Source organism: Oryctolagus cuniculus, chromosome 13, assembly GCF_051225735.1.
Source record: "Oryctolagus cuniculus isolate XC-2025 breed Fujian yellow rabbit chromosome 13, ASM5122573v1, whole genome shotgun sequence".
NCBI lineage: Eukaryota > Metazoa > Chordata > Mammalia > Lagomorpha > Leporidae > Oryctolagus > Oryctolagus cuniculus.
In genome coordinates this window covers 21,923,498-21,993,434 of record NC_142879.1, presented here as the reverse complement: position 1 = coordinate 21,993,434, position 69,937 = coordinate 21,923,498, and the positions used below count along the sequence as shown (strand labels likewise).

The window sequence follows — 69,937 nt, the reverse complement described above, 5'->3', positions numbered from 1 at the left end:
CCCCACCTTCCCTTGTCCCTGGCTGAGCTGAAATTCAAGATGAACGACTTGCCAATATTTGTAATTGCTAAATCTGGTCGGTCTACACTGGACTCTCTCCAGCCAGGGGCAGATCCAGTTTCTACATTGGGGAGGGAGCCATGGTTTCTTTCAAGAAATGGAATTCAAAAGCCATATTAGAGACAAAATGAATACTTAGAATAATAAATCACAACAAATTCCAAATTTAAAAAGCTGACACGTACCACAAAATCCAGAATAATAAATCAACACTTTATTATTTACACATTTATTTTCTTGTTTGAAAGTCAGGGAGAAGGACAGACAGACACAGAGAGAGCGTCCATTCCTGGTTCACGCTCCAAAGGCCTGCAGCAGCTGGGGTTGGGCCCGGCCAAAGCCAGGAATCAGGAACTCGACGTGGGATCAAAGCACTCGAGCCACCAGCTGCTGCCTCCAGGGCACACGTTGACAGGAAGCAGAGCTGAGACTCAAACCCAGGACCTCTTATGGGACGCAGGCACCCCGAGAGACATCTAAACTGCTCTGCCAAACGCTCACCCCGTGTTCATTAACTGCCTGACACTGCTTTGCTTGCTTTTTCCATGATACTCAATTTTATTGCTTTTTTATTCCAAAACTGAATTTTTGTCATGTTGATATTTAGAATGCAGAACCTATATGAAACATTAGTACCCTATAAATATGGGAATTTTGATAAATTCTGATTTATGATATTCCCATCAGAAAAGGAAAATGTCTATGATTCATTTATAGTTGTATGATTGTATTATTGAGTATATTTTTCTAGATTTTAATGAAAATTAACTCTGGCTTATCATTTTCTTTTTTTTAAGATTTATTCATATACTTGAAAGTCAGAGTTACATAGAGAGAGAAGGAGAGGCAGAGAGAGAGAGAGAGAAGAGGTCTTCTATCCATCAGTTCACTCCCCAGTTGGCCCCAATGGCCGGAGCTGAGCCTATCTGAAGCCAGGAAGCAGGAGCTTCCTCCGGGTCCTCCCATGTGGGTGCAGGGGCCCAAGGGCCTGGGTCCTCTTCTACTGCTTTCCCAGGCCATAGCAGAGAGCTGGATCGGAAGTGGAGCAGCTGGAACTCGAACTGGTGCCCATTTGGGGTGCCAGCACCGCAGGTGGCGGCTTTTCCTGCTACCACCACAGCGCTGGCCCCTGGCTTATCATTTTCCACGTCTGATGACCAGGAGAATTTTCAGCAGGCTGGCTGCTGGCTGCACGCGTGGCGATGCCTGCTCCTCTGCCTGTGTCCACACAGCTCCAGTGAGTGATAAGAGCCACACGGTGTTTGAAAGGGGTATTTCTAAATGCTATCTTTACCCAAGAGTGGCTGGCAAGGCCTCATCCACACAGAGATGTGGTGACAAACCACATAAACAGATGTCTCTCAAAGCAGACAGCATCCCCAGTCAACGACTCCTGAGCCAGATCTCCCAAATGTGGTGGGCTCCCTGCTGCTGCCCAGCACGCAGGCCTGTGTGACGCCGCAGTCAGAGGGGAAAGGTCACCGAGCTAAAGGAAAGCTGCGGCACCCTGCTCTTGTGAATGTTGCGGGAATGTTGAACCTGTGACCCCACTGCTGCTCCGTTGCCTGGAACACAGTCCCTGCACAAGTGGCAGACTCAGAGCTGAACGGTTAGCGCCCTCCAGCCTTGACTCCAGGACAGCACAATGCGTTGACTTGTATTTCTGGGTAAATTCTTGCTTCTTATCAAAGGTGACTTTAGAAGGCGTGTGATGAAAATCAGCAAGCGTTTACGGCAGCCCCTGGGCCCCTACTCCCGCTCCCCATGAACGTCAGGGTTTGGAGTTTGGCTTCCTCTCCTCCCACTGAGCTCCATAATTCTAAAGAGCATGTGCCAACTGCTATTACTTAATGCTTTATTCTAGAAATTATCTGCAAGCTTACTACACCAGAAGATGAAGGCCTAATTATCTTTTGTTGTTGTTTTTAAGATTTATTTATTTATTTGAAAGTCAGAGTTACACAGAGAGAGAAGAAGAGGCAGAGAGAGAGGGAGGTCTCCATCCGCTGGTTCACTCCCCAACTGGCCACAACAGTAGGAGTTGCGCTGATCTGAAGCCAGGAGCCAGGAGCTTCTTCGGGGTCTCCCACACGGGTGCAGGGGCCCAAGGAGTTGGGCCATCTTCTACTGCTTTCCCAGGCCACAGCAGAGAGCTGGATCGGAAGTGGAGCAGCAGAGTCTCGAACCAGCACCTTTATGGGTAGCCAGCACCACAGGCAGCGGCTTTACCCGCTATGCCACAGTGCCGGCCCCAACCCCTATTTTATCTTGCACCTTATAAACATGGCACTCCCCTCCTCCATCCGGCCAAGGTACACCTGTCATAGTAGCACCTCTTCCCAGGCAGCCCAGAGAAATGAGAGGTCCTGAGAGAAGGCGAGATCCTTCTCTTCTACAGTCCTTACATCTCACTTTGCACCTGGGGAAACTAGAAGAGCGGTAGCAGGTCTCCATGATTTCTATGCCTCCACTCCAGGGTCTAGCATTTTTGCATGTCCACATACTCAAAATTCCCAGCCTGAAGGAGCTGGACGAACAGTCACAGCCAGCAGGGCTGGCACCCATTTCCCTGCCCAGGCTCTGGGTGACACACCTGTCTGCATTCTCTCTCCTGAGCTTCACACCTGCTCTGTGAGGCCGGTTCTGTCTTCCTGTCTATTACTGCGGGCAAGAACACTGCTAAGTCCCTCCCCCAGGGCTCGCAGGCTACAGTACGTGGCAGAGCTGGGTGCATCTGCAGGCAGCCCGGCTCCAGCACATGCACTCTGAACATCATCACACATCAGACATGACATGGTCCGGGCCAGCCTTCTCACCTACAGGTGAGGACGTCACTGGGGCTCAGAGAGGAGAGGCGTCTTGCCCAAAGCCACACAGCTGAACACGGGTGGATCGGGGCCCCGAGCCCACGCCCCTGAACTCTCAGTCCAGTGTTCTTTCCGTCCTCAGGATCCCTGTCGCTCTCCTCACCTCAACCATTCTTCCTGCAGAAATAAAGACGTCTCTCCAGGCTTAGGACGAGCAGAACAGCACCTGGTGGAGAGAGTGGCCTGAGAGCGCCCACCCCAACCAGCAAGCCCAGGCGTGGCAGGGGCACTGTGATTCCGCAGAAATTGGACGTGGTTTCCCCCGCATCGGTTAGGGAGCTCAACACCCAGCTAGGCTGTAAAGAGCTGCACCTGTGGGTACTGGGAGCCAGGGAGTTCCTGGGGAGGGACCTGGGGGGAAGGGGTTGGGCAGGAGGTGCTGGCTCAGTGCCTACGTATAGCCAGCAGGTGGCAGAGTGAGGAGGGCGGACCAACCTGAGACAGTCAAGGTGAGGAGCAGGCCAGGCCCAATCCCCCAGAGCCAGCTCCCACGGCCTCACCCCTGCCCTCGGGCTGCTGTCCATCACACTTCCTTGCCCAGAGGATTTCCACCATGTTCCAAGCACACATTCATTCGATGTGGTGTGCTGTACACCAGCCAGCTGTGAGCACCTTTTCAGAGAGGAGCTTAAGGCTAAAACATAAAGCGAGGGGCAATTCCTTCAGGAAGCTCTTCCTCACTGCTCTCACCGCATTCTTTTCTCCTTGGTCTCTCCTCAGCACTTTGCACTCTGTCCAGTTTAGATTGTTTGAATGACTCTAAAGTCTCTCTCCCATCAGACTTGAAGGTCAGAGGGGGCTGAGACCCTGTCTCTGAATTTGAGTCTTTGTTGGTGACCAGATGGCTCCTTCGTTAGACCAATTTTTTAGTTTGAAAAAACTACGGTCAAGTTCTGGCTTGGAAATAAACTGTGTGGTGGCAGGGATCTTGTGTGTCTTGTTCATCACATCACCCCGCAAATGTAGCTCGTGGCAGGTGCTCCTCAAATGCTCAGTGAATGAATGTCCAGGACCTCCCCACGGCGTGGACGGTCACACAGTTCTTGGATGCTTCCCCACGGCCACCCGTGCTGGCTTGAGGCAAAGTCAACATGAAAGCCCAGCGGGATGCTGGAGAAGCCCCTCAGCTTGTGCCGTAGAGACGCTGCCCTTCTGAGCCCATAGAGAGGAAATCCAGAGGTTTACATGCTTCTCTCCCAGGATCCAGCACCAGTGAGCTCAGGGTGGGCGGGAGGCCGATGATCCAGGCTGTTGAAGGGCTGAATTTTCGGTCTGCAAAAAGTGCATGGAAAAGTGTATCGTGCGGGAGAATTGTCACACGGAGTTAAGAAGCCGACAGCAGGGCCCGCATCCCAGACTGCGGAGCCTGCTTCAAGTGCCAGATCCATTCCCAGTCCTGTTTCCCGGGATGCACACCTCCAGAGGCCCAGGTGAAGGCTCCGTTACCTGGATCCCCGGCATCCACGTGGGAGACCTGGATTGAATTCCAGGCTCCTGGCTTTGGCCTGGCCCAGCCCCTGCTGCTTTGGAGAGTGAAACAATGGGTGAAAGATCTCTCCTCTCCTCTCTCTCCTCTCTCTCCTCTCTCTCCTCTCTCTTCTCCTCTCTCTCCCCTCTCTCCTCTCTCTCCTCTCCTCCGCATGCTGTGGATACAGGAGGGAGGGGTTAATGCACTCAGTGGCGTGTGGCAGGAGGGGGCACCGAGGGCAGCTTCTAGCTGCAGGGGACACCATGGCAGAGTCTTTAAGGACGCATTGGATGGACGCCAGGAGATGACTGACAACATGTTGACAACCGGAAACACATGTTGGTCAATATGGGCTGAGTCTGGAAGTGGGGTGGGAGAGTGGGAGGCAGGAATGTGTGAAGCAAGATCACCAGACCCTCAGGGCTGTGCCAAGAGAGCCTCCCTGAGCCAGACCCCAGGGGTCCAAGCAACCCCAGCGGAGGCCAGGTGGAAAGAAAGCCAACCAGGCAAACACACCATCACTGTTGTTTGAAGCCACTGCTGCTTGTTTCTCAGCGATGGATCATAAAACAATCCATTTGGAGATGGAGGCAGTGAGGAGGACGCTGGGGGGGGGGGGGAGGAGGGAGCGGGGGAAGAGGGGGCGGAGGAGGAGGAGGGCTGAGTAGAAATGACACATGTCAACACTAGGTGCCAGAATTTTGAGCCTCCCAGGCCTCCTGTTTGGTCAGAAGCACACATCATTTGGCGAACATCTGGAAGCCAAGCATATCAGCTAATTAATAACAGTATACAGCTCTGGTTTATGGTAAATGGTCTTCAGGCTCCAAATGCAAGGCACACCCCCTGGATTTGGCTGTAAGGACAGGAAGGAGGTGGGATACTAATAAGTTGAAATTACAGGCTGGTGAACTGAGGCAGCCTAAAGAGAGGGAGGGGCTCAGAGCTGACCGCTGGCCTCCGTCTCTTCTCTTGTCTCATCAATGACTTTTGCAACCAACTTGAATGAAGCTTAGGAGACAGTGCTTAACAAAGTTACCAGATATGTGAGGCTTGGGAGGCATACAGAATGACAGGCTGAGGATCCCAAAATACTTTTTAACAATCTGGAACAATAAACTTAATGTAACAAGATAAACTTTAGAAGAGATGAATAAAAGATTCTTTTATTAAATGTGAAAAGAAGACATCACACATGTATGAGAGGTGTGGCGTGGTCATCAGATATGAGCCTCACCTAAGAGTTCAGGCTCTGGGATTAGATAGACAGAGGTTGATCTTTCAGGTACACCATTTGCTAACTGCAAGCCTGCAGACATTCCTTAACCGGCTCTGATCTTTTGTATTTCCTAGTAAAAACTAGAGTGATCATACAGAGGTCCTAGAAGTCTCTCGCACAAAGGAAGAGCTCAGTAAGAGGCCAGTGAAAGATCCAAGTTGCTGATGGAGCATCTGAGTCTCCGTGTAGTCTAGAAAACTTCCCGGGGGGGGGGGGGGCAGAAATGTTCTGTAAGCTGCATGGTTCTGTGTAGTGGCCACAGTCACAAATAGCTGTTGGGTTCTTGAAGTGTGCCTATTACAACTAAGAAGCTGGGCTTTTTATTTTCATTTTGATTCATCTGAATTTGAATGTCCGCTTGTGGCTAGTAGCTACCACGTTGGACAGTGCAGACCTAGATGATGCTAAGAACTGCTAGACTCGAAACAGAAGTGGGATCTGGAAGGGAGGATGATTTTCATTTGTTTTCTCTGTAAGCTTCTACATTTTTCATTGTAACTAAAGTGTACAATTTGATAAGCTTTGACACGTCTGTACACCGTAAGTCCATCATTCGATCAAGAGTATGAACACATCTAGCAATCCTAACAATTTTTTCCACTCTATTATAATCTTTCTCTCCTGCCCTGCTCATATATTCCTTGCTATGAAATCCAGAGAGAGAGAGAGAGAGAGAGAACACACTTTTGTTGAATGCTGGCGTATATTTATGCATAGTCAACATTCTCTTATGGTTAACTTCTGTGTCTCTTTAAAATATGTTTCTTATACAGTTGGTTCTTCTGTTTTTTATTCAATCTGATGATCTTTTCTTTTTAACTGGTATATTAGACCAGTCATATTTAATGTGACATGATATGGCTAGATTTAAGGCTATCCCCTTGCTATCGGTTTTCTATCTGTGCCACCTATTCTTTAATTACTCTTCTACTGTCTTTTGAATTCATTAAGCATTTTCATTATTCCATTCTATCTCTTTTGTTGGCTTATTACATGCAACTTACTGATTTAAGGTTTCAAATGCATCTTTATACACCTTATACCTGTAACTCATCAAGTCTGCCTTCAGAACACAGTATACCACTTCAAATAAAATATAAAAATGTTATAAAATTGCACTTCCATTTCCCTTCCCAGTCTTCATGCTATCATTGTTACACATTTTACCTATTTTTATGATATAAACTCCAAAATTCTCCCATGTTATTGTTTTTTTAACAATTATCATTTAAATAGGCTTTTTAAAAATTATACACATAGTACCATTTCAGTAATCATTGTTCTTTTCTGGGCACCCAAAGTTCAAGCTGGTGTCATTTCTTCCTGCCTAAAGGACTTTCTGTAATTTTTCTTGTAGAGCCTGTTGCTGGCAATGAATGCTTTCAACTTTTATATGTTTGAAAAAAAATCTTTATCGTCATTTTTGCAAAATATTTTCACTGGGTATAGAGTTCTAGGCTGACAGTTTTCTCTTTCGGTAGTTTAAAGATATCTTCCACTGTCTTCTCAGTTCCATTGTTTCCAACGAGAGCTCTGCTGTCATGTTTCTTTTGATTCCTCTCTACAGAACATTTTTTTTTTCAAACCTCATTGCTTTAAGCAATGAGGAGAGAGAGACAGACACAGAGAGGGAGCCCCTATCCACTGATCCACATTCTAAATTTCCAGAACAGCTGGAACTGGGCCAGGCTCCATGCCAGGCACCAGGATCACAACCCAGATCTCTCACATGGGTGTCAGGAGCCCATTTATTTGAACAATGGTCTGCAGCAGCAGGAAGTTCAAGTCAGGAGCTGGGGCCAGTTATCGAACCCAGGTACTATGATGTGTGACATAGGCATCGCACTGCTTGGCTAAACACTCACTCTTCTGGTTGCTTTTGAGATACATTTGCCTGGTGTTGTTTCTGTCTCAGACTGTTTACATAGGATTATGCTACTTCCGTTTTGCTAACTCTAATTCCCAAAGTCATGATTTCTAATCAGGTAGGTAGAATTGACCTAACGAAGGGAGACCCACATATAAGAGTAAAGAAGAGTCTGTAACTCACAATTCCAAGGGGACTTGTGTCACCAAATCCACCCAGCGGGAAAGAACTACAAACAACTGACCAGTGAACTTTGCCAGGTAGGAATCACTGAGGGTGGAATTGCGCTGGTCTCTTCCAGTAGTTTTGAATCAAGCCCCCTGGATCCGGGCTCTGGACCATCTGACTGACAGAATGTATTCTGTCAGCAGGAGAAACACTGCTACTGACTCTGCCAGTTTCCACTTTTCCTCTCTTGGGGTGTTTGTCCTTGGAAGCCAGCCACAGGTGGGCTCTAACAGCCTGCAGAGAGCCCCACATGGAAAAGGGGCTCCCAGCTCACTGCCCTGGTCCTGGCGGAGCTCCCCAGGTCTGGAGAGTGGATCTGCCAGCTCAGTTGAGATGTTTCAGTAGCATAGTGTGGGACAGGGACAATCTGCCTTCGAGGAGCCCAACCCAGAGTGCAGATCTGTGGCGGAAGTGCTTGGTGGCTCTGGTTGGAAGGCTCTTGTTACAGGCACTTTGTTACATAGAGCCACCTCCAGAGAGAAGCTTTGCTTTGACCCACTGTGCTTTCCTCTGCCCGCACTCTGCTGGTCTTTGCTATGACCCGTGGTGTTCGGCTCTCTTCCTGGTAGAAGGCAGTGCTTGTTTCCCAGATCGGCATCTGTCCAGAGGGTCTTCTTGTCACAACTTTATCAGCTCTTGGCCGCAGAGGCTCTGGTTCCTCCCACTGTGCACTGCAGAGTGCTGCTTACCTGATCCATGGAATGATCGTTGTTTCTTGCTTGCCTTGTAACCTACACGCTCTGCTGCTGCACCTGATTTATCTCCCTAAGCAACGTTCTGTTTCCTGACCACAATCTTGCCCAGGCCATCTGCTTCAACTGGGATCACGTATAGGAGTTGTATCTTAACCACTTCCAATGGTGCATTGCTGAATCAGTTGAGATTAAGGCGGGAGATGGAACCACACCAGTTATTTGAATAGAGAGAGTTTAGTAAATGCTGATAGGTACAAAGATCTGAACAAAGTGTCCATATCAGTCAGGGATCTCCAGAGAAACAGAACCACAATCGCTTTCTATATATGAATAGATTTATTTCCAGGAATCAACTTAGACAGTTGCAGGGACTGGCAAGTCTGGAGCCTGCAGGGCGCAGAGCAGGTTGAAGCTGTCAGGCAAGAGCTAATTTTGCAGTCTGGAGGGAGGATTTATTTCTTGCTCCCCTAGCAAGCCTCAGTCTCTGCTCTTCAGGTCTTTCAACTGACGGCAGGGGGCCCATGGCCACTGCAGAGTGACCTCCTGCGCTTCCAGTGGCTGCAGGGTGCATGCTCACTCATCCACAGGAGACCTTCACAACGACGCCTGACTCAGATCTGCTCCGGTAACCGGGGACCACGGCCAAGCCACGCTGCTGCATACAACCGACCGCCACAGTAGCTAAAGACACGAGAGCAAACCCCAGCGAATCGTGAGGGCTACAGGCACTCGGAGCTCGAGGAACCCAAGGAGCAAGGCTGCGATTTTTCAAAGTCAGAAACTGAGCAGAGAGGTCTAGAGGAACTGAAACTCAGCTCCCTGGGTAGGAGACTGCTCCCCTAGCTCCTCAGGGGGAGGCCCAGGGGACCAGGAGCGGAGTCTCTTCTGGAGGGGCTCTGGCTGGCCACTGCTGGCATCCCAGAGATGGACATGATGAAGCAGGTACCGCAGTTGTTAGAAAAACCACCCTCTGGATTCAACTGCTGCGACCAAAAGGACATATTTCTGTTATGGTCAAGACCTGCTGGGGTTACACTCGCAGGAACCACAAGCAGACAGGAAACCCTCGGGAACCAGGCAGAAAGGAGAAAACCTCTTGTTCTTCCTCCAGCTTTGAAGTCCAGTGCCTCTATTGGCAGCGGCAGCGGGAAAAGCAGAAGCATGGTTTGCAGGGTCCCGGCTGCAGGCCACAAAGCGGAGTGCGGCGGGGTGGCCGTGGAGCTGAGCGGCAACTCTTAAACACGGACACAGTCCAGTCTGGCCGTCCAGCTTCCGTGCCTCCACTCCACAAAAATCTTCGACATAGCACAGAAAACTCTGTGCCCTCCTCAGAAATGCAACTGTCCTGCGTACAAAGCAAGACGGCGTCTCCTTCTCCTCAAACGCAGAACTACAAATTCCCAGCAGTCATTTTGTCCTTTGGGCCATGGTTGCTACTTCTCAAATGCAGTCACAGTTTCATCTGAATATGTTTTCTAAAACCCAAATCGCAAAGTTAACTTCCAACAAAACTTGTATAAAATAATGTGGGTAATAGAGAGAAGAAAGTAGTGGATACACACACACACATAGACACACGTACACGCACACGCACACAAGCAAGTAACTGGCCATGAGGCCTGGATTGATATTTATTATTTTCCTCTTCTACTATGCATTCACACTTCCTTTATCTTCTCACAGTCCCTCAAGGGGTTGGGAGCTTTTACAAAGCAGAGGAATGAATCCGTCTTGCCCTTTAGCCAGGGGACGGGGAAGTTGTCATCTCCTAACCTTTGCTATTGGACACTGAAATCCTGAATCCCCAGAGTTTTACTTATAGTCCTCCCCACCTCCACACACTGGCAACAACCAAAGTTTCTCTTTGGCGGTCAAGATCCACCACCCCAGCCCCGGAGTCAGCCTCTTCTTTGTCTGATGGTTCAGTAGCATGAGGATCCCAAAAAGGCCAAACGGCAGTCTCATTTTCCAAACCAACGGAACGTTGGTGTATTTCCTGGTAGAGGCGTTCATTTGTTCCTTAGGAATTAAGATTCCAAGCAGCAGAGGTCAAGGTCACAGAGATGGAAAGCAGTCTGTGAGTGGGCCATGGGATTCAGCAGTGAGAAGAGCCCATCCTCCATTGATTCCAAGGTCCATGTATTCTGACTTTGGGAACCACAGACCCATGTGGTTATCCAGGATCCAAAGACAATCTAACCTTTGACACAGGGCTCTGTCCTTTCGAGGGGATGGTAATCGCTCAATTGCTACCATAACTGAATCTCCGGTAGCCCCTTGTGTCTTCTTATTAGACCTGCTGCCTCTGGGTGATGGCCGGGTGTGTGGTTGTACAGTTAATTCCACAGGCATGAACTCATTGCTGTATTTCTTTTTAAATGACTTGATCAGAAGCAATTTTGTAATCCCAGATGGTGATGTTGCCAGATTTTGGGGTAGGAAAGAAAAATCCGCTCTCAGAATGTACTATCTCCTGCAGCAAGGAAAAGTTTTTGTCTCCTTCCACGATAGAAGTGTTGCAATGTCATCCATCTGCCCTCAGGGACTGGCTGGGCCCTTTGGGAAAGGGAGCCGTAACAAGGGCTTAGTTCAGTCAGCAGTTGAAGCATTCTGCAGTACTGATGAACAAAAAGCCTTGGTCGGGTAAGCCGTGTTGTTGTGTCCAGGCCTGGTCCCCGTGCCTGGCTTGGTGGCGGCACCACACACAGTTCAGCAAGCACTGGAAAGGCAGGGGAAAACATGAACTGAAATCCACGGACTTTTATCCTCTGTATTAGCCAATGTCGCAGTGCTATAACAAAATGCCGGTGGCTGGCTACTTTATAAAGCAGAGGTTTACTTTCGCTCCCAGTTCAGGTGGGTCCCATTGGCTCAGCCTCTGTTGATGGCCTTCTTGCTGGCACAGAGCATCACATGGCAAGAGCCAGAGGATGCAATGTCTATGTTCATTCTCTGTCTGTCTCTCTCCCCCCTTAGAAATTCAGCAGGATCTGGTCACAGGGACTCCTTCCTCATGACCTGATCCAATCTAATCCCTTCACAAAGTCCTACCTCCAGGTGCTGTAGTTGGATTAGGGTTCCACTCTCTTAGTATCATCAACATAAGACTTTGGAGACTGAACTCCTGTGTGAGTTTGGAGTGACAAGTATTCAAGCCACAGCATCACCCTTCAGTCAAGAGACTCGAAGTCTAGAATTGGCTTCGATCTGGAAAGCGGATGAGAGGCAACTCGAGCCAACAGACGTCCTATATAAATCAAGCATGTTGTAATGAGCTGTTAATTCTTTTCATTCTTAGGTGTGCCATCATCAATTAGTCCCAGCACAGACCCCTAGGTGCCAAATGGTTTGCATACCGCTGTGTGCCTCCTGGTCTTTCTGGCAGATGCGGTCTCTGGCGGCTGAGTTAGGACATTTGGCTTCTGTTGTATGGGAATCCCGTTATTCCCACCGAAGTCAAGAGCCAGCTCAGCAGAGGTGTCGGTCATCACATCTGGCTCACAGATGGCCACTGCCACAGCTGTCCAGATTTACAAGTGCTACCTTCAGCAATGCGTTTCTCGATGTCCGAATCCAGGGAGGGTCGCCTGGGCCTTCTAGGGAACCTACCTGGGGGACGGATGAGCACAGTTCATCAGTGACTCCACCATTACCACTGCCCAAAGTCTTGGATGCCTTCCTCTCCATTGAGTCAGGAACGTTCTGGCACTAAAACCTTACTAAATATATATGCCATCATTGAATCCAAGGTTCAGTCATTCAACTCGGAAATTTCTAGAGCCACTTCTGGTTGCAAGAAATAACATATTAAAAGCAGACTATCTAATCAATACACCTAATCAATACATCCTCTTCACTTTCTTTTTTTTTTTTTTTTTTTTTTTTTTTTTTTTTTTTTTGGACAGAGTTAGACAGTGAGAGAGAGAGACAGAGAAAAAGGTCTTCCTTTTTCCGTTAGTTCACCCCCCAAGTGGCCGCTACGGCTGGCACTGCGCTGATCCGAAGCCAGGAGCCAGGTGCTTCTTCCTGGTCTCCCACGTGGGTGCAGGGCCCAAGCACTTGGGCCATCCTCCACTGCACTCCCTGGCCACAGCAGAGAGCTGGCCTGGAAGAGGGGCAACCGGGACAGAATCCGGCGCCCCGACCGGGACTAGAACCCGGTGTGCCGGCGCCGCTAGGCGGAGGATTAGCCTAGTGAGCCGCGGCGCCGGCTGTACTGTTAGCCTTTTCTAGCATTTGTTTAATTTGGGACATTGTGGTTTTCACCTCCAGAACTTCAACTTGGGTCTTTTAAAAATTCCTTCCATGCCTATAATTTTATTTTGTAGCATATGAAATCTAACTATGTTTGTTTTGATCTTCTTGTCTACACATTTCAACATCTGTGTCGGTTCCTGGCAGATTTCAATTGATTGATGTTATCTCCTCATTAAGAACAGCATTTTCTCTTATTTTTTTTTTTTAAGATTTATTTATTTATTTGAAAGAGTTACACATAGAGAGAGAGAGAGAAAGAGAGAGAGGTCTGGTTCACTCCCTAATTGGCTGCAATGGTCAGAGCCTCGCTGGTCCGAAGCCAGGAGCCAGGAGCTTCTTCCGGGTCTCCCACATGGGTGCAGGGGCCCAAGGACTTGGGCCATCTTCTACTGCTTTCCCAGGCCACAGCAGAGAGCTGGAGCAGCCAGGACTCAAACCGGCGCCCACATGGGATGCCTGCACTGCGCCACAGCACCGGCCCCAGGAACAGCATTTTCTTGCTTATTTCCATGACTGGTAAATTTTGATTCAGTGCTAACCATTGTAAATTTTATGTTGTTATATGTTTGATATTCTCATCTTACATGAATTTATTGAGCTCTGTATTTTTGATACAATTGATTTACCTAGTTCACTTAGTTTTACTTTTTTTTAATTTATTTACTATTTTTGCTTATTTGTTTGTTTTTGCAATAATATCCCTCTTCTATTGCCAGATCTTTATAAAATACTTTTTTTTTTCTGAAGAAAAGAAGCCACAATCAACAGGCGGAGGATTAACCTTAGTGAGCCGTGGCACTGGCCTCTCCCATCCTCTTTGGTCTGACACTGCTAGAATCTACTCCCACATCCATGGCCAGGTTTCTGCTGATATTTATTAGCAAAATAGTGGCCTTGTTTTTGTGTACACATATCCCACCTGATTCAGACCTTGCTCTTGCCCCCGGCCTCTGAGAAAGCCGAGGATGACCACGCTGGGAGTGGAGTGGGGTGAGGGGGCTTGGCTGGATCTTGGGTGGGAGGAGCTGCCCCAGATGACACTGCTGCATAGTTTTCAACAAATGGATGGAGTGGTTTATTCCACTCCCAGTGGTTACCTAACCACCACATGCTATCCACAAATTAACCCAGAGGCGCTCCAGTCGGGCTCATTACAAATGAAGGACAACAAGTCATCGAATGAAAATGCATCCCTCCCTCCTCATCCAGCCCTCCCCCTTCCGCTCAGCTACCATATTTCTTGTCTGAAGCTGGTCGGTGGGATGCCCTGGGACCGCTAGGGCGCCATCTAGTGGCCATTGCCTGTCCAACCTCATTTTCTCACATGCTACTTGGTTATGACAGGAGAGTACAGATGGACCTTTTTTAAATACTGTGTTTGAGGTTTACAAGATGACTTTATGGGTTACATGTAAATGATAAAGTGGTTACTATCGTGAAGTAGGTTAAAAAGTCAATCATTTCATTGTGACTTTGAGTGCACGTGACAAGGGCAGCTGAAATCTACTTATTTAGTGAAAATCACCAACGCATCATTTTATTAACTCTGGCTGCCGTGTTGTACATTAGCTCTCATCCTACATGCCTGCTAGCTTGTGCCTTTGACTTGCATTTCTCCATTTCCTGTCCCCCCCCCACTGCCACCCCATTACCAGCAGTAATCACTGGTTCATTCTCTGTCTCTGTGTGTTTGCCCTTTTTAAAATACACATATACGTGACAGAGTGAAACACTGGTCTTTCTATATCTGGTTTATTTCATTTAGCGTGACGTCCTCCAGGTCCATCCACATGTGGCACATGCATGAGAGAGAGGAAGGGAAGGGGGGAGAGAAAGGGAGAGAGAGAGAGAGAGAGAGATGTCTTCCATCCACTGGTTCACTCCCCAAATGGCTGCAACTCCCAGAGTTGGGCTTATCAGAAGCCAGGAACCAGGAGCTTATTCCAGGTTTCCCATGTGGGTACAGGGGCCCAAGGACTCCAACTACCATCTGCTGCTTTTCCAGGTGCATTAGCAGGGAGCTGGATTGGAAGTGGAGCAGGCAGGACTTGAACCGGCGTCCATATGCAATGCTGGTGCTGCAGGCCTGAGCTTTAATCTGCTGCACTGCGGTGACTGTTCCTCGCCACCGCCGGAGATTTAGGCAGGCTGCCCGCAGCTTGCCTTGACCGAGGAGGGGAAGTGCGCCGGTGCTGTGTGGAGCCCAGTCGAAGCAGGGTCTCACTTTATTGTGAAAGGGAGGTGTATATATAGCTGAGGTACAGAGCGGATGAGCGGATGCGGGCAAGGGGTGGGCTGTTGTGATGCACAAGGGTCTTAGCCACTCCTAGTCTACCACCTTAAGGATCCTTAGGCAGAAGCGCCCTGGGGCTGGGGTGTTTGCTACCAGGGATTTGAACCTTAAAGACAGGTTTTCAAATTCCAGGCAGGCTCTGAAAGTTTCCTCTAGGCCTCTCCGGATTCAGCCTCCCCCACACAGCACCACAGTGCTGGCCCCAGGATAAAATCCTCTTATGAAGTCCCTTCAAGAGGGGCAGGTGTTTGGCACAGCAGTCAAGGCGCCACCTGGGGCACTCACGCCCTCTACTGGAGAGCCTGGGTTCAAGCCCTGGCTCCACTTAGATTCCAGCTTCCTGTTAATGTGCACCCTAGGAGACAGCAGATGATGGCTCCAGTATCTGAGACCCTGGTACCCGTGTGAGAGACTCAGATTAAGCTCCCATTTCCTGGTTTTGGCCTGGTCCAGTCCCATCTGTTACAGGCAGAATGAACCAACGAAAGATCTTCTCTCTCTCTCTCAAATAAATAAAATAAACTTTTGAAATTTTTAAAAAGATTTTGCTTATTTGAAAGTCAGAAATACAGAGAGAGAGAGAGATCTTCCATCTGCTGGTTCACTCCCCAAATGGCCACAATGGTCAGGGCTGGGTCAAGCCAAAGCCAGGAGCCAGGAGCTTCTGTTGGGTCTCCCACATGGGTGCAGGGGCCCAGGGACTTGGGCCATCTTCTGCTGCTTTCCCAGGCCACAGCAGAGAGCTGGATCGGAAGTGGAGCAGCCGGGACTCGAACCAGTGCCCATGTGAGATGCTGGCACTTCAGGTGGAGGCTTAACCTTCTATGCCACAGTGCCAGTCCCTTGAAGTTTTTTAATAAATAAAGATCTCTACCAGAGCCAGGGGCTGCTCTACTCAGTTGGCCAACTGGGGCCTCCCTTGAGGCTGAGCTGAAGTGAGGACCCGTAGGAAAAACCACAGGGGTCAGGCCCCGAGACCCTACCCCAGCCCTCAGTCTCCTGCTCAGCCACACCTTGCGACTGAGGACCAAATAGCACTCACACTGCAGGTTACAAAGCCCGTCCCATAGGAGGGTCAGACTCAGGGATGTGGGGGTCGCCCCTTCCTTTGATGAGAGCAGGCTCACACAAATACTAAATGGGTGGGGCAGGATTCCCAGCCCGGAGCCTTTACCTAGGAAAGCCGCATTCGCCTCTCTCCACTGCCGGCTTTCCTGCCCCAGCCTCCAGGCACCAACAGCCAGGGGTGGCCTTGAAGGACAGCGTTATCAACAGAGATTATTCCCCAAGAATAAACAGAGAGCAGCATGGCTCCCCCGCCCCTACACAGCATCTGTCCCTGAGTTCACTGGAAGTAGTGCACGTTTTTCTAGAACCTTCTGCCTTCCTTCTCTGTCCTAGAGGATCCTCACCCACGCCCTCACTCACCATGCCCCACCCAGGCCATCCTCCCTCGGGCAGCAGCCCTGGCCCCCGCAGACTTTGCTACATCTGTCTCTTCCCTTCCCCCTTGCACCACAAGGGGTCCTTGTTGTCCACACGCCGAACCGGCTGGGTGCCTTTTCGTGGGACTCCTGCCGAGGCCTGGGGCACCTGCAGACGCAGGTACACCCCAGCAGGCCCCTCCAAGGCCGAAACTCTGTCCTCGTGACAAGTTTCTGGATTCCGACTCTGAGTTCTGTGCTGTGTGGAAGTCGGGGCTGCTCCACACCCTCCATCTCCTTCATTTATTCTGTCTGCTCACTGAGTCTTCTCCCACCACACACACACACACACACACAGGAATGGCCTCCATGCCTCCCTCCCCAGGTCACTGAATTCTGTCCTTCTAAAGCCTCGAGCACGCCACTTGCACCGCTAGTCCTGCTCTCGGAGCTGTGGCATCACGGCCGTGTTATCAGTTCTCACAGCATGGTACCGGGTTTTTTTTTTTTTTTTTCAGGAACCAAAAGCCCTCTACACTGGATTTGTTCACTTCATTTTGTATTTTTAAATCTGCTCTCTACTTCATTTTGTTTTAAGATTTTATTTACTAACTTGAGAGGTAGAGTTACCGACAGAGGGAAAGACAGAGAGAAAGGTCTTCTATCCACTGATTCACTCCCCAAATGGACGCAACAGCTGGAGCTGGGCTGATCCAAAGTCAGGAGCCAGGAGCTTCTTCTAAGTCTCCCAGGTGGGTGCAGGGGCCAAAGGACTCGGGCCATCTTCCACTACTTTCCCAGGCCATTAGCAGGGAGGTGGATGAGAAGAGGAGCAGCCAGGACTCTAACAGGTGCCAATATGGGCTGCCGGCACTGCAGGCAGAGGCTTAACCTAACTAAGCCACCACGCCAGCCACTCTACTCCATTTTTTAAACGAGTTCGTTTCTTTAAGAGAAAGTTTGTCGTCACCTTAGAAATCACAGTGAAATTCATTACTTAGACTCCTTCCTACATAAAATCATTTTTTCTGTATATCAGTGCCTCTTTTTTTTTTTTTTTTTTTTTTTTTGACAGGCAGAGTGGACAGTGAGAGAGAGAGAGAGAGAGAGAGAGAGAGAGAGAGAAAGGTCTTCCTTGGCCGTTGGTTCACCCTCCAATGGCCGCTGCGGCCGGTGCGCTGCGGCCGGCGCACCGCGCTGATCCGATGGTAGGAGCCAGGTGCTTCTCCTGGTCTCCCATGGGGTGCAGGGCCCAAGCACTTGGGCCATCCTCCACTGCACTCCCTGGCCACAGCAGAGAGCTGGCCTGGAAGAGGGGCAACCAGGACAGAATCCGGCGCCCCAACCGGGACTAGAACCCAGTGTGCCGGCGCTGCAAGGCGGAGGATTAGCCTAGTGAGCCACGGCGCCGGCTTGCCTCATTTCAATCTTCCTTCTCTCACCTGCAAATGCCTATTGCCTACCGTTTCTGTGTCACACACAGCGTAAGACCTGGGAATTCGGGGTGAGCGAAAGAAACACAGCCCCTGTCTTCATGGGGTCCACACACTAGGGGGAGATACACACATGCACGGATGCCCATACATCTGTGATCACACACTGGGACTGGTGGTTGCAGACAAGGGTGCCAAGAAAAGGGGCAGGAACCCACTTCTAGATTGGGAGTCCAGAGGGCACCTGAGGAGGTGATGGGAGCCAGGGTTGCTAAGGAAGGAGCCAGCCAAAGGGAGCCCTGGAGAGGAAGGGGCTCGGCAGGCTGCCCACAGGAACGGCTGGGCGACCGTGTGACTCGCGTGGCCAGAAAAGGCTGGGGTGGCTGGGGACAGCATGCGAAGCCCCCGTCAGGAAAGGCCTTGGAGGCCATGAGAAGGACCTTGATTGTGATCTGCGCGCCTGAAGAAGCTGGCACATTATTTTACGAGAGAAAGTGACACAATCTGGCGTATTAGGAGCCCATGAGACAACATGTGGGAAATGGTTTAGAAAGGGTGAGAGTGAAAGGGAAACGGAAGTTCACAGGCTGTGGCAATGGTCCAGAGGAGAGCCGACACCAGCTCCGACCGCGCAGGCACAGGCGAGAGGACACGGAACCAGTTAAGGACTAGCAACAGCAGCCGCACGGGACCGGCTGTTGGGTTGCGTCTAATTGATCCCCAGCGGTCTACAATATATGGCTCCTGGTTTTCTCAGGAGCAGTCCTGGGATGGCAGTGTCTGAGTGTGTGTGTTATGGATGACAAATGACCAAGGTATAGAATTCCTGGGGGACAGGACTTCTTTCCCTCACCATTCAAAAACCTTTGCATCGTTGCCTTAATACAGCTACAGAGCAAAAATCTGAAGCATGCCTGATTCTCTTCTTTTCCTCCCTGCATTTTATTTCTAGAGCTTTCTTAACCTTTGAGCTGTAGACCCTCTGCCTGGAAGCATCTGGGAGCAGTTGTTGAATTCATCTGCTCAGCGTGATAGTGTTCAGCCCGCCCAGCGTCTGCTCGGCTTTCTTCTGGGATCAGCAGCGCTGTTTTCCTCTGGGAAATGGTCTCTGCCTTACTCACACCTCATGCAAGCGCTGGACAGAGCTGACCCAGGCCTCGCTCCAGGGGCAGATGTGTGCTGACACTGAAGTGAATGCAACAACCCTTCGCAGGCACATAGACAGACTCCAGGGGGGGACATGACCCGCGCCAAGCCAATCAAAGTCGCTGAGGATTAACCCAGGGTTAATGATGGAAGTGGTGGAGGGGAGGTTGGGGGTTGTCAGGCTGAAAGAAGGTAAGCCTGGAGGGCGTGAGTGCCCCCTGTGGGAGCAACCCCCCCAACCAGGGGAAGCACGCACAGGAAGGAGGCACCATGGAGGCGCATTCCTGGGGAAGCTTCAGCTCCCTCACTGGAGCCAGGAAGAGCCCCCTTCTTGCATGAGCCAGTTTGAGCCGGAATCCCAACAAAATCCAGATTCCTAATGAAAACAGTAAGCAAATTCGGCATTTAAACAAAGGTCTTCCCGAAAACAAAGACATTTTCTACACGTGGCTTCTGCCCCAAATGATTCTGATTATTTTTAGGAACTCCTGCTGCTCGTGGGTGGCTCTTTGATATCTGTCTTTCACACTGATTCCAGTCTTTCATTTTCATTTCCTTATCTTTTGATTTTGTGTTCTAAGAAATTTATCTTCAGTCTGTTTTTTACTCACTGGTTTTAGTTTCCTGCAGTGCCCATTTGCAAGTCGTGGCTTCCCTTCCGGAGTTTAATTCAATAGCCATGTGTCTAACCTAACAAAATAGCTCTTCCACTTGCAGCATTTCATTGTAGAATGTCTTATTTTTATTTTTTTATTTTTTTTTTATTTTTTGACAGGCAGAGTGGACAGTGAGAGAGAGAGACAGAGAGAAAGGTCTTCCTTTGCCGTTGGTTCACCCTCCAATGGCCACCGCGGCCGACGCTCTGCAGCTGGCGCACCACGCTGATGCGAAGGCAGGAGCCAGGTGCTTCTCCTGGTCTCCCATGGGGTGCAGGGCCCAAGCACTTGGGCCATCCTCCACTGCACTCCCTGGCCACAGCAGAGAGCTGGCCTGGAAGAGGGGCAACCGGGACAGAATCCTGCGCCCCGACCGGGACTAGAACCCGGTGTGCCGGCGCTGCAAGGCAGAGGATTAGCCTAGTGAGCCGTGGCGCCGGCCCTGTAGAATGTCTTACGCTAGTCACAGCTGTCAATTTTTTTTAGCATCTAGCCTACAGTATTCTTATTTTAAAAAAGTGAATGAAGTTGTCATTTATTTTCCAGATCAGTGGTCCCTCTGCTCAGTTTATTTAGCTCCCTTGAGTCTGCTTTGTCCTTCTAGCATCTACCACCCACTACACACACACACACACACACACACATACACACACAATTCAAAAAGTTCTCAGGAAATGAAATTAAAAGGTAAGTTTATTTTGCTGCAAGAAAAAATTGAAATTGTCTACATGAGGTCTTCAAAAAGTTCATGAAAAATATATAAAAAAAAACCACACAGATTCCAAACATTTTTGCACCAAAATAAACTTTTTAAAAATTTGTTATTTTATTTATTTTAAAGGCAGAGTGACAGAGAAGCCAGTGTAGAGAGAGGGATCCTCCACCCACTGGTCTACTGCCCACATGATAATGAGCCAGGCCAAAGCCAAGAGCTAGGAGCTCCATCTGGGTCTCCCACGCAGGTGCAGGGGCCCAAGGACTTCAAGCACCTGCTGCTGCTTTCCCAGGCGCAGTGTCAGGGAGCGGATCCGAGCACAGCAGCAGGGCTGGCGCTCTGACTTGGGATGCTAGTCTTGCAAGTGGTCACTTTACCTACTCATCAAAATGCCAGCCTCCAAACCTATTTTTAATTCGGTTTTCCCATGAACTTTTTGAAGTTCCCTCACATAGATGTGTGTGTGTGTGTGTGAGAGAGAGAGAGTATGTGGACATAAATCAACACCTAGAACAATGCCTAGCCTAAGTGGGGACTCAAGGACAGGGAGGGGCTCTCCCTCTTAATTTTTTCAAAGTTTCTTTTTAGCACAGACAAGTAAATCACAACCCAAGGGAGTCAACTGAGAGTTATCAGAAACACACACAGGGGAAGGCGTTCGGGCTCAGCAGTTAAGACGCCACTTGGGGCACCCACATACCGTATCTGAGTGCCTGGGCTCAACTCCAGGCCCTGTTTTCAATCCCAGCTTCTGCTCATGTGCACCTTGGCAAGGCAGCACGAGATGGCCCAGTAAAGACACAGTCTGACTCACCCAATGCCCACTTGATTTTGCAGTATAGCCCAGCTCTGGCTGTTGCAGGCATTTGGGGAGTGAACCAATAAATGGAAGACCTCTCTCTCTCTCTCTCTCTCGCTCTTGCTCTCTCTCTCATCTCTTTGCCTTTGAAATAAGATGAAAATAAATCAATCATTTTTAAAAGAATTTTTTATTTATTTGACAGGTAGAGTTACAGACAGTGAGAGAGAGAAAGAGAGAAAGGTCTTCCATCCGGTGGAGCCAGGTGCCTCTTCCTGGTCTCCCATGCAAGTGCAGGGGCCCAAGCACTTGGGCCATCCTCCACTGCCCTCCCGGGCCACAGCAGAGCTGGACTGGAAGAGGAGCAACCGGGACTAGAACCCGGCGCCCATATGGGATGCCGGCGCCGCAGGCAGAGGATTAACCTAGTGTGCCACAGCACCGGCCCCTCAATCAATCATTTTTTAAAAGAATACATACACCACCGAATTGACCAGACACAGGTGTGTATTCTAAAAACACTGCCAGGTGTGGACAGGGGGAGGGCACGCAGGGCCCAAGGATGGGGGGAGCTTTGAAGAGGGAGTGTCTTCTCACACCCACACCCGCAATGTCCGTCCATTCAGCAGCACAAACGCTCCGCTGGTTCTCCTGTGAAGTCAGGGGATTTCAGGGCCCAGACGGAGAATTTTAGGTTGGAAATTCCCCCTGGATCTTCCACCCCTCCACCCCGAGTGAACGCGCAGGAGCAGGGGAGGGAGCTGGTGCGAGCAGCTTCCTTGGGTGGTTGACGGCAGAGTCTCTGGTCTGATCCCTGGTGGTTCACAGAGCACCTCTGCCCAGGAACATTTGCGTGCATCCAGCCTCCGCCTTGCTGTGCCTGGAAGGACGCTGCCAGGAGCAGCAGCTTGGTGATGTGGGCTAAGCCGCTGCTATGACTCACACAATGCACACTCGCCCAGCCCTCGTGCACCCGAGTTCCTCCTGTCTCTAGTCACCCTCAGCCTCTCACTACCCAAAGCGTTCCCAGGCACTCAGCCTGGGCTGTTCTGACGAAGACTGAGAACAGCGCAATCCAAAAAGGTTAGCACTGAAGCCAGGGATGCCTGAGTGGGGAAGGACCTCACCGTTCGCCGGCCCCTCAGGGACCCTCTTGGCCATGGCTGGGACAGCTGTCAGCCAACTCTGCCTTGTGACTTCCAAGGCTGGGTGCAAAGCTGGCAAACAGGTGGAAGTGTTAAGCAACCCACAGTTCAATATGCTCGAAGCGCCCGTGGATTTCCCATAGTTGGCTGTGTCCCTGTGGTTCCCTGCAGGAGAGATGGGAGGAGCTCTTCTGAGTAGGAGTACTGGGCTGTGGTGGGAAGGAAAGAGCAGGGGAGGGGCGGGGAGACACAGAGGGGCACGGGGAGGGAGGGGTTTCCTCTCTTACCTCAGGGACTTCCAACGCCATTCACTGAAATGATGCTGGACTGATCGCTCCATAATTCTGTGGCACTTCAAACAGCTCCCCAGACTCCATCCCCAAAAGTCGAATTTAGCACGTGTGAGGGACTGGACTCGTGGCCTAGTGGGTTAAGCCACTACCTGTGATGCTGAGAGCCCTTAGGTGCGAGTCCCAGCTGCTCCACTTCCTATCCCACTCCCTGCTTAACAGCCTAGGAAAAGCAGCAGAAGATGGTCCTAGTGCTTGAGACCCTGCCACCCACGTGGGAGACCCACATGGAGCTCCTAGTTCCTTGGCTTTGGCCTGGCCCAGTTCTTCCTGTTGGGACTATGTGGGGAGGGGGGGTGAACCAGCAGATGGAAGAGCTCTCTCTGACTCTCATCTCTCTGTAACTCTACCTTTCAAATAACTAAACAAATCCTTTGAAACATTGTAGTACATCCAAATGAGGTCTGCATGTCTTTTTTTCAGGTTTTCGATACATTGGAATTGCCTGCAGGTTGAAATTCACTTCCTTAAAGAGCTCTGGACAAGCCCGCCCCATCCCCAGTGATTAAAAAATTCCCACGAACAGTTTCCTGAAGGCCTGTGCTTGCACGGCAGTGGGCAGGTGGACTGATCCCTGAGTAAGAACAAGTCCCTGCTCTCCCCAAACCCAGCCTGGCCGACCGGCTCACCTGAGTCCTGTAGCCACCTCCCTGTCCCAGCATCCAGCTCGCCGCTTTGTTGTGGGCTAAGCCAAGCTGCTGACAGGAACAAAAATGACTTGTTTTTGAGAGTAAAGATACAAGCTCTGACTCAGATGACGCACTCGCGTTCACGGAGGGAGACTCTCACATCCGACCTACCTTCCGTCCACAGAAAGTCACGTTGCTACTCTAACCACATCACTAATTCCGAAAGATGGGGACTCCTACACACGGCCTCCCGGTCAATGCCTCTGATTGGTGCAGGGACCTGGCAGGCGCCCAGCCCCAAGTTCCTGGCACCCCCAGTTCTCTTGGCATCAACAGCAAAATCACATGGGTATGACTGCAGTGCGAAAGGTAGGGTCCTCAATTTGCGGGTTCTCTGGGATTCTGCCCTAAAAAGGCAGACTCTTGGGCCCAGGAAAAGACCTTGAGCATATCCGAGTGGGGTTAAAGACCTGCCTTTTGAGCCAGCAGGCCCAGGTAATCCCGTGCAAGCCTGGTGTTTGAACTTGACCCACTCAGGGCTGGGCCTCCGGGAAGGACAGTATCTGGAGGAGACCACTGCCCCCTGCCCTCCAGGACCACGCTGCTTCTGCCCTTGAGGTCTTTCACAGACATCCCCCTCACCTGCCTCTCCCAGGGTCTGCCTAAAGACTCTCTTATCTGCCGGAAGATTGGTCTCTTGCTAGGGGGTCCTATTCTAACCGCCTGGGCAGAGAGAACAGAGCAAGGGGATAGGACAGACACCTGGGCAGGACTGTCCAAGGAACAAGAAGCCAGGATTGTTCAAGGAACGAGAAGCCCAGGGTTGGGACTCACCCTTGGCCCTCCTCCTCCCCCCCAAAAAAAAGAACAAAAAAATTACAAAACAAAACCTTAAACTCTGTGTCCCTGTGATGCCACTAAGCATTGAATTATCAGGTAGTGACTCACCTTTGAGCTCTTTGTTGATGAACCACAGTTGTAGACCTGGATTTAAGCCCTGGCTCCATCGTGAATTGGCTGCATGACCTTGATAAAGTTATTGAACCTCTTGTACATTTAGTTCTCTTCTCTGTAAAACCGACATGAGGTGATCAGTGGATACAGCTGTGTCTGGTTTCATACAGTAACCTGAAAAGATGTATTTATTTATTTGAAAGAGTTACACAGAGAGGAGAGGCAGAAAGAGAGAGAGAGAGAGAGAGAGAGAGAGAGAGAAGTCTCCCATCTGCTGTTTCACTCTCAATTGGCTGCAACGGCCAGAGATGCACTGATCCAAAGCCAGGAGCCAGGAGCTTCTTCCGGGTCTCCCACATGGGTGCAGGGGTCCAAGGACTTGAGCCATCTTCTACTGCTTTCTCAGTCCATAGCAGAGAGCTGGATCAGAAGTGGAGCTGCTGGGACTCAAACCGGTGCCCATATGGGATACTGACACTGCCCATACTTCCGGGTCTCCCATGCAGGTGCAGGGGCCCAAGGACTTGGGTCATCTTCTACTGCTTTCCCAGGCCATAACAGAGAGCTGGACCAGAAGTGGAGCAGCTGGGACCCATACCAGTGCCCATATGGGATAAATGGCAGTTTTACCTGCTATGCCACAGCACCAGCCCCAGAAGGCAATTTTTTAAAAATCGCCCTAGATATTACTAACAACATAACTATGAAACACACATCTTCTTACACTTATCTCCTCCTCTTCTTCTTCACCTGCTCCAAGCACCAGGCCTAGCGCAACGAAGTGCAGGAGCCCAGAGCCGCACTCAACACCATGCACCTGCTGCAGCCCCCACCCCCTCTCCAGGCTCCCACGTTTGCCTTCCCATCATGACGCCGTTCTTTCATCTGCTGGTTGAAATTGTTTCCAAAGCTGTCTTCATCCTACCCCAGCCCCAATGGACAAGGTGCCCAGGTCAACCAGCGTTCATTAGCAAAGAGTGACAGGTACTGTTGCTAGTGCCTAAGGATACAAAGGTGATGAAAGTCTGGTCCCTGAGGTCAAGAGATGCAGCTGCTTTGCATCGGGACCCATCACTGTCATCCTGAGAGAAGAGGAAAACCAGCGATCAGCCCACAGCGCCGGGAGAGCGCAGAGGTGGAGCTCTTGGTCGGCTCGGGGGCCTGGGATGCTTTCAGCCTTGGCTTTGAGAAGCAGAGAAGAGGGAAGACCCTCTCTAAGACTGACCGAGAGGAGGGCCAGCAGGGCTGCAGGCTGACAGGAGAGGCGGGGGAGCAGACGGAGCTGCACAGGGAGGGAGGGGCTGAGTGTGAGCCATCCCAGCTCGGCTCCCCTCCGCCCTCACCCGGGCACAGGGAGACGGTGGGAACAGGAGCGCCCTTCTGTGGGGAGCATTCCCGGGGAAGGAGCTGGCTCCAGAAATCCCCTTTCTCTGACCTTCATCACATCCTCGGCTGAGAGCTGTACACAAACTCAAAGGACGTGGGGACGTGGAGGCCCCCTTCTGCTGGTTTCTTCTTTTTTATCTACAGACAACTTTTCTTTTGATTTCGTAAGTCCAATTGCAGAATTCAGAAACTCCCATTCCCCTCACAAGGGGGTGAAAATCGGAAGATGCAGTGCTTTCTGGGGAAGGTTTTAACTTGGGAATGAAGATTTCACCAGCACCTCAGCATCCAGCCACCCCCCTTCATGGGCCCAAGGTCCACAGCCATGGGGCAGGAGCAAGGCCGGCCACCAGGGCTTCCTACACTATGTTCCTAGCCGGAGGTTGTTGCTGGCCTGGCGCCTGGCCACCATCATCACCACTGCTGGCCGTGGGTACTTACCCCTCGCTTCCTGGGCTCAGTGCTCGGGGCCAGGGCGGGGGTCTGTGGCCAGTCTCCTCGTTCCTTGCCCTCCTGCTCCTGCTGTTCCCCGAGTGCAGGTGCCCTTTCACTGTGATCAAGATCTGCAGATAACAGCTCTTTCTGGAAGGTTCTGATCACCATCCTTGGCATGCCTTTTACAACACCCCAAGCACATGCACACTCATACATCCAACTCACTCTCTTGCTGGCAAACTTCCACTCACCCTTCAAGTTCAGTCACGTGTCACTCATCTCAGCAGAACTTCCCCTGGCCACCCCTCCTCCTGCTGGTCGCCGCTTACTCTCTAGGCTTCACAGCACCTCTTCTCCAACCCTTCATAACGCTGCCCCATTGTGCAGCAGGCTGTTGGCGACCATTCCCAGGAAGACGCAGCTCCTCCAGGCACAGCCGGGGACCCACCCCAGCATCCAGCCCAGTGCCTAGCAAACACTGTCTGAGCATGGGCTCCACCACTAAACCGGAAGCTGGATGGGGCCAACTTTCTGTCTTGTTCGGCGTCGTATCCACGGCAGCCAGGACAGTGCCTTGCAGGCAGAAGGCCCTCAATACAAATCGGTTGAATCAACTGAATTTAATTAACTCAGGATGACCCAGGGAAATACAAGACTTGTCCAAGCAACAACGTTTCCTGAAAGCTGCTTTATTTGAGATGACGTCAACTTTAGATTTTTATTGAGTGCGTGTACAAGTCTTTTTACGCAAACTGTGGGAGAGAGGAAGACTAGGGCAGCCAGTTTATTGGCAGGTGGGAAGGTGGAGATGAGATCTTTATAAAAACAGTGCCAACACCAGGGAGACAGCCGTAAGAGCCAAGAAGAGAGACAGACCTAATTGCTGTGGGGATTCTCGCTTCCGTCTCCCCAGAAATGGGCAGAGACCTCCAAGGAGAACGAGCCACTGGCCTTGAGACACCGTGCATGGTGATTTCACACCCTGGCCCTGGCCGCCCGCTCTAATTGGTTGGAGGGTGGATGCCCCACCTAAGCTGAGCTGTTGGTCTCTGCACGTTCTCATGCACGCATGGAAGCTAAAAGGCTGTTCTCCAGAAAGGGGAGTGGGATAGTAATTGCTGGAGCCTGGGGGCAGAGACTGGGGGCTACGAGGGAGGCTGGGTAGCCGGCAGTACAACACTGCTGCGTGGGGAGAATGCGTTCCGGTGCTCAGCAGCACAGCAGGATGACCGTGATGACAACCTCTGCACGTGGAGACCCCAGAGAGAGCAGCTCAAAGCCTCCACACACAGAGACAGGCAGAGGAGACGGAGCCGCTTGTTCCCCGGCTCCAGTCACTGCACACGTACACAAGGATGTACACCTGCAAGGAGGTACACGCCTGGGTCAATGAGACAGAGAAAAAGGAAATGCAGTGTTTTAGAAGAAGGAATTAGCAGGCAGGCCCTGGCTCCGGGCTGCGAGGTTGCCGTCTACTGCAAACCTCCAGGAGGCACTGAGGGACCCGGTCTGGGTGAGAATGGGACAGCACGGGCAGGGGCAGGGCCAGGGCCAGGGGTGCCAAGCATTGCAGGAAGGAGCGCGCTTGCTCCCTTGGAGAGCCAGAGGCTGGGCCTGGCTTTCGGGCACTCCTGAGTCCAACTCCTCCGTGGCCAGCAGTGGCTTCCATTCATTCCTAGTCTGAGACCCCCAGGCCCCTTACCAGAAGCCCTCTCCTTTCACTTCAGCCAGCTGGACCTGCACCCTGCAGCCTCCAAACCTTGGTGAAGATTGTGTCACTGTGTAGGAGCGGGCGTGACCCGATGGGCACTGGTGGAGAAAGGGTGAAGTTTATCGGTCACCCTCTCCCTCCCCCGTATCCCCACCCTCTCCCGCCACATCCCCAGTCCAGAGGCCCCTCCATCTCCCCTAAACCTGGCAGCAGCCCAGCAGTGAGGGATTTCATGGCCAGGCAAAGGCCAGCCTGGGGAGTCGTGGGTGTCCGGAAGCCCCATCTGACAGAGCCTTGGAATAAACCGGGTATTGGTAGCTCCAGAGAACAACTCTGCCTCCAGAGTCCCTGTAACAGAAGTGACGCACCCCCAGGGAGAGCCAGCAGTGTCTGCACAGGTGGTGGCGTGTGCGCAGCTGCAGGTGTGGGTGGGAGAGGCACGGGGTCCCTGGGGGATGTCCTGGAGCCCCGTCGGTGTGCCCAGCACTTCTCTCTAAAGGAAAAGCATGCAGAGTCACTGTTACAAAGGAAAGGCACTGAGCTCCTACCTCCTTGTGGCTTTGAGGTTGGCAAAAGTGCACACACGGCAACCTCTTTACAAAAACTGAGCCCAGCTACTCTGAGCTGAATCACACCCTCAACCCAGGCTCCCAGAGGAGAGGGAGGGGCGGAGTTTCTGGGGAAGAGGTGGTGGGACTCCAGGACTGGGTGGGGGGAAGAGATGGCCAAGTTCATGGAGGAGTCCAGAGGCATATAAAGGAGCGAGGGAACACATACATTACATACTGATGCATAGCCTGTATTATTATTTGTTATTATATAATACACATGGTATACTACTATATATTTGTATAATAGAATTACCAGTGTTGGAGCAGACATTTTTTTTAAGATTTATTTATTTATTTATTTGAAAGTCAGAGTTACACAGAGGAAGGAGAGGCAGAGAGAGAGAGAAGGAGAGAGAGAGAGAGAGTTTTCCATCCGTTGGTTCACTCCCAGTTGGCTGCAATGGCCGGAGCTGCGCCGATACGAAGCCAGGAGCTAGGAGTTTCCTCCGGGTCTCCCACACGGGTACAGGGGCCCAAGGACTTGGACCATCTTCTGCTTTCCCAGGCCATAGCAGAGAGCTGGATAGGAAGTGGAGCAGCCAGGTCTCAAACCGGCGCCCATGTGGGATGCCGGTGATTCAGGTCAGAGCATTAACCCACTGCGCCACAGTGCCAGCCCTGGAGCAGGCATTTTGCAGAATGGTTAGGTCAGCACTAGGGATGCCCTGGGTTTGACCCGGCTCTGTTTCTCATCCAGCTTCCAGCTAATGCAGCCTGGGAGGCTCAAGAACTTGGGTTCCTGCCATCTGTGTGGGAGTCTCAGATGGAGTTCCGGTCTCCTAGTTTAACCTCGCCCAGCCCTGGCTGCTGGCAGGCATTTGGGAAGTGAACTTGTAAATACAAGATCTTTCTTTCACTGTCAATGTCTTTCTCGTGCCCTCTCTCGCTCTCTGCCTTTCAAACAAAATGAAAATTTTAAAAATTATCCATGTTGAATGAGGCCCGGGGCTTTGGGAGAAAGAGACCCTGCAGCCTTGACTTTGTTAGCATTGCAGGAAATGGACTTGGAGGCTGCAGAGATGAGGGCTTGACCCTACATTTCACCCTCCCTTCAGTGCCTTTGTCGGCACTTCCACACAGGTGCCCAGGTGCAGCCTGGGCTGTAGCACCGGCTTCCACAAGGGCTCTGCCTGCTCACAAGGGAGGGGCTTGGGTGTAAGGCATGAGCTGGGCAGCTTGAGAGGCAGGGACGTGGGCAGTTTCTCCTTCTTTCTTGACACATTTCCCATCTAAACCTCTTTGCTCCTACTTCGTCTCCCTCTCTGGGAGGTGGGGCAGGTGGGAGACCACCACTCCCCTAGCACTCGCCCCGCATTGTGGCTAAGAATGTGAGTTTGGAGTCAGGTTGCCTGAATTGCAACCTAGCTCTGCCACTTTGCAAACTGCCCTTGGGAAAGTAATTTCAGCTTTCTCTCTGACTTTCAGTTTCCCCTCTGCAAGGCGGAGATCAAGTTAGACCCTGCCTCATAAGCGTATTGCGAAAATGACTCAGGGGAAAAAGTCTACCCCAGTGAGCACCTGGAAGACTTCTGGGTGGGTCCTCACCGGCACTGCCGACACCAGCTGCTGGGTTTTGACGTTCAGGTCTTTCCAACCTCATGGGGATTGTGGCCTCTTGTCAGGGAAGTCTCCTCCCTCACCCCTCTCTCTGAGGGACTCAAAGCACTTCCCAGATAGACAGCCTTGGAGCAGAGGACAAGGAGCTTGGGCCAATTCTCCCCACTCCACCGTGGGCCAAGGTCAGGTCCAGAGCTGTCGGGCACGGGGCCAAAGCTTCAGCACAGCAAGGCCCGGCTATAAGCACAGCCAAGACCTCACAGCCCCTGGGAACCATTCCCTGGACCAGCAAGGCGGCTACCTTGACTCTGCCTGGGCCCTGTTAAGGAGGACATGCAAGCAGCAAGTCATCCCGAGGAAGTCACCTGTCCCCCATGACCTACAGCAGGTGTGTTCTCCTTCCCCCTTCCGCTCCAACTCAGCACAACCAAACTCAGAAGGTTCTGGGTGCTCTGAGCAAGCACAAGCAGTCAGCAGGTGCAGCCCTGGCTTTCCCTGGGTTTGCCAATGGCTAGCTCTGATTCACTTCTTCTGTCTGTAAAGGCAAGGATGAGGTTGGGGGACATCTAAGGTTCATAATCTAAACCCCTTTAGGAATTGCTTCGGGGCCAGCATTGTGGTGCAGCGGGTAAACCACCACCTGTGTGCAACCCCAGTGTCCCAAAGAGCACTGGTTCCAGTCCCAGTTTCTCCACTTCCAATCTAGCTCCCTGTTAATGCCCTTGGGAGTGAGCAGATGATGGGCCAAGTTTTAGGGCTCCTGCCACCCATGTGGGAGACCTGGATGGAGTTGCAGACTCCTGGCTTTGGCCTGGCCCAGCCCTAGTCATTTGTGGCCATTTGAGGAACAAACCAGCAGGTGGAAGGTTTCTCTCTCACACCCCCTCTCACTGTAACTCTGCCTTTCAGGTAAGTAAAGTAAATCTTTTTTTTAAAGATTTATTTATTTACCTGAAAGTCAGAGGTATACAGAGAGAGAGAGAGAGAGAGAGAGAGAGAGAAAGGTATTCCATCTTTCCATCTGATGGTCCACTCCCCAATTGGCTGCAACGGCTGAAGCTGCACCAATCTAAAGCCAGGAGCCAGAAGTTCTTCCGGGTCTCCCATGTGGGTACAGGGGCCCAAGGACTTAGGCCATCTTCCACTGCTTTCCCAGGCCAGAGCAGAGAGCTGGATCGGAAGTGGAGCAGCCAGGACTTGAACTGGCGCCCATATGGGATGCTGGCACTGCAGGCAGCAGCTTTACCTGCTACGCCACAGCACCGGCCCAGTAAAATAAATCTTTTAAAAAAGAAATTGCCTCGTGTCAAGGTCGCATGGAAAAAGAGCCAGACACCAATATCCTGGAACATGAAACATCCCACCGGCTGGCGCCACAGCTCACTAGGCTAATCCTCCCTCTGCGGCGCCGGCACCCCAGGTTCTAGTCCTGGTTGGGGCACTGGGTACTAGTCCCGGTTGCTCCTCTTCCAGTCCAGCTCTCTGCTGTGGCTCTGGAGGGCAGTGGGGGATGGCCCAAGTGCTTGGGTCCCTGCACCCACATGGGAGACCGGGAGGAAGCACCCAGTTCCTGGCTTTGGATCGGTGCAGCACTGGCCCTGGCAGCCATTAGGGGAGTGAACCAACAGAAGGAAGACCTTTCTCTCTGTCTCTCTCTCTCTCACCATCTAACTCTGCCTGTCAAAAAAGAAAGAAAGAAAGAAAAGGAAAGGAAAGGAAAGGAAAGGAAAGGAAAGGAAAGGAAAGGAAAGGAAAGGAAAGGAAAGGAAAGGAAAGGAAAGGAAAGGAAAGGAAAGGAAAGGAAAGGAAAGGAAAGGAAAGGAAAGGAAAGAAAAGAAAAGAAAAGAAAAGAAAAGAAAAGAAAAGAAAAGAAAAGAAAAGAAAAGAAAAGAAAAGAGAAAAGAAAAGAAACATCCCACCAACCACTACACCTCCTCCAGGCGGCTACCCCGTCCTGCAGAGCCTGATCCCCAAGGGGCAGTAGCCGGGAAGGGGCTGTCCTCACCTTCTGGCCATGGGCCCTCTGGTGCTTGCAAGAGACAGGCCTGGGTCTGGAGGAGGCAACAGGACCCCTGACTGGGTCTTACACAAAGTAAACAGGCAAATAAATAAGGATACGGAGGTGCCCTATTCGGAAAGCCATTTTTTCAAGTAACGTCTTCAAGGCAAATGAATGTGGACACTTGCCCATCCCCTGAATGTTTCCTGTCCCAGGGGAAGCTACGAAGGGCTCAGGTGCAGGCTCAAACCACCGCAGCAGAGATTTATGGCTGCGAGGATCCAGGAGCTCCCTCAGGTGGGAGATGCTGAGCCAGGTGACCGTGGACACTCGTTGGTGCCTCCGATCCGCACACGTTCTGCTGAGGCAGATGTGTGATGTGACCTCTCCCTCACCCCTTCCCTCCCTGCGGACTCCCTTCCTGCTTGAGAATTCTAGATTTTGCATGGATTGAGCAAGAAAGTACAAAGGAAGACTGACTTGGCATAATCCCACGGAGCCCTGACAGAAGGAACAGGTTTGGCAATGAATGTGTCACAGTGTGACCCCAGACAAGTGACTTGACCAGAAAAAAAAAAATCGAGGATGTTCACATCCTGTTCAGCAGCCACGTCTACACGGGCAGGGATGAGCCGTGACCATTCAAGGCTGGCTGACCCCCTGCAGAGGAGACAGGGAAGGTGTGTGTTCCCCAGAGTCCCACAAGGAGGTGTGCTGACCTCCACCTCCTGGACTGTGAGTACCCCTGAGTTTGTAACCCCACTGAAAAAAATGATGAGGGTCCAGGTGAAGATGTGATGGTGGCTCATGCCCCCTCCCAGGAGGCCCCAGAAGGATGGGAGAAGCTGCCAGATTAATGGAAATGATGAACGACACACTGAAACCATGCTAGCTCATGGAGAAAGATCACTGGGAGAAAAGTAGCACAGTACACGCCCCCACCTGGACAAGGTTGGAAGCCGCTTACAGCCAGTGTGTGTCCACTTGACCGGATCGCAGCATGCCCGGCTGCCTGGTTAAGCATTCTGTCTGGGTGTCTCTGTGAGGATGCTTCCAGGAAAGGTTAGGATTTGAATCTGGGCGCTGTAGGCAGAGGCCGCCCTTCCCCTTGTGGGTGAACCTTGTTAAATCTGTGCAGAGCTTCCGCTGGACGAAAATGCAAAGGCAGGGGAGGTCCCTCTCCTCGGCCTGAGCGCTGAGCCCACGTGTCCACCTTTGCCTGCGCGGGGCACGCCTGCCCCTCAGGTCTGCAGACCGGTGCCGGAAGCTATGCCAGGGGCTCCCTGGCTCCCAGGCCTTGGAAGCACAGCCTGGGAGCTCCTGGGTCTCCGGCTCGCAGGCAGTAGATGGCGGGGGCTCTCTGCCTCGATGCTCTCATGAGCCTTACAGTAAACTGCATGGTTCTATTGGCTGTGCTTCTCCTGGGGGCCCTACTACAAGATGAACTGAATGCATCAGAGAAGGTGAGCTTTAAGACTGGTCACAGAGGCTGGCGCTGTGGTACAGCGGGTTAACACCTGGCCTGAAGTGCCGGCATCCCATATGGGTGCTGGTTTAAGACCCGGCTGCTCCACTTCCGATCCAGCTCTCTGCTATGGCCTGGGAAAGCAGTAGAAGATGGTCCAAGTCCTTCAAGTCCTTGGTCCCCTGTACCCATGTGGGGGACCTGGAAGAAGCTCCTGGCTCCTGGCTTCGGATGGGCACAGCTCCAGCCTTTGTGGCCGTTTGGGGAGTGAACCAGCGGATGGAATACCTCTCTCTCTCTCTCTCTCTCTCTCTCTCTCTATCTCTATCTCTCTATCTCTCTCCTTCTCTCTCTGTGTAACTCTGACTTCCAAATAAATAAATAAATCTTAAAAAAAAAAGACGGGTCACAGAAGGAATAAAGAGAAGTGAGTCATTGATTCAGACACAACTGATGGGACGAGAGTGGGTGTGAGGGATAAACCCGCAGAGCAGGCTCTGACCCAGGAGCAGCTGTGGGCATAGCCAGCCACGTGCAGAAGCTATGTTCTCAGCAAGTCATCCCCAAGCCCTGGTTCCCCCTTCCTCACACGGAATGGAGACGAAGGTAAGCTAGCTAATCCCTACACTCCATCCAACATGAAGTGCCTACATGAAGGTAAAGCTAGTCCCTACGCTCCATCCAACCCCAGCCTTCCACATTTTGCGATCCTGAAACAAAGGCAAATTGGCTTCGGTAGAGTAGAAAACAGGTAGTAAGGAAAAGGGGTGGGGGGAGGCCAGGCTCTTGAATCATGCGCTCAGAGTAACTCAAGCGTCAGCTTGGGCTCAGCAAACCCAAATCCTAGCCCCGATCAAACAGCATCTAGGGCTCCTCCCTGGAAAGTAGCCCCAGGGCGGAAGGCAGCCTGTGTCTGTGACTGAACAAACTGGCTGGGGGCTGGCTGGGTCCACAAAGGTGTTCCACCACCCCCCTCCCGGTCACTGCCCACCCACGAGCACCGGCTTCAGCGCCAGATGTGACCCTAATTCTCAAATTCATCAGCTGGTCTTTGGGTCTGAATACAGACGGACCCCTCTGTCTAGGCTTGTTCACAAAGCGGCAGAAGCCCCCAAGGGAGGCCGGGGCTAGAGGACAGCTCGGATTACTGCCTTTGGCACCGTGCATAGGACAGGGCTTAGAAGAACTTGATGTTCTTCAGGGCACGAAGCAGCTCTGGGGCCTACATCTTTCCTGGAAGCATGCACTCACTGGCCTTTGCCCTGAGACTCCCAGAATTTTCCATCCCCCAGCACCTTTGTCAACTCAAATAGGTGTCATGGGCAGAAACAGATACAGAAAGTGGAGAGTGTGGCAGGATCGCAGCCTCACAGAGCACGCGGCTTGGTACAGGTCATGAAACACAGTCCAGGGAAATCCCCAGACAAAAGCGCCCCAGCTGGTCTCCCCATCACTTTGGGTAACTTTCCATCACCACACCCACCCCTCCCCACCTCCTAGGTCTTTTCTAAAAGAATCTGTTTCTCACTTAGAGACCTGCTGGGCATGGGAATCTAAAGAAGCAATGAGCCCAGCTCCTGAACTTGAGACGCTACCACGTCCGTGGGAAGGTGAAACTTACACCCATGCCCCAAGTACAGAGTACCCAGGGGGCACAGTGATCGCAGGCAGACTGCAAAGGCAGAGGCTCAGAGGCGGGGACGTCACCGAGGGCTGGAGCAGCAGCCTTCCTGGAAGAGGAGCACTTAGTGCACAATGGGCTCGGAGTCCGGGAGAAGAGCTGGAACAGAATGTGACAGGCTGACATGCACACAGCCACAGACCATAGAAAGAAATGGGTGGCTGGCGCCGCCGCGGCTCACTAGGCTAATCCTCCACCTGCGGCGCTGGTACCCGGGGTTCTAGTCCTGGTTGGGGCGCTGGATTCTGCCCCAGTTGCTCCTCTTCCAGTCCAGCTCTCTGCTGTGTGTGGAGTGCAGTGGAGGATGGCCCAGGTGCTCCGGCCCCTGCACCCACATGGGAGACCAGGAGGAGGCACCTGGCTCCTGGCTTTGGATCAGCGCAGCGCACCAGCCATAGCAGCCATTTGGAGAGTGAACCAATGGAAAGAAGACCTTTCTCTCTGTCTTTCTCACTGTCTAACTCTGCCTGGCGAAAGAAAGAAAGAAAGAAAGAAAGAAAGAAAGAAAGAAAGAAAGAAAGAAAGAAAGAAAGAAAGAAAGAAAGAGAGAGAGAGAGAGAGAGAGAGAGAGAGAGAGAGAGAAAGGAAGGAAGGAAGGAAGGAAGGAAGGAAGGAAGGAAGGAAGGAAGGAAGGAAGGAAGGAAGGAAGAAAGAAAAAAAAAGAAATGGGTGAAATGAAGCACTATTATTAAGTGCCTATGGTATACCGCACCAGGCACTTTCCATCTGTCATTCCGTTCTAGCTTCCCAAGAGGAGTGGTAGTATTGATTTCCATTTTGCAGTTGGGAAAACTGAGGGTTTTATATGAACTCAGACTCTGACCTGGTGACCAATGAGAAACGTCTGCATGGCCAGACCGGAGAACAATTTGATGATAATGGTGATGGGGTGAGATTGGCATGGCCATGGCGTTCGGGGTGCTGGAGAACACTGCCCACCTACCACCTGAAGGTCCTGACTGGGAGCCCCCTGGCATTCATGCCCATGACCCAGGTACACTGACATTGGCCTTCACCCCAAGGGCCTTTGCTCACACCTGGGGCCCCGGTGCTCTACGGCTGCCCTCCCCCCTAGCCCCTGGGATGATGTCATTCATCCCACCACGGCCAAGAGGCCCACGCGGCATTACCATGGTAGCCACCCAGCTGTGACGGCGACAAAGGTGGTGGTATTAGAGATTCAGAGGGCGATGGTAACTGGTGTCATTATTTCTTCCTGCCGTTGTGATTTTCCTATTTTTGAGGTTCCAGGTGTGAGATGGAAAGGTTGAGCCTTCTATTCAGCTTCAGGCGCAGCCTGGTGGTGGGGGGGTGCAGGGTGGGAGGATGGGAGGATGGTGGAGGTGGGGAGGCCAGGAGCTGCGGGCTGGGGCCCTACATGACTCTCCAAGCAGCACCTTGATGGAGCGCTGAGCCATCCGGGGGCTGGGGTGAGTCAGGCCAGATGGGGGAACCGTAGGCATTCTAGCAGAACATGACTGCCGGCTGGACCATCGGGGAATCCCTCAAGGGAACCCAGGCCCCATACTGACCAGCGCCGGCCGGTAGGAAAACCCTGTCTTGCTACATGACCCCTGATTCATGGCTTTCCCCGCCGCGCCCAGCTCACGTGCTGCCCCGGAAGCAGCCGTCCGTCCCCAGCCCCGTCCTGTGATTTTACAATAATCACCCCCCAAATTCCTCAGAGAAGAAACTCCACCAGAGACACCGAAGTGTCAGAAACTCAAGAAGCCAGGATCCAGCTCCAGGGCTCGACCCCCGAGGGCAGAGCTGACCCACCCAGGAGATGGCCAGGGGCTGGCTGGGGTGTTCAGAGACACGCTCCTGGGCTCCTGTGAACACTGCTTCTGTGGCTAGGAAAATGCAAACCTGGGCGCGTGGCACGGCAGCGAAGTCGCCACCTGGAACCCCCACATCCTAAAGCAGAGGGCCTGGTTTCAGCCCCGGCCACTCCACTTCCAATCGCCTTTCTGCTAACGTGGCTCTTGGGAGGCAGCAGGCGATGGCTCAAGCACTTGGCTCCCTGCCACCCATGTGGGAGACCTGGGTTGAGTTTCCAGCTCCTAGGACTGGCCCAGCCCAGCCACGGCTATTTGTAGGCATTTGGGAATGAACCATTAGATGGGAGTGCTTGTTCTGTGTGTGTGTGTGTGTGTGTGTGTGTGTTTCTGCCTCTCAAATAAATTTACAAATCAGTTGAAAATAACAAGCCATTCCTGGGCCGCAGTAAGTAACATTTATTGAGTACATCCTATGTGCCAAGTGCTAGAAAGTTCCTCATTTCAGCTAGCAGTGAGCCCATCGGCTCCCCCACAGCTCTGTTTAAGGGCAGCAGAGGGTCCTGGAAGCCACAGTACCTGAGCCGAGAGCCAGGCTCTGACTCCACCAGTGTGTGGGCTGTCACCTCTGGAATTCGGTGCCCCCAGCTGTAAGATGGGCCAACCAGAAATCCTTCTATCAGCTACACAGATACACACTAGGATTGCTGTAAGTATTAGCAGAGGAGTTCATATACACTCACTTTTAGAGCATTGGCCCACGTTTTGTTTTGATTATTTATTCCAAAGAACGTAGGACACTTGGATCCAGTTCCCTCCTTGGAAAAGCTCTTAAAACCCAGAGGGCATAGGGCTGGGCTGAACTCCACAGAGGCAACCAGGGTATCATGTTTCTCTGTTTTCCCAGGGCACACACCCCAGGGAGGCCAGGCGGATGGCTGGGCCAGGAGCAGGTGGGGCCCAGGGGAGGAGAGCCCTAGGGAGTTCTGACCTGCCCCCAGGCTCGGGGCACCCAGCGGCATTCACTCAGCAGGGGCTGCTTTATCATTCCCAAGGTGGGCGTTTTAGGCCCTGGCCTCCTCAAACCTTGAAATAAAGGTATCTCAACATCAGCCTCCAGAAGCCACAGAAACTGCGGGCACTGCTCATCTTTCCAACTGGGAACAACGGATGGGATTATAGATCCAAGTGGCCTGGGAAGGCCAGGGCCCCGCCCTCCATGCTCACGCCCAATAGCTCTAGAGGGAGGAAACACACACACACACACACACATACACACAGCCAGGAAAGCTAACACTGACCCAGACACCCTGTCTGGAATATTACCAGCTAAGACTGCAGGTGTTTTTTCCTAGGAGGGTGAGAAATCGCAGTTGTAACCTATTTTTAAAAGTGTTCAGTTGGCCACTTACCTTTAAGAAAACAGAGCTTTTACAAGGGCGGGGCGGAAGCGATGGAGGGGGGTGCCTAGTAAGGGTGGAGAGAGCCAGAGAGCTGGGGGGCGAGGGTACTGGGGGGCCAGACGCAGGGCACGGGGAGGAGGGACAGGCACCATCAGTGCACATACAGAGCCAGTTTGGAGCCTAGGGACCCCTGACTGCACCCAGCAGCAGGGCCCCCGGGGACATGCCCAGCCCTATCTTGGTCATGGACAGATTATGTTCCTGGATCCCGTCACTCTATCCAAGCCTACGGTTCCCTTGAAACAAGCTCCTGACCGAGGACAACAGAAGCGCCTCCCTGGCACGGCGGTTGGAATCTGATCAGCAGTGGATGCCACGGGCATTGCTCACCATTCATATCACCATCAGCAAATGAGATGGTAAATCTGACCAGCCCTGGGAAAGCCCCCCTTCCAGAAACATCTTATACACAGAGGCACTGCTCCAGAGAACAGCTCAGTGAGAAGGAACAAAGGAAAATACCAAACGTCATCTATCAAGTCACTGTCAACTTTCAGGAATCTGTGCTGAGAGAGAAACCCCTGTGGCGCTCGCCTACAGCTCAGCCGGTGCCACCTTAGAGCCGTAGACACGGGTTCAAGAGACGCCGGGGATGGCAAAACCCTAACTCGCTTCCTGCATCCCCAGCTGCTTCTGCCCCAGCCCATCCGGTCCTGCTGGGGAGGGTGGGGGTAGGTGTCAGAGGCCAAGGATGAGCTTGTAAATCCCCAGACACCTGCCAGGGCCCTCCACCTGCGCCAGCGTCTGTCTCCATCGAGAGGAAAGATAGCTTCAAGGATGCCACAACCAATCTCAGCAGCCGGAGTGGAAAATACAGCTCTGACACGGGCCGTTGGCGCGGGGGAAATTCTGCAGATGAACCATATTGAGACTCGGTGGTGTTATCTTCTATGGTTGCTGAGCTCGGGTTTTTAATTTTTTCTCCTCTTTTTCTGTTTGGGAGGCAACGGGTGTTTTCCTTCCGTTGCAGTCGGGGGCGGGGGGAGCTGCTGCCACACAATTCCTAGGCAGGCTGCAGCTGGGGTTGGGGGAGGGGGGATCTCAGGCTTTCCTCTGGGACATGGACAGGTGGGACAATGGGAGAAATGCACCCTCAGGACATTATTTTCCCCCTTTTAAAACCTACTGGCAGTGGGGGGAGGCAGTGCTGTGGCATAGCAGGTAAAGCCGCTGCCTGCAGTGCCGGCATCCTATATGGGTGCTGGTTTGAGACCCGGCTGCTCCACTTCCTATCCAGCTCTCTGCTGTGGCCTGGGAAAGCAGTAGAAGATGGCCCAAGTCCTTGGGGCCCTGCACCCACATGGGAGACCTAGAAGAAGCTCCTGGCTCCTGGCTTCATACTGGCACAGCTCCGGCCATTGCAGCCATTTGGGGAGTGAGCCAACGGCTGAAGACCCCCCCCCCATAACTCTGCCTTTCAAATAAATAAATAAATATTAAAAAAAAAAAAAACCTGTTGGAGGAGTAAGCACATTTGGCTCAGCAGTTAAGTCACATCCGATATCAGAACGCCTGGCTCGGTTCCCAGCTGCCCTACTCCTGATCCAGCTTCCCGCTAATGCGCATCCTGAGAGGCAGCCGGTAGTGACTCAAGTGCCTGGGATCCTGTCAATGATGTGGGAGCCCAGACTGACTTCCAGGCTCTGGCTTCAGCCTGGCCCAGCCCTGGCTATTGCGGGTCTTTGGTTGATGAACCAGCAGATGGAAAAATCCCTCTTCTCTCTTCTCTCTCCCTCCCACTCTCTCTCTCTCTCTTTCATTCTTTCTCTCTCTCTGCATTTCAAATTAAATGAAAATAAATAGAAAGTTTGAAAAAAACATTGGGAGCACATTGCTCATCTCTCCATGGTGATGCAGATTCAGACATAAACTAACTCATCAGCAGAAGTTCAAAGTTCTGGTTCCTATTCTCCCACCCTCACAGTCCTTTAAAGGGTCTGAGGAAAGGAAGGAAGGAAGGAAGGAAGGAAGGAAGGAAGGAAGGAAGGAAGGAAGGAAGGAAGGAAGGAAGGAAGGGAGAAAGGGAGAAAGGGAGAAAGGGAGAAAGGGAGAAAGGGAGAAAGGGAGAAAGGGAGAAAGGGAGAAAGGGAGAAAGGGAGAAAGGGAGAAAGGGAGAAAGGGAAGAAAGAAAGAAAGAAAGAAAGAAAGAAAGAAAGAAAGAAAGAAAGAAAGAAAGAAAGAAAGAAAGAAAGAAAGAAAGAAAGAAAGAAAGAAAGAAATGCTGATGTGGATAAACTGGAAGATAATTAATTCCCAACGTCCTCATAGCTCTGACAGCTCTAGGCATGTGATATGGAGTAGAGCCTTAGCTCCATCCATCGTCTAGCTTCAGGCAAGCAAGCCAGCCTCTCTAAGCCTGCTTCTCCGTCTGGAAAATGCAGGAAGAACCCTGTCTTGACTGCCTCCTCGGGCAGCGGGAAGAGTGGACGACTTCAAAGGTGAGCGGGCGCGTTGTGATCCTTGGAGTTCCAGACACATGGGAAGTACTCGTATGATTTCCTCTTATGCGGACAAATGCAAACAGGGAGTCTTCAACAAGTGCATGGAAACTTCACATACACGTACATACATACATATCTTTAAATTATGTAAGTGTTTGAGGAACAGAGATAGAAAGACAAAAGGAGAGAGAGAGCAAGAGCTCCCATCCACATCCACGGGTTCACTCCCCAAATGACCACGAGAGCTGGGACTGAGAGCCAAGACCAAAGTCAGGAGCTGGGAATTCACGTGGCCTCCACGTGGGAGAGCAACCCAGTGATTTGAGCCCTCGCTGCTGCCTCCCGGAGTCTGCATTGGCAGGAAGCTGGAATCAGAAGCCAGAGCAGAGAATTGAACTCAGCCACTCTGATACGGGCATCTCAGCCACCAGGCTAAATGCACACTCCTCACATTGTCTTTGATCCCATTTTTCCACTGAGTTTCTGAAGCCCCCCTGTAGAAGATGGTTAAGGCGCCACCTGCAATGCTGGCATCCCATTGGGGCACTGGTTCGAGTCCTGGCTGCTTCGTTGCAGATCCAACTCCCTGCCAATGCACCTGAGAAAGCAGCAGAGGATGATCCAAGTACCTGGGTCCCTGACACCCACATGGGAGACACAGATGGAGTTCCAGGCTCCTGGATTTGGTGTAGCCCATCTCCATCCATTGCAGCCATTTGGGGAGTGAGCCAGCAGGTGGAAGATATTCTCTCTCTCTCTCTTTCTCTGTCTCTCTCTCTCTCTGTCTCTGTCTCTCTCTTCCCTCTTTATAGTTTCAAATACATAAATAAATCTTTAAAAAGCAGAACCTAGTTCTGCTTATCTAGAACTTCTGTCACTCCACAAATCTAGCAACAGCCTCCTAGTCGTGCAGGAGAGGATTTAGTTGGACTGAAGAAAAATTTCTGACCTCCCAGATCATGAGACACTATGGAACCCTGCTGAACAGCTTCGGGAAAAGAGCAGACAGGACTGGTGCCAGGGTGGTTAGTCATCTCTCACAGGCCTGCTCGAAATGACTCCCAGTTCCCTTCCAGTGCAAGATGGCCCACATAAGGGTTGAACCAGGGAAATCATCTACATGGTGGATTTATGCTGGACCATTTCCAACCTCCAACTCTTACTGGAATCTGAGAGTAGCTTCCCGGAAGTTGCTTCTAGAGGGTGTGAGTTCTGGGACAGTTTTCTGCAGCAGTATGTTGGGAGGATAGGTGGTGTGGAGAGCGGATGAGGTTTAGAAGAAGTGCAGAGCAGTGGTTTAATAGCTTCCAAAAAAGTGAAGCTCATGGAGCAGGTACGGCGGCTCAGGGAAAATTCTTGCTATGCTAAGAAGCTGCGTGGTATAGTTTAAAAAAAAAAATTCTAAGCTTGGGTATCAAACTTGGGTTCACATTCCTGCCTCAATCATTTACTAACTCCATGACCTAAAGCAACTCACTCAAGCCTTAATTTATCTTTCTGCAAAATACAATTAGGAGCCAAAGAGATTCTTGAGGAAGTGTCTGGCACACAGCAAGAAACCAGATAGCAATAAAGGAAAACCAGCTAAGACACAGGGTGTTGGACTGTGGGCTCCAGCGGAGGCCCTGAGATGCAGGGCACCCAGGAAGCATACAGCACAGGGTATCAGAAAGCTGCCGTGGGTTGGTCACTGCAGAGCTGCGAGGCATCCCACACAGGGGCACACATTCACAATCACAACAGATAAGATTGCTTAAGCCATCCCCGGAATTGAGGAGATGAATAAGAGCCTGCAGATCAGTGTGTTTCCCCAGCCGTGTCATGAACAAGGAAGGCACACAGGGGATCCAAGAAGCCCGGGCAGAGGGGGATTTTCCAAGGAAGCTTACTGAAAAGCACAGCTTCCCACAGCTGTGAAGGTGACTGTTGGGAGGAAAGTGATTTAGTGGCGAGGGTAATGCAGCCCAGGAAAAGGCTGTATGGCTTAGTGGTAGACGGCATGGCTGGGGAGAAGAAACTCCTGAGTCTTAACCCTGCTGCCAGTTCTGGGAGAAACCATCGGGACTTCTGTCCTTGAGTCAAGGACAAGATCACTAACGGGTGAACTCATTCATGTGTTTAACTAATTTGTAGCCTTAAAGTATTCCAACCAGGGGCCGGCATTGTGGCACAGTGGGTTAAGCCACTGCCTGTGGCGCCAGCATCCTACATGGGTGCTGGTTCAAGTCCTGGCTGCTCTGCTTCAGAACCAGCTCCCTGCTAATGATCTGGGAAATGCAAGATGGCCCAAGTACCTGAGTCCCTGCACCCATGTGGGAGATCTGGAAGAAGCTCCTGGCTCCTAGCTTTGGTCTGGCCCAGCCCTGGCTGTTGTAGCCATTTGGGGGGAGTGAACCAGTGAATGGAAAATTCTCTCTCCTCTCCTCTCCTCTCCTCTCCTCTCCTCTCCTCTCCTCTCCTCTCTCTCTCTCTCTCTCTCTCCTCTCTCTCTCCCCCACTCTTTCCCTCTCCCTCTCCATAACTCTGCCTTTCAAATAAATAAATACATCTTCAAAAAAAAAAAAAAGTATTGCAACCAGTTGGCAAAATTCTTCGATCTTCCTCAAGGGAGGAGAAAGAACTGAGGAGTCGCCCCATTCTACAGAGACACAAACTGAGGCCCACTGAAGTTCCCCATTCCACAGAGACACAAACTGAGGCCCACTGAAGTTGAAAGTTGCATCTCCCAAGTCACATGGAAGAGAGACAGAAACCCAGGCCTCCCTTTCCTGGGTCTTTAAACATTTGATAATTTTAAATCTATACTGTAACCAAATTATGCAAAATAGTCACAGCAAACTAGACTGTATCTCTTCTCATTGTTGGCTTGTAGTTTTAAAGAGACACACCTCAAATCATACCCTTTCAGATGCTCACATGTAGATGCACTGAAGAAATGCAGCAAGCATATACAGCAAAATGATAATGGTTGGGGCCAGCGCTGTGGCACAAGGGGTAAAGCCGCTGCCTGCAGTGCCAGCCTCCCATACGGGCGCCTGTTTGAGTCCCGGCTGCTCCACTTTCAATCCAGCTTTCTGCTATGGCCTGGGAAAGCAGTGGAGGATGGCCCAAGTCTTTGGGCCCCTGCACCCACATAGGATGAAGCTCCTGGCTCCTGGCTTCGGATCGGCGCAGCTCCGGCCGTTGTGGCCATTTGGGGAGTGAACCAGCAGATGGAAGACCTCTCTCTCTGTTTCTACCTCTCTTTGTAACTCTGTCTTTCAAATAAATAAATAAAATTAAAAAAAAAAAAAAAGAGAGAGAATGCATTCTGGGCACAGGCACTTGATGCAACAGAGAAGGTGCTGGTTGGAACCCCAGGATCCCCCACTGGAGTGCCTGGATTCAAGTCCTGGCTCCATTGCCGGTGCTAATGGGCACCCTGGGGGTTGGATCCCTGCCGCGCACAGGGGAGATCTGGCTCAAATGCTCTGCTCAGGCATTTGGGGAATGAATCAGCGGGTTGGAAGTCTCAGTCCGGCTGTTTCCCCGGCCCTCTCTCTCTGCCTCTCAGATAAAGGAAGAAAGAGGAATGCATCGTGTTCTCTGGCAGTGTGTGGGGTGGAGGGGACAATGCATGCTAAGAGTTAACGTGGTTGTCCTCGGAATAGTGTCAGAGCTGCGGTCAAGTGCCCAGGCGGCCCTCAGCTTGAGCGAGGGTGGCAAGTGCAGGGGACCAGGGAAGGGCTCAGCATCCGTCACACCAATCCACAGACCAGATCTCAGCTCCATGGCCCTGGCAGCCCCAACCCTCTTTTGGCCAGGACAGGAGCAGGCTCTGGCTTGATGTGGCCGGCGACAGCCCGCACTCCCCCTCCCTCCACCCCAGTTTACTCTAAAACCCTCTGGCTTTACATGAAATGAAACAGAAGCCCCAGCTGTCGCCAGCGTGACCAGCAGCTCCTGCGTCCCACTCCCGGGCTCATCTGCCCCCACCCACATAGAAAGACAAGCTGGGGACATCATTTCTCCCTCTGTTTGCATCAAACTTTGGATGTTCAAAGTCATTTCAGGAGGCCCAGAAAGGAAAGCGAAATCGTGGTGGTGTCAACAGACACAGTCACTCTGACGGTGATGGCCACAGTAGCCAGATGCCATGGAGTAGTTCCCGGGGCTGGCGTAAGCAAGCAGGCGTCAGGCCAGAACCACCCAGTGCAGGCAGGGAGGGCTGCAAGACAGGTTCTTGTCTTCCTGTAACAGAGGAATCTCAGGCATGAGACGGAGAGCAGGGGTAAGGGAGGCAGCGGGGTTGAATGAGAGGTGGTGCACCTGTCAGACCGGCTGGGCACCGGATGGACCAGAGAGACCGTGTCCAGCCATTCAGATGGGAGTGAGCGAGGTTACATAGTTTAGTGGCGTGAATACACCTGACAAGCAGGCAGGCAGGCATCCAGCAAAGAGCTCAGAGCTCAGTTTGCATTCAGAACGCAGGGCATGTAAGGGAACGGGGTCCAAGTCTTCTGGCCGTCTCTCCTTCTCCTCACCCCCTTCTCCTACACAAAGGGTTTTCCGGGTGTGAAACTTGTGAGACTCTTACCCGATACCATGAGACCAGGTAGCCCACTTGGTGAGGGGCAGAGAGGATTCCCTTAGGGGGAAGGCTGGACCACCCATAAAGGAACTGGGGTGCGGGCAGGACTTTAATGCATAAAAAGCCGGGCTGTTTCTAGGTGCTTCCTTTTCCGTGAGCCCCTTTCACACAGAGATGCCAGTTCCGTCTCCCTACCTAACGCAAGTGCACACTGTGCCAGGCATTCACCCCATCATTCTCTCACATCCAGGGGCACAGCTGCCAGGTCCCCATGGCAGAGCCGGCAGGAGGCCAGCTTGCCCACGCCACCCTCTAAGGAGTGCCTCTGACCACCCCTCCCTCCCTGGCGCCAGCCCCGTCACCAGCTCTGCCTAATGCACTTTGTGTCTTGCGGCCCCTGTCACCAGGTCCCTGTCCATGCGCCTCAGGGCGGGCAGTTTTGGCTTTCACACGGATGTTTGCAAGGCGCTTTTTGGAACTTCAACATCTGCTAGAAACTCCTTTTATCAGTAGCTGAGTCGTTCCCAGCCTACAGTGCAACTGACTTGTGCTACAAACAGCACTGGCCTCATCTTGGACTCTTTTTCTTTTTTTTTTTTTCATCTTGGACTCTCGAGAGCTGAGTTTTATGAGATCTGCAAAGGAAAGTTTCTTTCTCCTATCAGCCATGTGACCAGGCTTAGGCCACATTTGAAACAGACCAAGTTGCTGTCTTGGGTCACCTCCCATCATACTCTGCTCCCTCTCCCTGCAAATGGAGGACCCGCCCCCTCGCCCTCCAAGGGGCTCTAGCCCCTCCATTGGAAGCCATGTGTTCTGGGGCCAGTGTTGTGGCACAGTGAGCTAAGCCACCACCTGGAGTACATGCATCCCGTGTTGGATCTCCAGCTCAAGTCCAGGCTATTCTGCTTCTGATCCGGCTCCCTGCTAATGTGCCCGGAAAGGCAACAGAGGATGTCTCAAGTGTCTGGGCCCCTGCACCCACATGGGAGACCCAGATGGAGCTCTGGGCTCCAGTCAATGGCCTGGCCCAGCCCCAGCTGCTGCAGCCATTTGGGGAGTGAACCAATAAATGGATGTGCGTGCTCTCCCTCTCTCTCTCTCTCTCTCTCTCTCTCTCTTTCTCTCTGCCTTTCAAATAAATGAATACATCTTTAAAAGAAAGGAAAGAAAGCCCTGTCTCCTGCTATCTTGACCCCATGCTCCCAGATGGCCTGTCCCCTCCCCAACCTGTCCCAGCTAACAGACCAGCCCTCCATGGCACTCAGCCTCGGGGCTCAGCACACAGAAGGGTCCCCTTTCCTCTTCATTGCTCTGTTCCCACTTCTGAACTTGAGCCACTGCATCTCTAGAAGTTACTGGCCATTTCATAAAGAACTTTCGAGACTCGGGGGTAAGGAAAACCAGTGGTTGCCATTCCGGTCTGCAGAAAACAGGCCCCTCTCCTTTGGGGATGGGCAGTGGACCATGCGTTGTTCTGCGGGTCTTCCACCCACCTGCTGTGCGGAGCATCCTTCAGGGAGCCCTGCACCTGCTGATTCAGAGCCTGCGTGGAGAGTGTTCATCCGCCAAGGGCAAATCCCTCCCTGCCTTCTCTGCTTCTCCCCTTCTCCTTATGGGACACAAGGGACTCGGTAGGGGACTTCGATGCTTCAAACTCTAAGGCAGCTGGCTCTGCCCTGGCCCCATGGTGCCCTGTCATGGGACCCCAGATCCCATGGTCCCCTCCTAGAGGGAAACCTATCATCCCATGCCACAAGCCAGCCACACCCAGAGCACTTCCTCCCCAGCACAGGCCAGCCTCGCAGCAGGCACTGCGCACGCAGCGTGGACAAGTTCTTGAGAATGTGCAGGCCTTTCAGGAGGAGGGATGAGGCACCCTCTAGGGCTTTCCAGTAATATTCGCTATTCCTTGAGACAGTCAATCTGAGAAGTCCACTTCCGGAAGTTGATGGCTCCCCTCCCACACCCCTGTCCTCCCCCCCACCCCCCGGCCTTGCTCTTGAAGAAAGGGCAGCATCACGTCCTCCCCTCCCCAGCAGAGGCCCCTCGCATTTCCACTGCTCTCAGCAGGCCTGACTCACAACGAAACTGCAACCTCACAGCCCTGGGGGCCAGGACGGCGCGAAGGAAATACAGGTGAACACACGCAAGCGTCGCCCGGGGAAAGAGCGCGTTTCTCTTACAGAATGGCACTTCCAGGGCTGGCCGGAAGCTGCCAGCTGAACGAGGCTGGAGGGGGCTGGGCTTGTGCTGACCTGACGGATTCGGTAGGGAGGGAAAGCGTGCATCAGAGCCCCGCGTGCTGACAGCTCCTGCCGCAGGCAGGAGACAGCCAGGGGTAGGGTAGTCAGCGGAGAAATATTGCAAGATTCAGTTCCAGGATGTCAGGTTTGAAAAGTGTTGCAGGAAAAGCAATTCTGACAAGTCCCCCACTTAAAGATCCAGAGCAAGGCCTGGAGCTGAAAAGGACTTCGGGGGTCCCACGGCACAGGTCCAGGGGCTCCTTCTCCTATGAGACTGACTTCTCTGTCCCCCTGGAATGTCCTCAGAGTCCCAGAGTGGGGGGACCAGTGCAGTGGCGCAGTGGGTTAAAGCCCTGGCCTGCAGTGCCGACATCACATATGGGCACCGATTCAAGTCCACTTCCTATCCAGCTCCCTGCTAGTGCACCTAGGAAAGCAATGGAAGTTGGCCCAAGTCCTTGGGCCCCTACACCTGTGTGGAAGACTCAGAAGAAGCTCCTGACTCCTGGTTCCAGATTGGTTCAGCTTTGGCCATTGCAGTGAACCAACGGATGGAAGACCTCTCTGTCTCTGTCTCTACCTGTCTCTGTAACTCTGTCTTTCAAATAAATGAATCCCAGGGTTGGAGTTCGTGAGGAGACACACCCAACCCCTGCACCTCACAGCCTGAGCGCCGCCAGGGCTCACTGTCCCTCCAGTCACAGCAGTTGCTACAACACAGAACAGCCCAGTAACTTGCCCAGGTTGCGCAGCTGCCCTGCAAACTCAGTCTGAGTCGAGGGCCCACACGTGGAACCACGAGACTCTAGGGCAAAGGCAAGGCCAAAGGCAGGGCATGGCTGTGGTTTCCAAGAACAGAACTTTGGCCCCAGAGTAGGGGTGGAGGTGGGGAGCCCAGCAGGGAAGGCAGATGCTCCTTAGCCATCAGCCGTATATGAGGTGTGCCCCACAGGCCTGGGTCAAGCACACAACCCTTAGCCACTGCTTCATAAACCAACCACAGACCTGACCACTGGATACCAGGCCGTATCCAACCCTCTGCTTGGGGCTCCTGACCGCAAGGTGCCCACTGGGAAGAGTCTCCGATCCTCCAGCACCAAGGAATAAACAGACGCTCTTTCATGATTAGAAAGAATAACAAGCATTGATGTAACCATCAAGAGAAGGACTCATGTCCCAGTTCAGTGGTGTGAACTACATTTGAAGGCTGACACATGGGCAGGCAGGGGCCCAGCTCTCCCTTGAGCACCCAACCACTTCATTAGCTGGATCAGGAAGCGCCCATCTTCCGCCCGAACCTGCCAACTCCTCACGGACAAGCCAGTGCTGGTGGATTGGGTAGGTCCTGGCAAGGTGGGCTGGGAAGTGCCTGTCCTTTTGAAAGTGTTCTAAAAACCGAGACAGCACGAGACCAGCCCGAGAGAAAGCAGAGCTGTGGAACTGCTCAGAACTGTGGAGTGAGCGACAAAGCGGGGAGGCAGCAGAGAAGAAAAAGTGGAAGTAGAAAGTAGAGCCTGAATAGGACTGCGAGGGGCCCTGGGGGCCTTGTGTCCCTCACCACACTCGGCCCCTCGTGCCAGCACCTGGGCCCATGGCCCCTGAGAGAGGGGCTTCGAAGCATTGGGAAGAGCTCTGTCAATCTGCCCCAACTCCCATGGGTTCTGACTTGAAACCACAAACACACGTGTGAGCCACTGCAGCCCCGTGGCACACGAGACGCTCACAGGGGCCGCTGGGCAGCAGGGGCCCCCTGGCTATTTGGAACTCTGAATAGCATAGCGATGGGGGGGCTTCTCCCTGGGCTCCCCAGGCCAGCTGCACGTGGATAGAGTCCCCACCCCTTCCTCGAAGGCCACACTTCTATCACTCCCCTCCCACTCATCCTCACTCAGAGATAGTTGAGAAACAATTAAAGCAGCAGTTCTCAAAGGGTGGCTGGAGGAACCCCGGGTGACCCTTTTCCAAGTCTGCTTCCATGGGAGACTGGATTTTCTTCCAGTGCTCCGACCAGAAAACCCCATCACAGTAGACTCAATGGAAGTGCAGCGGTGAAAATCCAGCTGCTTCCATCAGATCAAAGAGGTTTGCAAAAAAATTGCAAACCAGTGCCACTCTTCTCATTCAATGATTTGGTTCAAAAGATAGCTATGTGTTATTTTAAAATATGGCATTAAGTCCACATGTGGTGGCTTTGTTATAGCTTATGACTCTAAAGTGAGGTCACGTATAGATAGATATTTCAATTGCCCAGTTTGGGTTTCCAGCATGACAAGTATGGAGAGGTGAAACCCACACACAAAAAGTTCCTCGGGACTCCTCAAACATCTTCGTGAGTGAAAAGGAGTCCTAAGTACTCCTGGGCCCCGGGGGGACACGCCCACTCCCTTTCTCTTCTCCTTTGGTCTACAACCCAAGACCGGCATGTGGAAATGACACAGCCACAAGGGAAGCAGCTCGAAGCCAGGGCGCAGGGCGGCACCTATAAGGCAGAGATGTGCATCCAAAGTACACAAAACACATGTCTGCAACGGCGACAGTGGCTGAGGGTGCAGAGCCCAGGCCAAAACCAAGTGGAGTGCTGTTGAGGATTCACAGCCAGTGGCACGTTTTAGAGATAAAGATCTGAGCGGGCAAGATGAGGGGAAGTGATCAACTCTCCTTTCTCTTCAAGAAGGTTTCTTTCTAAAAATTACTTATTTCTTTGAAAGACAGAGATAAACGAATGGACAGGCTGAATCTGACAATTTTCTAACGCTTGAATATTTCCCTGACGAACATAGCTAAGTAGCCCTCACCTCCATCACCCGTCCCTAAGCAGCAGGTGTGGAAGAGCCTCATCACTGTTTGATGGGTGGAAACTTATTTTCACAGACTTTCAACTTCTCCTCGCCACCGCAGCCCCACACACCACACTCAGCTTGGCCAACTCCCCGAGTTGCTGGCACCCGCCCTAGGACGTGGGGGAGATTTAATGTTTATGACAATCAGGGAACCAGGTACTGACTTGAGAAAGCAGTGGGCTCAGATGCTGCCTTCCCCATTCCCTCTCTCTGTGCCAGGGAAAGTGATATCCACCTCTGGGCCTCTGCCCTTCTGTGAAAGAAGACGTATGGATGGGATGACTCCTCTTCTGACATCCTATCCATAGGACATTTGTAAGAGTCCAGTCCCAGGAACTGAGTTCATATCTGCCCGGAAGAACATTGGTTAGCAATCAGATATATTTAAAAATAAATACTGGAAAATATGGGAATAGCATACCGTTTGTGAAGACAGCTGTTATGAATTCAGCCTCGACCTTCTATGACATAGCCAGGTAGGGGCACAAAAAGCTTAGAAAACCCAGGCTCAGCCACTGAGTCAGCCAACAGATATCTAGTGAGAACCTTAGATGTGCAACAGCTATGCTAACTACTGGCAAACAGTGATGAGCGTAAACAGACGTGGGTTCTGCCCTCACGGTGCTTATAGTGTGGCGGGGAGATGGAAATCCAAGGGGCACATGACCATCTGTATCATTTCAAACCGGCACAGGGGTCATACAAAAAGACACCAAGATGCTCTAAGAAGACAGACCCAGCAGAGCCAAGCTAGCCTGAGGAATCCAGAAAACCTCATTTGAGGAAGCAGCATCCAAACTGGGGCTGAGGGATGAAGAGAGGCAGAGAACAAGAAGGGAGAAGTGTACGCGAAAAGGCCCTGTGGCCCGAGACACAGCTGGATCATTTGAAGAGAAAGGAGAAGGCCTATGAGTTTGGAATGCAGGGGGAAGTGACTCGTGCTGAGAACTGAAGCAGAAGGGACAGGCAGGGTCAAGGGATACAGGAAGTTCTAGATTGCCTTAAAGAGTCCGGCTCCTGACTTTACCAAAAGAGGGAAAACAGGGCGTCACTGCAGGGCTCGAGCAGCAGGAGGGTCCGGGTCAGATGGGCGTTTGGAAGCATCACTCTGGCTGCCAGCTGGGGAGCAGTTCAGAGCAAGGATGTCAGGGCAGCACCTGCCGTTGGTTCTCAGGTCCAAGAGAGATGAGCTTTTATTTATTTTTTATTTTATTTATTTTTTGGTAGCTGCTGAGGGATGAGAGCACACTGGGGACCTAAAGATAAATTGGGGGATCTGGTGGTGGGTGGGATGTGGGTTAGCAAGGGGGAAGGAGAACCCAACAAACTACCTGTAGAGACAGATACTGGTTCCGTCGCTGAGTTAGGGAGCCCTGGACGAAAGTGAGGCCAGAGGGAGAGAAGAGGATGATTTGGCCTCAGCTACAGAATCAACTGCGTACACTGGGTGGAACCAATGCAAATGAAAATGTGGGGCCCCTCGCTCGGTGGTTATTAATTTCAAAACAGTGACAGTAGAGCAAGGGCAGGGTCCTTCCCATGGACTGTGAAAGTCCCACAAGCCTAAGGCCAGCACAGCTAGAATGTGTTCCATTTGAGGCACCACCCATCCAGAGAGCTGAGCAAAGGAAATCTTAGCAGAGAAAGTTCTGGAGTTCAGAGAATCCATGTGTGGCCCCAGACTCAGGGGCCCATCGTTATCCCAGGAGGCCGCACAGACACAGCAGAGGCAGCTGTAGCCTCTGGAGGCCAGGGCTCCAACACCTGACGCCGCGGTACCTGCTAAGCCAAATTTCTCACATGACAAGTTACAGATCAGTGTCCATGCCCTAAGGAAAATCCAAACTGCTTGATTTGGCACCCTAGTTACACAAAGGGGAATTCCACACTGGCTGTCCGGAGATCAGTCCTTCCGCTGTGGTTTCCAGCGTCTGCCAGCCACGATCCTCAGAGGGGACCCAGTACTGTTTGCATAACCCTCGCTCGATTTGACCTAGGGGCCAGCCCCAGCTTGCACTCCTCCTGGAGGCCTCCCCCAACAGGTCTTTATTCAGAAGCACCCCAGTCACGAGGCCAAAGGCAGAGCAGCCCAAGGAGGACAGCACCTCCCACCCCTGCCCCCACGGGCCCCCACCCGGCCGCACTTGGGGTGTGGGACACACGTGAGCTCTGTTGCAGCACAGCCGCCAGAGAAGCCTCTGTCCACGGAGCCCAGGAAGGTTATTCAAGGGGATACCAGAAATTTCAAGCTGGCAAAACAGGGTTACACACTAGACGTCCAGGATAAGAAGAAATGAAACTCCCATTATCGGCTTTAAAAAATAACTGCTTACAGCAAATAGGAGCCAGCCCCAAGGGGATTTTTCATTAGGACCGCCCACCGTCTCCTGTTCCCCAGGTGGGCATGGTCACCTTCTCCACCTGCATCAGCCTCTCGCCTGCTCCCTGCTGGCTGAACCCCGGCACAGCAAGTCCGGCTTCCGTGATCTCCCTATTACAGCCCCACAGGGCTCCCAGCCTGGTCCCCACCCTCGAGGCTGAACTGCAGAATTGCAGCACAGCACAGCACAGGGCAACCAAGAAGGCAGCTGCTCCGCTGGGCATGAGGGGATCGGGAAGGTGGATTCCTGCAGAGACAACCCTTCAAAGCCTGCGCACCCGCTCGCTAACTCTCTCGCGCTCACTCTCTCTCCAGCAGTTCTTGTCTGCCCAACTTCTCTGCATTTGCTGGTGAAATTTACAGTCTGGAGCTTCCCAAAAACACTATTAGAATCTCCTGTGCCTTTGGACTTGGACTTTACCATCTCCCCTCTCTATGACATCGTGTAACTAAGGCCAGGAGGACAAAACGGCAGAAGAAAACAGTGGATGACATCTGAGTGACATGCCCACCCTGGGCTGCCAACCTCTGGACTTGGTGTTGGCTGAAACCAAAGGATAAAATACCTTTCTTTCTTGTAAGCCATACTTAGTCAGGTTTACTTCCATCTTCAGCCGAATAAAGAAATTAGGGGATATTTTGGAGTGGGGGTGGAAGAGGAGAGGTATTTCCCCCTCCCACAATCTTCCTTTGATTTCTAAGCATGTCCCTGCTGGAAAATTCAATTAAATTCAATTTAATTGTCAGGCATCTGCTGGGCATCGGGACTTAAAGATTTCAGGCCATTTGCCCCCAAGGAGCTCATAGGCTGCTGAGTGGCATCGGTGTCTTCCTGAGATGCACAGGACCAGGAGGTGCCCAGGCTGTCATCACACCCATCCCTGGGCACTGCTGTCTCACTTCCTTCCTCTGGGAAGGAAGTGAGGGCTCTGCCCTCACACTCAAATCCAAACTCAAGCATGCAGGGGCTGGCATTTGTGTCTCTGATGTGACCTATGGGTTTGGGACTTTTCCCAGTGGATCCTAGTGACTTTCAGATGAATAGATATCTTCAAAGACTTGAGAAGTAGGCGTCATCTGGTTCTTGTTTTGCCAGTACAAGGACACAGGTCTTCATTTTCCTTAGGCGTCCACACCCATCTCCTGACACAGGTAGCAGGAAGTGTGTTGATGGGGAAGGTTGTTTCCAGGGAGTAAATAAGCACTGGCATCAAGGAGCCTACCTACGGTTGTCTCCGAGGAGTTAGATTCTGAAATTTTGAGTTAAGGGTACACTGACTTCAAATCAATGTTGCAAGTATCAGCTATTCAATAAAAGGCTGAAAATTCTCAGCTACGTGTTTGAAAACAAAGAAGTCGGCTAGTAATCTTAACCCTATTTGATGGATGATGGATTAAAGAAAGATACAAAGGGCTTTTACACACTGCCATTCTCCCTGCCAGTGTGTGTGTGTGTGTGTGTGTGATGTGCGCCTGTCTCACATTGTAAGAAGGAACAACTGGAAGAGGGGCGTGCCTGCTCACTACCCTGCTCTCGCCAGCCCTCTGAGTGCTTGCCTGTGCCCAGCCCAGCTTCCTCAGTGCTGCACCCTCTGTTTTGGCCGGGCTCATGAGACGGTGCCTCTGGCACCTTCTGTGGGCCATACTCGGTACTAGGTACCAGGTCCACAGAGACGCATAAAACAAAATCCCACTGGGGAGTTCACAGCTGATTGGGCAAGAAGAAGGAGTAGACACGGATGACAGCCATATAAGAGTGTAGATTTCACAGTGAAGAAACAAAAGTAGGAGGGCTCTGTGCTGCCTGGGTCAGGGAGGAGCTCACAGCCTCACTGGCGTTCAACCCCTCTGGCCTGTGCCGGTCTGCCGTGCTGCGTGTGCACCTGCAACACCCAGCCCAGACAGGGGCCAGGGCCTGCCCTGTGGGCTGAAGCAGACACAGCTCAAAAAACCCAGAGCCAAGAGGGAAGGGACAGGAAGCCCAGGACTCACTGCTCCTCATTCCAGTAAGTCTGGCAAGAACAGCAATTCCCGAGTTAGCGCCATTCCAGTTTCTAAAAGGGTCTCTCTTCCTTCACAACTCTTTGGTTTCTGCATTGACACTCCCCGAAGGGTTGGGAGGGGTCCCTGGGTCCCAACGCACAGGTCACCAGGGTAGGTATATCCACAAGGTGGCCCTGGGCTCTCTCGTCCTCCCTCCCTCCCCCTCACCCACACTGGCTGGGCCCGGGGTCTGCCCCTTTCCTCTGGCGTGGCAGCCTCTCCAACCCAGCAGTCTCAGAACCTGGAGCCACAGGAGATGTCCCAGCGCTGGTCAGGAAGGGGAGGGCCACTCGCTACTTAAGCCCAAAGCAGCAGGGCAGCAACTTGCGCCCCTCTGTGACAGGTGGAAGATACAGCGAGGACAAGTGACCTGCCGTGGGCATACAGCAACAGACCTAGGCCCCTGCCCCAGGCCAGCACTCTTCCCACTGACTGTCTGAACTGGGTAGGGCCAAAGGCCCTATGGAAAGAAGCAGTCAAGGTCCCAGCAAAGAACCCCAGAGACTTTCCCGGGATCTGAACAAGTCCTGACTACCAAGGCTTCTTTGGGAAGGGGCAAAGATAGGCAAGGTGGGGGAGAAGAGGTCAGCTGCCCAGCCTCCATGGAATCCTGACTCATTTTCCTGGTCACCTCTGCTTCTTCCTCCCTACCTTTCAAGCTTGAGCCTCCAGCCAAAGACAGTTACAACCATAAAGGACGCCTAGGGAATGCTTAACTACACCTTCCTTCCTGCACAGGGGGCACATTGCACCCACGGACACTTGTGCAGATTACGTAACAGCCTTGGTTCACTCACCATCAAATGGACTAAGGTCCACACTAAAGGCCCCGGCTGGCATGGGATCAGTAGTCAGGAAGTGTGGAATACTCTTAGAACTTCCCCAAGTACTGGGACACCTGATGAGGTGGAAACAGGGGCTCTAGAATCTCAGAAGAGCCAGAGCTACGGAAGGAGCTAGAGCCACCCCTGACCTCACCTGTCCCTTAGGAAACCAAGCTCTTTGAACATTTGATCTTCACTTGGGAAAACTGAGGCCCAGGGGGCTAAGGTGACTTGTCAAGTCAGCAAGGAGAAATCTGGAATAGTCAACCCAGGTTGGGTGGGGGGAACCCGATTATTTCTCAATGCCAGCGTCTTGAACAGGCAACTTACGCACGTCACTGTGACCTAGGAACATGCTAGTGGAACCCACAGCTGTTCTCCCCAGGAAATCAACTGTTTCAAATGAGACGCTGAAAATTACTTTAAAAAAAGAGAGAGAGGTAGCCAATCCTAAAAATAGCTGTAATGCAGAAGTTCAACTTCAACCAGTCCTTTTGCTTACAATGCAAAAATTGAAAACTTTAAGTTCAACCAATGCAAACTTGGAGAGATCTAGAGGAGGGAGGAGCTCTAATCAGAACCTTTGCCAGGAAATCTGTGACTGTGACACTGTGAGTGAGGAGCCTCACAAATATAAAGGGGGACAAGGGTGTGAAGGTCCACACATCAGGGGCTTGCTCTTGCAAAAGCAAACCACAAGGCGGACTCGTAGAAGCAGGCAGAGTTCCACCATGCTCAGCTCAGCTCTGCTATGTTGCCTGGTCTTCCTGGGTGGGACAGGGGCCAGCCGAGGCCAGGACACCCCTGCTGAGAACAGCTGCATTCACTTTCCAGGCGGCCTGCCCCACATGCTCCGCGAGCTCCGTGCTGCCTTTGGCAGGGTGAAGACTTTCTTTGTGAGTATGATGCCCTCCTGTCCTTTGTCTCTTCCTGGGGCTGCCTGAACTAGGCTTTCTGCAGGGGCCAGAAGAAGAACCATCTCCCCTCTTTCTCCTCCTCCAGCACCCAGTCCCCTCAAACTTGAATTCTTCAGACAGTCCTAGGTCAAGCCGTGGGTTCAGGGAGTTCAGATAAGTCCAGGTGATGCCACAAATGTGCATGAAAAGCTGAGCCTACATGGTGAATGGACCATCTCTTCTATGCTCAGAACTTTTTCTAGGATTCTGCTGGAGTCCAGTTCTGTGTTGACTGGGAGAAATCGAGGCTGTGATTGGAGGTGGAGTTGTTCTCCAGGGAGAACATCATTGCCTCTCCTCCCAAGGTTCCCGACCTGAGGGACTGATGGCATGGGGAGCAGCATTCGGGGAGGAAATCCATGTTAGCTGGGGGGGCTTCCTGCTGCCAGAGACCTTTCAGGGTTGGAGCTGGGTGTCCACAGAGCGGAGAAGGAACAGAAGCAGCAGGACCTGAGAGGGACTCAGGGCACTAGGGGCTGACATAGGTGGCCCTCCAGAGCCTCAGGTGGCTCTGCTGCAGGAAGCAGATGGGGACAGAGGCAAAGCTTTGGAGGGAAAAAATTATATATATATATATATATATGTATATGTGTGTGTATATATATATATATATATATATATATATATATATATCTCACTTGATTTCCAAGGGAGAGGACCTGATTTAACGAATGGCTCCAGCACTATGGATTCCTGATTTTTAAAACTCTCTATTTCGGAGCTAGCTACCTTGATTAACAATCAAAACGCCTGCAACACAAAAGGGCATCAGCCAGGCACGCATGTCCGGTCTCTTTCTAAACCTCGGGTTCACTCTCCTTTGGCTCTCCTTGCAGCAATCGAAGGATCAGCTGAACAGCATGTTGTTAACCGAGTCCCTGCTGGAGGACCTTAAGGTGAGAGGCGGGGGTGGGGGTGGGGAGGAGGGTGCAGCATGATTAAGGGAAGGGAGGCGCTGCGGGGGAGCGGGGTTTGCTTCCTTCGCTCGCAAAAGGAGAAGTCAAAGATCTTAACTCAGCACTCAGCCGGAGGGTTACAAAGGACTAGGCCCCAGGGACAAAGCTGTGTTCTCAAGGGGTAGCGTCGCGTCAGCCCTTCCTCCCGCTCACCTACCGCCTTGGCTGCTGCCCGTAGGGTTACCTGGGATGCCAAGCCTTGTCGGAGATGATCCAGTTTTACCTGAAGGACGTGATGCCGCAAGCTGAGAACCACAGTCCAGCCATCAGGGAGCACGTGAACTCCCTGGGGGAAAACCTGAAGACCCTCAGGCTGAGGCTGAGGCAATGTGTGAGTAGCAGACGCTTCTCCCCAGGCGGCCGCCTCCTGCCGCCCCGGGGCGCACGGGCACAGGCAGGCAGGCAGGCTGGCTGTGAGTTGGAAGGGTGCAAGGCAAGCCTGGGGTATGAGCTCTTGCTCATTTCTCTCCCAGAGGGGGTGGGGGCAGCTGCTGGGCATTTACATGTGAAGATATGCAAGCAGCTTTCCTGTTATTTGTGAGTCATTTGTGGCTTATTAACTACTCCCCTCTCTCCTCCCGAAAGTGGCTTGGAGCTTCAGTCGGGGCTCCTGGGGTACTGTTGGACCCACGCCTTGGACGGGGAGCTGAGACTCCCAGCTCACCTCTTATTCTTGGACCCTGCAAGCCAAGCTCCAAGTGGGGCAGACTGGCTGGCAGGATTTCCCTGGTGTTCCAGAAGGGCCAGGGCAACCGGTGTCCCCAGGCTGGCATCAGGAGTAATTCTTCCAGATAACTTATTTCTCCCACTGAAATGGTACCCTCACCCCAGACAGTCTCCTTCGGTCTCTCACTGATGCTAGACAGGACGGACGGAGAGCTAGGTGAAGGGCTCGGTGCCCCAGGTCCCCAGGTGTGACTGTGTCTCCAATTCCTGAGCGCCTACAAGCAGTCCTTGGCGGCTGAGACTGAGAGTCAGGAAAGGGCCCGACTCCACTGTGCCCCCTCTGCAGCCCAGCAGACTCTGGGAGGGCTCTGCAGGAGGAGCCCAGCCCTGGGTCCTACCCCAGCCTGGCAAACACCTGAGCCCCTCCTACGGCAACAGCTCCACTCCAGGGACTCAGCCCTGTTGTCCCCGGGAGCTTTGACAGTGGGCTCTTCTCAGGGTACATCTGGCCAGCCAGGGTCCGCCAGGGGCTGACAGCCAAGGTCATTAACACTTAATCTTTTCTCCCCCAGCACCGATTTCTCCCCTGTGAAAACAAGAGCAAGGCAGTGGAGCAGGTGAAGAGCGCCTTCAGCAAGGTGAGCCTGGGCAGGTGATGCCCCGGGCTGCAGGGAGTCGCCGGCCCCAGGCAGTGTGGGAACCTGGCAGTGTCACTGCCTCAGGCAGCAGGGAGCATTTGTTTTCTGTGAAGTGTCTTTGGGGGTTTCTAAATGACTGCTCCCCGCCTTGGCAGGCCTGCAGGGCGGGCCGACCAGGCAGTCTGAACCCCGGGAGCCAGCCAGCAGCTGGGGAGAGTGACAAAGGAAACAGAAAGTACAGAAAGTACCTCGTTGAGACTCGGGGCTGAACCCACACGTGCAGAAAGCTGACACGTGACTGTGCACATCCAAGTAGATGTGGGGCTCAGCCTGGACTCCCCAAACTCAGAGCGGGCAGGGAGCAGAACATCCCCTTGCCTGGAGGGGCCTTGAGTCGCTTTCCATCTGTCTGTCACACTTGCTGGGGTGCTGAGAATGTCAACTTCCAGCCCTCAAGGGGCTCCACCCCTCCAGCAGCCCCTTGCTGCTTCAGCCCTGCTTCCCAGAGGCTGTGTCCTGTGTTCCCGTGGTGGCCTGGGGACAGACTCTGGGCTGGTGCCATCCTCAGGGGGCATGGGCCCCCTGACAGTAAGCCAGGGCAGCAGGGCAGGGCCTGCTCCGTCCATGGGTGAGAGAGCACAGATTTTCAACGGGCCCCTTCCCTCCTCCTTTCTGTCTTGTCTTCAAAACGCTTCCTCTAATATCTTTGCATCAAATGCTGCATAAGCAGGCAGCGTGCGGATGCGTGACCTTTAAAACTGTTGAACAGGCACCACGCCAAAGCTCTGCTTTGCCAGGCGACTGTGCCTCTTGCCACCTGCCAGCAGTGCTGCTGGCTGGGAGGAGATGCAGGCCAGTGCACAGCCTCCCCCAACACAGCTGGGCTTGGGTTCCCAGGCTCTGACCTTCCCCTCCACCCAGGGCCATGCCCCTCGGAGTGAAGATGCTTAGAAGAGGTTTTAACAAAGTGACTCTCACCTTCCCCCACAGCTGCAAGAGGAAGGCGTCTACAAAGCCATGAGTGAGTTTGACATCTTCATCAACTACATAGAAACCTACATGACAATGAAGATAAAAAGCTAAAAGCCCCAGGATGGCAACTCGGCTAGAGTCTAGGACATCAGTTAGGGACCTGCACACCCTGGGTCAGCTGACCCAGCACCTTGGAAAGCTGTTGTACCTCTCAATATTTATTACCTCTGATACCTCAGCTCCCGATCCTATTTATTTACCGAGCTTCTCTGTGAACTCTTTAGAAAGAAGCCCACTATTATAATTTTTTCAGTATTTATTATTTTCACCTGCATTTAAGCTGTTCCCATGGGGTGATGCCCTGTGGGATTTGAGTGTCTTAGGAGAAATTATAATTTATGTGAAAGGGAAAAATGTGCCTTGGGGAGCCGACTGAGGCTTCCATTCCTTCTGTGCCTGACCACACTTTCTAACTCCTAAGCCGAGCTCCCTCTTACCCTCTGGAGCCCGGACCTGGGCTCTCCGAGTGTTCCAGAGACTCCTAGCCTCTTAGGAAGAGAGACCCGGAAGCCCCTTGGGTGGTGACCCTTCCGGCAGCTCAGAGGGAGGCTCCTGACCTCGATCTTCAACCCCTTATTTATAACACCCTCAAGTTGGTTCTAATAGAACTCAGTTTTAACTAAAAGTGATTCAATTCCTCTGGGAATGTTATATTGTTTGTCTGTCTTCTCAGCAGATTTTACTTTTAAATAAACAAATGGAGCTCATCCAAGTCATGTAATGGTGTCTGTTGCCTCTTATCTGACTCAGAATGGGTGGCGGAATTTTGCAGTCCAAAGACAGGCAGCCAGCTCCCCTGACCAGGAGACAGAGGGGCTCCAACCTGCGTGCACAGGAAAAGCTCTTCTCACTTCCAGAGCCAAGAGCAAAGACCACCCAGGTCTTCTCATCGCTCAATTCTTTAAGGATTTCTCCCTGAGTCCCTAAAGACTGAGCTGACTGACAAGGCTAAGGGGGAGCTTCTGTACGTACCACAGTCAGAGAGTCGGGCAGGGGGAGTTTTCTAGTGTTTTTGTACTTGCTGAAGCTCCAGGGCTCCAGGGGGTGACGCTGGCTCGCCCGGGGCATGTGGGTGTGAAGACAACGCCAACCGTTGTCTTGGCACGTACGGCTGGTTCTTTTCAGTGATCCCAACTTAACACTCCTACCAAATCCTCTCTGAGCTTCAGTCAGGGGCAAGAGAGCAGGGCTGGACCCGACAGAGCAGAATACAAGCGAATTAGTCCGCTGGCTGGGATACCAGGGACCAGACCGCCACTCTTTCTGTCCCCGCCCTGAGCTATCAGACGAGAGTGAGGTTGGCTTCAGGCTGCGGTCTGTTGGGAGGGGCATGGCGGCTGGGGAAGCCCTACTCGAGGCCCCGTGACTTAGGGGAGAGAAGGGGAAAGAGTGGGCTGAGTAAATGCTCCCCTTACGTCCTGCCCAGGCAGCCCTAGCCCAGGGGAGGCTGGGAGCTGACTGATTGTGGTCACTTTTTCGGTAAGACCTGACTCACTTCGGTTAAAGTAACCATAGGAAGGAAGTGGGACGCATCAAAGCTGAAATTCTGAGATGAAAGGTTAAGAATGGAGACTGGTGGGAGGCGAGGAGAGAGGCCTGAAGCTGCCTATGCTGAGCTAAAGAAGTCATGAGTAGTGCCTTGGCCTGTGAGAAGGTTCGGGAAGGCGGGGCTCCCTGCCAGGCAGGAGGCGATGAGATTGGCATCACCTGGACAAGCTGTAGAGCCAATAAGGTGTCAGCAACAGCTACAACTGATTGGGCACTAGCGATATACGTATCTGTCATACCTCATAGGAGTATTTCAAAAAGTTCATGGAAAATGGAATTTAAAAATAAGTTTATTTTAGTGTAAAGAATTAAAATCCATACACAGCTTTTTTCATTATACTCATTTCCCATGAACTTTTTGAAGAATCCTATTGTGGCCTTATTATTGCTATTTTCTGTAAAGTGATTATTATTCCTATATTTCTGTAAGCTAAGAAGTGTGACTTTTATTCAGTATTATATTTGCTTTATTAGGGTTCAATAACAACTTGCTATCAGTCACATTTGAAGTTCAAGCTTTTTGGATGACTCTATTAATCCATGAATTGATCATCCATTAACCCTGGGGAATACATAGGCTCGGTGTGTCCTCCCAGTCATCTCTTTATGCATATCCGTGTTTCAGTACACGTGCTATTTATGCTAGTAATAATACAAACATGGACTAAAGTTGTTTGTCAAATACTTTGCTAAGTACTTGCTCTATATTAGTTCATATGTTATGTAAAGCTATGAAGTATGAACTATTGATAGCTCCATGTATCATATAATGAAAATGAGGCCCAGAAAAGTTATGTAGTTTATCTTTAGTAATATAGCTATTAAATGAGAGTTCATGATCTCAAGGATTATGATAACTTATATATCATATGCAGTGACTGTATCATTCCCCCTTTTTTTCAGAATTTATTTATTTATTTTTGTTTATTTGAAAGGCAGAGCAAGAGAATCTTCCATCCACTGGTTCACTCCTCAAATACCTGTAAAAACTGGAGCTGGGCCATGTAGAAGCCAGGAGAACTCCATCCGGGTCTCCCGTACGGGTAGCATGGACTGAAGTTCTTGGACCGTCATCTCTGCCTCCCTGGATGTGCATTAGCAAGAAGCTGGATTGGAAGCCAAGGCAGGATTCCCCCCAGGCACTCCGATATGGGATGCAGGCACCCCAAGCAACGGCTTAGCCCACTGCCACACACACCCACACCCATTATTCTTTTCTAATGCCATTTTTATGACTCATTAAAATTTGAGATACTGTTTTCAGTCTGCTGTGTGTCCGTTTTCATTTGTCCAAAGACATTTTTCATTTCTCTTCTTCTTTTGATCTGTTGGTCATTCAGAAACAGGAGAAATGTTGATAAGTTGAACCAGCCATAGAGAATGGAAAGTTGATGACTGCGTAAGACGACTTTTCCTTTGTATTAGTTAGCCATTGCTGCACCCCAAACTTAGCCACTCACACCAAGAAACATTTACTATCTCACCATTTCAGTAGGTCATAGCCTGAGGCTGAAAACGAGGACTTCTGGCTCAAGATCTCTAAGGAGGCTGCAGGCAGTTGAAGGCTTCAGTGGGGCACCGGACTCATGCCTCAGAGGGCTCACTCACACGACAATTGGGCCGTGGGTCCTTGCCACCTGAGCCTCTCCACACGGCTCCTTGAGCATCCTCCCAACATGGCCGCCATCCTCCCTGGAGCCAATGATCCAAGAGAGAATAAGGAGGAAGTGAGTGTACCTTGGAGGACCATCACTTCTACTTGTTAGAAGCAGGCCAGTACAGCCCACGTTCAAGGGAAGGGAAACCAGATTCTGTTAGGTAGGAAGTCAAATATGAGCTTATGTGTGTGTGACATAAAGGCCTAAAGAAAAAACATCTAAAAAAAAAAAAAAAAGAAGAAGAAGAAGAAGAAGAAGAAGAAGAAAAAGAAAAGAAAAGACATCTATGTCCAGCATATGTATCTGCATCTCAAAGTCATCCCAATAAAAGTTTCAGGGGCAGCCCAGTGTTCGCATCCTGCCCTGCCCTCTCCTACCCGATAACCTGCCAGGTGGGGGTCCCCGCCCCTTCTGCCTGATAACCTTCCAGATGAGCCCAGTATCTGCATTTCAAATACCCTGCTCTGGATCCCCATTCTCCAGGGGGTCCTGCTCACCCTTCCTCTGAACCCAGGATGGCACCAGCTAGGCTTCCTCCTGTCTGATACCTTCAGGGGAAAACTCAGATAGAAGCTTCTTAATATCTACATCCATAAAATCCTTTGTTTCAGGAGGAGATGTGAAGACAAAAACCTATCTCCTTAAACCCTCCCCCCCCGGCCTCAACCGGACTGCGCGCTCAGCCCTCTGCCTCTCCGCTGAGCCGCCCGCTGGCCTGCCCAGGTGTAATCTCTCCACTCAACCATGTAACCTTGCCCCCCCCCCAGTCCGAGCGACTGGGCACTCTCCCTCAGGCTCTGTCTGGAGAGGTGCCCATCCATCCTTAAGGATGTCCCTTCCCTAATAAACCTTGCTATTTTACCTCCCACTACTCTCTGTCTTACGCCTGAAATCTTTCTTGCGCGAAGACAAGAACCCTGCCATTCTCCGGTAACACTTAGCCCAGTAGTTAAGATGTCCACATAACACATTGGAGCAGCTGGGTTTGATTCCCATGTCAGTCTGGTGACTCTGCTCTCCTGCCAGTGCAGCCCCTGGGAGGCAGTGGTGATGGCTCAGGTAATGGAGTTCCTGCCTCCCACGTGAGACTCCTGGACTAGGATCCTGGCTCCAGGCGTCCACCTCTGCCGTCCCTGGCCATGTGAGTATCTAGGGAGTGAACCAGCAGATGGGAGCTCTTATTCTCTCTCTCTCTCTCTCTCTCTCTCTCTCATATAAACAAATAATAAATAAGAAGAAAATAAAATTTAAAGATTCTTCCCAGGTCCTACAGCCTGTTTGTGTCCCCCACCCCAGCTGTCAATACTGAAAGCCTAACTCTCAAAGTGATGATATCTCAAAGAGGGCCCCTCAGTGGGAGATCAGGGTTTGACAAGGTCGTGAGGGCAGAGGCCTTGTGATGGACCCAGCACCCTTAGGAGAAGAGAGCTTACTCTCTCCTCTTCACCCCTTAAATGCACTCAAAGAAGAGGCCAGATGAGCAACCCACCTCCATATGGCCGAAGGAAGAAGACTCAGTGGGAAACCTGCCTGGCCTGCCTGGAGCTCACACTTCCCAGCCTGCAGAACCAGCATACAATGAGTTTCTGTTTACCTCCTCCAGGCTATGGTGGTGTCTGATGGGACCAGGGATACCGGCCAAAGGCATTCTCAGGTATGAGCTATACACGCATTCTGGAAAGAGCACAGAATGAGGTGTGGCTGGGAATTCGTGGGGAGGAGATGGCAAGGAACCTTTGTTCTCTGAGAAGAGAAACCACCCCCTCTCCTCCCAGGCCTGCTCTGCCCCTCCCAGCCTAGTGTATGACAGGGAGAAGGCGGATCTCTAAGGTGAGGGGTGTGGGACCAAGGAGGGAAGCTCCTGGCATTTGTGACAATGATGTAGAGCCATGCACAGAGAGACAGCAAACAGGTTTTTCCCCCTGGAAGTGAGGCACAATCCAGAAGGAAGAGGCTAAGACTGGAGAGGAAGAAAAGAGAAGGCTCAGGAAGAGACGCCAGGCTCCCCACTCAGAACACCTGCCAGGGTGGGTCTCATGGGGACCCCTTGGGGGAAAGCAGATGTGACCCTCCCAGGAAGTAGGAGCTGGGTCATAAGGATATAAACCCAGGACCTAAAATAGCGGGAGGATCTTGGCAGTTTCACAACCTGCAGAGCTGGCTCCAGAGTAAGCCAGAGAGCTCTCAGTCTCTGAGGGGCCTGTGGGTACCAGGTGACTTGTGAGGTCTGCGATCTTCTTAGGCGCTAGCTCACTGGATGCCTTGGAGATCTTACTGAGCCTGCCTGGGACTCCGTTTTCGCATTGATAAAATAAGGCAGCGGGTCTGAAAACGGCTTCCAGCCTGGGGTTACTAGAGGGAAGGCACTTGCGGCTGTCTCGTGACAACTTCCAAAATATGAAAAAGTCTAATGAAAATCGCCCATTTCCCATCGCCTCCCCGCTACGTCTGCACAGACTCATTGAAAAGCACTTCCAGGCCGGCGCCATGGCTCACTAGGATAATCCTCTGCTTGTGGCGCCGGCACCGTGGGTTCTAGTCCCTGTCGGGGCTCCGGATTCTGTCCCGGTTGCTCCTCTTCCAGTCCAGCTCTCTGCTGTGGCCAGGGAGTGCAGTGGAGGATGGCCCAAGTGCTTGGGCCCTGCACCCGCATGGGAGACCAGGAGGAAGCACCTGGCTCCTGGCTTCGGATCCATGTAGTGCACCGGCCATAGCGGCCACCTGGGGGGTGAACCAATGGAAGGAAGACCTTTCTGTCTCTCTCTCTCTCACTGTCTAACTCTGCCTGTCGAAGGAAGGAAGGAAGGAAGGAAGGAAGGAAGGAAGGAAGGAAGGAAGGAAGGAAGGAAGGGAGGGAGGGAGGGAGGGAAAGAAAGAAAGAAAGAAAGAAAGAAAGAAAGAAAGAAAGAAAGAAAGAAAGAAAGAAAGAAAGAAAGAAAGAAAGAAAGAAAGAAAGAAAGAAAGAAAGAAAGAAAAAGAAAGAAAGGAAGGAAGGAAGGAAGGAAGAAAGAAAGACACTCTGGCTGGCTGGCTGGAGTCCAATCCGCTCGTGGAAAGACAAGTTGCCTCACGCTGATGCCGTTCTTTCTCTCGAGAAATTCTAGACAGCCAAAATATTTTGTAATGCGTTGCAAGTTTGTAGGGATTTATTTGAGAGACAGGGGGCCCCTGTTCGCTTTTTCACTCCCCAAATGCTTGCAACATCTGGAGAGCCAGAAACTCACACCAGGTCTCCTGCGTGGGTGCCAGGAGCGCAGTTCCTTGTGCTGCCACCCAGGGATCTGCATTAGCAGGAAGGTGGAATCCGGAACTGAAACCAGGAGGCAAACCTAGGTGCTCCCTGATAGGACGTGGGCATCTTTACTGCTAGGCTGAACGCCCACTTTCCAAAACAGCTTACAATAGTCAGGCTGGACACGAATAGCGTGGTGAAGGCTGCAGAGAAACTCAGTTGGATGAGCTGATGCTCTGTTCAAGCCCCCAGCCTCTGACTCCCTCCGCCAGCCAGCCCGTTCCCACCGGCCCTCCTGGGGACCCACCCCTGTCTGCAGTCTGCACAGGTAACTTTCCAGACAGCGTCCCAGCCACCTGTGTATCACCCACAGCTCCTCCCTCCCGGCAGCCTTGAGCAGCCAAGGTGCACAGAGCTTCCAGAGCCTCCCTGGCCCCCTGGCTGCAGAAGACACAGGGAGATCCGAGTCCGGGGGGAAGAAGCACAACTCAGCTCTCTCTGCACAGCCCGGGGGGCCTTGCCCAGCCTCCAGAGGCTGAAGCACCTTAGCTCTAGCCCCGGGCTTTCCACTCACCTGCAGCTGCATGGCCATGGGTCGTTGCTACCTCACTAGTCTCCTCTGTGACACGGAGGACCATTATTCCTGGTAAGGAATTGTGGCGAGAAAACCTCATAGGGCACAAATGTGTGTGATGCTCCCAGCACAGCGTAAATACTCCCTGAGAACACCTCCACTAGACGTCGGAGGGATTGCTTACATGGGACCAGGTGGAAAGACAGGTGTTGTGACCATGAGAAAGAACGGGGCATACTTTGCGCACCGCTGGGACTTTCCTTCCAAGGCCTCCTCTCCCTCCGCCCCATTTCTGGGTGGAAAGAGAAGGGGGCTCAGCCCTCTCTTTGGGAGGGAAAGAGAAACCCATTGTTTTTGTTTTGTTTTGAACTCTGATTTCAATTTTGTGATTTGGCCTCAGGAATGCTTGGCGCAGTAAAGAAATCTACATGAATTATAGCCAGTTGGAATTGCATAAATCCAGTAACCTGCTAACATAGATGGTTCACTGCTATTTGAGCAATGGTTACACACGCCATTAAATAGAAGCTAGATTAACTGAGCCGAAAGCTTTATCTGACGACGAAACTGAACTTTGTTCAGAGGTCCTCATTCTCCATCATTGTTTTGCATGATAAGAATCTAAACTATGGCTGGTGCCACGGCTCAATAGGCTAATCCTCCACCTGCAGCACCGGCACACAGGGTTCTAGTCCGGGTCTGGGCGCTGGATTCTGTCCCGGTTGCTCCTCTTCCAGTCCAGCTCTCTGCTGTGGTCCAGGAGTACAGTGGAGGATGGCCCAAGTGCTTGGGCCCTGCACCCCATGGGAGACCAGGAGAAGCACCTGGCTCCTGGCTTCAGATCAGCGCAGTGCGCCGGCCACAGCAGCCATTGGAGGGTGAACCAACAGAAAAGGAAGACCTTTCTCTCGGTCTCTCTCTCCCTCACTGTCCACTCTGCCTGTCAAAAAAAAAAAGAATCTAAACTATGACCATTCAAATTACTACTCTGATCTTTCCTTCATACATTGTTTGAAAAAAAAAAAAAAAAAGAGGGGGGGGGGGAAAGCCGTTTTGCAAGATCACGGAGCCATTTTGTAACAGAGCTCGGCACTTACTCAGAATGCAACCCAGGATCCCACGCCCATTTGAAGAGTTCCTGGATTACTTAGAGGAGGGGCTTGTCACTTTCCCGGCCTGACCCTGCCATGGCCTCTACCAGCACTGAACTGTGGCTGATGTGCCAGATGAAATCATTCATCTGGTCCCTTACATCATAATCTTTACATGTGGGTCCCTCGAAGTCGAGACCGAAATCAAACCAAAGGCAGGCCGACTTCTCCTTGACCTTTGCCCCAATTCAGAACTTTTAGGAGATAAATATTTGTCTATTTGGTTACCCATGACGCTTTAGGCTGAAGAAAAGGCCAAAAATAAGGCAGCCATTGATCCTGCCCTCGCAGGAAGCAGACATGATAAAGTTAGCTGCACCATTTTATTATGATGGTGATGGTCTCCAGTACTAAGAAGTGGGAGGTTTAGCAAAGCAAGTAACCTGGCCCCAGGTCAGGGCAGGCTTCCCCCAAAAAATGTCTTCCGGCCTGACATGAAGGGTGGATGGGAGCCGGCCAAGTGAAGAAGGAAGTGACAGGAGGCAGAGTGAAATGCACATTTAAAGACACTTAGAGGGGGCCGGCGCATAGCTCACTTGGTTAATCCTCCATAATCCCATATGGGCGCCGGGTTCTAGTTCCGGTTGTTCCTTTTCTAGTCCAGCTCTCTGCTGTGGCCCGGGAAGGCAGTGGAGGATGGCCCAAATGCTTGGGCCCCTACACCGGCATGGGAGACCAGGAAGAAGCACCTGGCTCCTGGCTTCAGATCAGCGTAGTTCCGGCCATAGTGGCCATTTGGGGGGTGAACCAACGGAAGGAAGACCTTTCTCTCTGTCTCTCTCACTGTCTAACTCTATCTGTCAAATAAACAAGAAAAAAAAAGCCGGCGCCGTGGCTCAATAGGCTAATCCTCCACCTTGCGGCGCCGGCACACCGGGTTCTAGTCCCGGTTGGGGCGCCGGATTCTGTCCCGGTTGCCCCTCTTCCAGGCCAGCTCTCTGCTATGGCCAGGGAGTGCAGTGGAGGATGGCCCAGGTGCTTGGGCCCTGCACCCCATGGGAGACCAGGAAAAGCACCTGGCTCCTGGCTCCTGCCAGGATCAGCGTGGTGCGCCGGCTGCAGCGGCGGCCATTGGAGGGTGAACCAACGGCAAAGGAAGACCTTTCTCTCTCTGTCTCTCTCTCTCACTGTCCACTCTGCCTGTCAAAAAAAAAAAAAAAAAAAGAAAAAGAAAAAAAAAAAGACACTTAGAACTCAAACCATGGCCAGTGGGGCGGGATGGGGCAGGGGCTGTGTCTGCAAAGTGCGGGTACATTTCCTCCGATTCACAGCAGAGCTGGACTCAGGGCCCTCTGGCTTCTCCATCCTGTCTCATAGAACTTAAACTGTTTAAGGAATCAAACGATGAATCACAGAGTTTTTTTTTTTTTTAAGATTTATTTTTATTTATTTGAAGGAGTTACAGAGAGAAGTAGAGACAGAGAGAGAGGTCTTCCATCTGCTGGTCCATTCCCCAGATGGCCGCAATGGCCAGAGCTGCACTGATCCAAAGCCAGGAGCCAGGAGCTTCCTCCGGGTCCCCCATGTGGGTGCAGGGGCCCAAGGACCTGGGCCATCTTCAACTGCTATCCCAGGCCATAGCAGAGAGCTGGATCAGAAGAGGAGCAGCCAGGACTCAAACCGGCGCCCATACGGGATGCTGGCGCTTCAGGCCAGGGCTTTAACCCGCTGCGCCACAGCACCAGCCCCATTGAATGGTATTTTTTGTGGGGTGGGCATGGGGGAAGTTTTAAAGATGAGTTCAGAGTGGGGCCAGCGCTGTGGTACAGTGGGTTAAGCCGCTGCTTGTGATTCCAGCGTCCTATATCAAAGTGCCAGTTCGAGTCCCAGG

General features: G+C 52.0%; 1 protein-coding gene and 1 long non-coding RNA gene across 9 annotated transcripts; one reads left to right on the top strand and one right to left on the bottom strand.

The window, feature by feature from the left end:
- Nucleotides 1-20,427: 20,427 nt before the first annotated feature.
- LOC127483528 (uncharacterized) lies at nucleotides 20,428-57,928 on the bottom strand. 5 transcript variants are annotated; one of them, XR_016219588.1, is made up of 5 exons: nucleotides 24,990-26,083; nucleotides 24,260-24,439; nucleotides 23,312-23,377; nucleotides 22,620-22,754; nucleotides 20,428-22,497 (listed from the first exon to the last, which is right to left on the bottom strand). It is a non-coding gene; the product is annotated as an uncharacterized LOC127483528 (long non-coding RNA). The 5 variants fall into 5 exon arrangements; XR_016219587.1 differs by lacking the exons at nucleotides 23,312-23,377; nucleotides 24,990-26,083 and adding an exon at nucleotides 57,792-57,928 and having other exon boundaries at nucleotides 20,429-22,497; XR_016219589.1 differs by lacking the exons at nucleotides 23,312-23,377; nucleotides 24,990-26,083 and adding an exon at nucleotides 26,093-26,620 and having other exon boundaries at nucleotides 20,429-22,497.
- Nucleotides 56,159-62,755, top strand: IL10 (interleukin 10). Of its 4 annotated transcripts, none has more exons than XM_089311211.1 (6): nucleotides 56,159-56,591; nucleotides 57,488-57,547; nucleotides 57,786-58,051; nucleotides 58,846-58,911; nucleotides 59,902-59,932; nucleotides 62,427-62,755. In XM_089311211.1, the coding sequence occupies exons 1-4, from the start codon at nucleotides 56,199-56,201 to the stop codon at nucleotides 58,892-58,894; spliced, it is 768 nt and encodes a 255-aa protein (XP_089167337.1). In that variant the 5' UTR covers nucleotides 56,159-56,198; the 3' UTR covers nucleotides 58,895-58,911; nucleotides 59,902-59,932; nucleotides 62,427-62,755.
- Nucleotides 62,756-69,937: the final 7,182 nt, after the last annotated feature.

Coding starts and splice junctions, on each gene's coding strand:
- IL10 (XM_008268045.5), top strand. CDS start 56,199: ATGCAAAAATTGAAAACTTTAAGTTCAACCAATGCAAACTTGGAGAGA. Junction 56,592..57,487: donor GCAGGGTGAAGACTTTCTTT/GTGAGTATGATG, acceptor CTCTCCTTGCAG/CAATCGAAGGATCAGCTGAA. Junction 59,933..62,426: donor AGGCGTCTACAAAGCCATGA/GTGAGTTTGACA, acceptor TTTATTTGAAAG/GCAGAGCAAGAGAATCTTCC.